Here is a 70,331-nt window from a genome sequence, read left to right on the forward strand (position 1 = left end):
ACCAATTGTTCAGTTTTAGGTGGTTCTGTGAGGAGCAAGGAGTTGGATGTAATGATCCATAGGGGTCTCTGCCAACCTGAGATGTTCTACACTTCAGCTTTGATCCACAGCCTGCAAAAGATGCACAGACACGAGAACTCCACCCACAGCCTGTAGATTGGCTGGACACTGGGATTGTGTGGGCTTCTTCCAAAAATCCTGGCTGTCAAGGACAAGCCATGAACCTAAATCCTCTCCCCCAGGCTCGAACAAAAACCCTCCAAGGAACCCAAGGAATATTTTACAATATTCCTCCAAGGAATATTTTACAATGCATTGTACTGCCACGGGGAAGTACCTGAGGGGCAGATCCCCAGGAAAAAAAAAAAAATTGAAGAGGCTCCTAAAGAAGCTGCAAAACTCAAATTACAGTCTCAGACACACAACCAAACCACGGCAATGGCAGCCTGACCCAACACGTGCATGGCCTCACCCCGTGGCATCCCTGCATTGCCTGGCTTAGCTTAACCCTCCCAGCTCTGCTGAGTCAGCCTTTCTGCAGGAAAATCAGCTTCACAGCAGAGGCAAAAAGCCGTCCTGGGCTGGCTGACACCCTCACAGCCCTTAATCCCCCTCCAGCCCGTCCTTGCCAACCCTCAGAGCAGCCGTGCAGGCGCAGGGCAGCAGAGCTGTGCTGGGAGAGGCTTTGGGAGGAAGGTGCAGGTAGGTTCAGATCAGCTTAGCAGATAGGAAGGTGTCCTGGGTTGAAAAATGTAACCAAAAATGTGTATTCTATTTTCATCTGTTGAAGCCGGTTGGGAGATATTGTTCTTTATCTCTTGTAACTCCAGGGGGGGAAGAGGGCGATGCCTTCTGTTAATGGACACCTGATAACACCAGATAAGGCAGGGCCTCCTTATCTCTTCCTGCACCCATCCTCCTCCCAGGGACATCCCCTGTGAATGGGCCATTGAAGGCTCTCACAGGACTGATAACATCACCTCATCCCATTGGGAGATGCTCCACCCAGCGGGAGGAGCCAAAGCCTTTCCATGGGATAAAACAGCAATCCCAAACCCCAAGGGAGCCTGTTCCCACTGGATTCCCAGAGGATGACTGGGCCCTTTCCTGAGGATCATCTCTGCTCCAACAGAGCCACATCTGTCACTCTGGGGGGACTCACTTCAGACTGCTTCCAACACCCTGACCAACAGGGTGTCAGGTTTGCATTCTGACTCTGTCAGTGGTCCCTTTGTACTATTGTGTTTATCTTATTTTATTTTTATTTTATTTTTATCTTTCTTGTTGTTTGTTATCTCTCTATTAAATTGCATTTCTGACTTGGAGTCTCAGTGATTTTGCTTTCAAACCAGTACAGAGGGTGATAAAATAAAACCACCATGATAAAAACCAGCGAGGGCAGACAGGTGGGCTTTGTGCTTCAGCCTGGACCTACCAGCCCCCCTCCCTGTCTGGGGCACTGCTGACAGAGCTGCCCAAGAGCATCTCGAGGGATGACACCGAGGTGCCAGACACCCCCCTGAGTCACATCTGCATCCCTGAGGTCACTCCTCTCTGCTGGGCTATCCCAGGAGGTGCCTGGGGGTGTCCTGGTGAGTGGACAAGGTGGGTGTCCAGCCCTGTGTAAGATAAGGGCAATGAAAACCCCATTTCATCCTGAATGAGTGATAAAGGGTCACCCCCATTCTCCCATCAGTGGTTCTTCTTCCCCCAGCATTACTCCAGTGAAGTGTTTTCCAACAAGGGAATGTTTTTTTTTCCAAAAAAGGGCCAACGCTTCTTTAAAAAAATCTTCAGCAAAACAGGGAAAATGATATGTCAGTTGACAAGGTCAAAAGGAGCTTCAGAAATTTTGAAAAATATCAGTTTCCATCCCATTTGGACAGGAAAGTATTTTTATTTTTATTTACGTTTAAAAAAGGAGATCTCGGGTGAACCGAGATCCTTGGTTTTCAGCCAGCTGTAACCATGAATCCTTCAAACCCTTTATTACAACTTTTCTGGTTTAATTCACTTTCTTCCCAGTCCCATCTCTCTGCAGGGTTTGCCGACTCCTGCAAGTGACTTTATTTAAGGGGTGCAGGTCGACTTCTTTGCCCTCTGCAACAGACCCCATCACAGGCAAAATTGTGCCCAAAAAAGATGCTTAAATCAGTCTCTGTGCAGTGGCAATGCTCAGAAATATTCACCATAAGCTAATTAGCAAGTCTGGAAAGGCATCCCATCATTATTACAAATGAATTATGGTGAATATCAATGCTTTATTATTTTCTTATGCCTTGCTTATACAGCAGCCAGTCCTTGCTGAGTAATTTCCAGCCAGACAATAACCTCCCTGTACCAAGTGATTTCAAAAAGGTGGGCTCATCCACACCAGTGATGGTGTAAAAATGTCCCTGAGAATGTGGCCAAATGGATTGTAGGAAAGACTGGGTCAAAACGCCAAAACAATGCTGAAATATGAGGCAGACAGAGAGAGTAAGGTGGATGTGAGGCAGGAGAGCACATCTGAACTTGTCACAGGTGAACCAGAGCTGGCAGGAGGAGGAGTGAGTCAGGCCACCACCGTGGTGGCACCGATGGGAGCAGGTGACATTGATGCTGTCTGAAAGGGAAAAGAGCAGCCAGGGTAAGTCACAGTCCCTGCAGCCACACCAGTGGGAGAGGCAGGAGGGAAAACAGCCACGAGCTCTGGTGCCACCACCCTGACACCCAGTGTGAGCTGCCTGTAGGGGCACCCAAGGACAGCCGGCCTGCAGCACCAAGGATGGGGTGACCAAACACCTGTGGGAGAGCCACAGCCTCCTGTCCCACTCTAATTCTGACAGATCAGTGAAATGAAAGGGCAAGGAGACCTGCTCCTTTTTAATGCTTTTATTGAGAAATCAGCTCTGGGTGGGGCCCGCGGGGTCACAAACACCACCCCGCTGCTCCCTTTGGGGACATGCAGGAGGAGGTGGCAGCTCTGATACACAGCAGAGCTGGGACTGCTGTCCTCATGGGGGTGCCAGGAATGCCAATTTTGGGCTCGTTGTCTGGGGGTGTCCTGCAGATGGAGAACTGCTGAGGTCACAGCAACATGGTGGAGTTCCTTTGGTTGGTGTCTTGTCCTCTCCACTGCTACGCCAGCCTAGGGGTGCTATTTCCAGTCTTGGATTTTGCACTGGCTCGTTGTCTCAAGGGTTCTTTATCTCTGAGCAGTACCCAGTGTCCCAGTGTCCCTTCATTTGCATATTGTGCACCATTTTGGGGAGCAGTGGAGGTGTTACCCAACCAGTAACAAAATGGATACAAGTAAGGGGCTATTGGGCGGGGTAATTAACAATATGGGTGATTCACATTTAACAATTAACAGAACACGGTAACAATCGATTAACCTATAAACTTGTTCATAACAACCAGTGCCCTGGGGTAATGAGTGGGTAGAGATGGACCAAGAACCAGGGAAATGCGAGGTGACGTTTGCTTCTGCTGCCACACGGTGCGACCCCCGAGGGAGGACAGCGGTATTTTTAGGTGCCACCAACCTCTAAACCAACACATCCCCTGCTAGCCAGAAAGCCTTCTCCTCTCTTCATCTCCAACCCTGCCCACAGGTTGGCACCCAGCTTTGGTGGAGGCATCCAACACAGGCTCTCTCCAGTCTGGTTTGGATGACATTTATCAAAATGCTGGGTTTTCTTTCTGCTGGTGCTCAGGCAGTCATTTGGGTGGACAAAGGCAGCAAATGGCAAGATCCAGCTCTGGAAATATCTCCTCATAATGACCAAAATCACAGCTTAATTGTGGGGTTTGAGCTGCAGCTAGAAATATCTGGATTTGGGGCTGTGCTCGTTCTTGAGCTGCCCTCCCCCACGGTAATTATTCGTTAGGTCTTAATTACTGTTTCTCTTTGTAGCTCTAATTCAGCCACATTTTTTGGTCACAACCTCTGCTGCCACCCACTTCTCTAACTCCTTCTCTGAGCCACCAACATCAAATCAGAACAAAGATTAAAGTAAAGACCCAATAATGTTTACTGGTGTGTTGCCAGAAGCGGGTGCAATATCAGAGTCTGCATTTTCTACTAGAGGGTGAAGCAATTCACAAAGCCTGGGGGATCCTGAATGTTGTCCCTTCAGACCATGTCAGATCTGAGTCTCAGATCAGCAAGAAAAAAAATCTTCTCACTGTGCAGCAAACTGGGTGGACAGATTGATCAGCTGGGTTTTATCCTGCTTGCCCTGAAGCTCACCAGGCTCAGTAACATTGTCACAGTGCCAATTAGATTTTCTTAGGATTGTGGGAGATAACACCCAGAGAAGACCTCTCAAAGCATTTAGCCTACCGTCAGCTGGTCTGGAGCTGCTGGGGCCACCCATGCCCTGCCCCAGAGCAGACACAGCTCCTGGGGATGGACCTCAGAGCAGGGTGGAACGTGAGAGATGAAGCTGACTTAGATGTAGGCACTGCAAATTAATTTTCTGAAATAGAACCATAGGACAGTTTGGGTTGGAAGGGACATTGTCGTGGTTGCGGGGGAGGTGAATTTTTCCAGGGGGATGTGGGCAGTCCAATCAGTAATCAGCTTTTCTGCTAGCACCTGGATTGGTCACTCGGAGGTTTGGACACGCCTCTGAGGACACAAAGAGTTAAAAGCACGAGTCTGGGGGGTTCGGCCTCTTTTTCAGATCCTGGTTTCAGCAGAGGGACGTGTGAGGCCTCCTTCCCCTGCCCGGCCACGAGGCTGGGTGGGGGAGGGGAAACACGTAGTCGGCTCAGGTAAGCCGGAGCCCCTGGGGGAAGAGAAGAGAGTGGACAGGACTGGAACTGAGCTGCCCCGTCCAGGATGGAGGGGTGGAAAACTGTGGAAGTGCCTTCTGTGTGTGCTCACCCCCTCTTCCCCCCCAAACTCAGGGAGAAGGTGCCCAGCCACCTGGGAGTTGCCAAGCCTGGGAGTGCCTGAGCCCGCACCCTGCTGGGAGATAGAAGCTGTTAACCCTTGCTTGGCAGAAAGAAATTTTTCTTAGACATTGATTCTCATGACTGGTGATTTTGGAAAAAAGGAGAAGGAAGCGGCCTGGGACCGAGATGATAAAGCATGATTGGAAGGAACCCGATGGAAGAATGAGAGGAGTAGCCTTCTGAGCTGGACTTCTCTTGCATAATGTCAGCCATGGACTGAACTTGAGTCTCTTTTGAACATAAACTGCATTTTGGGTGGATGCAGCTGCCCTGCTTTTGCTACAGTGACTGGCACTTGAAGAGTGGAGCGAGCAGAGAAAAGAGGGGGAGGGTGAGGTGGCGCCCTCTGCCCTCAGGGCAGACCTGCTCCTGGAACCCCGGCCCCTGGGTAAAAAGGGGAGAGCTCGGCATGCAGCATCCTTAAAAAGCCCTGTATGTAGTTTTGGCCTATGAGACAGCGGTGAGAGCGTTGGACATAGGAAAAAGAGAGAGTCACCCTGGCAGACTTCTCCGGGCGGTGCCACGGGTGACATGGGAACACATAAGGAGTGGACCTGTGTGTTCTGGAGAACAGTCTGTGGTGCCAGAGAGACTCCTCTCTCCCTTGCTGAACTGAAGATTAGTTTGTTTTTGAGTGGTGATTGTTTGATCTAAAACCCAAAGGTTGGTCTGTGAAGAGTGATGTGTGGGAAGGTAGAAACTGGGAGAAGAAATGTTCTAAGAAGTTTTTATTTCTGTCTGTGTGTGTGTTTAAGAGTATTTCTGTCCCTGTTCTTATGTAATGTAATAAAGTTTTGGTGGGTTTTTTTTTTGTTTTCAAGATTTAAGCCTGCTCTGCTCTGTTCCTGATCACATCCCACAGTAGCTGTTAGGGAAAAAAAAACATATTCATGGGTGCATTAACATCTGGCCAGTGCCAACCCATGACAGACATTCAAAGGTTATCTTGTCCGACCCCCTGCAATGAGCAGGAACATCATCTAGATCAGGTATTTGGGGGTTATATCAACGCTTTTGGTCTTGACTTTTTACCACTACTCCTCCATCCACATGATGTAGTGTCCTCCAGCATTGCTGACAAATAAATTCAATTTTGATGCACTTTCTCTACCCATGCCACCACTCAGCCTCAAAGAGGACACAGCTGGACACACGAACAAGGGAAATGTGAGGGAAAAATATTGACATCCACACAGCTTTCCATTAACCATGAATGCAACAGGGGCTCCCCTGGGGATGGGGAAGGGACCTTGACATTTGGCAGAGTTTAGGTGTGGAGCAGCCAGACTGTAATTTACACAGAGCTACAAAATAAATTTTCCATATCTCAGGGTAAATATATTCCTTCCCAGGACATCTTGCTTGCAGCAAAACTGCACAAGTGCATCTAGACACCTGGAAATACTGCAATAATCCCTGCTACAGCCACTTGCAAAGCAATTCCCGAAAACAGATTTTTTTTTTTTTTTTAATTTTTTTTTTTTTTTTAAATTTTTTTTTTTTCCCTCACAGACGGATAAAAAAGAAGAAAAATCCCCTCCAATCCCAGGACAGGAGGGCAGTCCCTCCCCAGCCGGAGGCAGGTGAGCCTGCCGGCTGTGCTTCATCCAATGTGTTGCATTGTGAAGGTTTGCCCGTGGTTTAGTTAATCCCAGACACATTCCTGAGCCATCAATCAGAGCTGAGTCAGCCAGCGTGACTGGTCTGCCCTTTTTATTTTTTTTTTTTAGCCATCACAAGTTCTCCTGCCTTGCTTGCCAGCAGCGAGCTGGGAGTTTATTCCTTTATTTATTTATTTATTTTTATTTTATTTTTATTTTATTTTTATTTTATTTATTATTTTTATTTCAATAAAAATGGGACTTGACTGGGAGAAGGGAAATGTTCCTGCTGTCGAGTATAACCTTTAAAGCTGCATTGCCTCCAGGAGCTTCTCATCTCTGGGATGCTGCTGCAAAATGCATCACATGGTAGAAAAAAAAAAAAGGATGCAGCCTGGGATGGCAGTGGCACTGATTCCCCTCCCTTACTCGGGGTGACACGACACAAGCCCCATTGTGCACATGGAAAGAGGAGAACAGATTTTTTTGGGGTGGGGATTTTCTTACAGAGCAGCCTTGGAAATGCTGCCCAAAGCCCTTCTCAGGGAGGCAAAACCTTCTCCCTGTGCTCATCCCACAAGGACAAGGTTTTATCAGGGCTTCCAAGCAGCCCCTAGGGAGGGCAGGGGAGCTGCACTGATGTTGTGGCTTCGTGTGACCTCAGCCCACCCCGGCTGGAGGTGTTATCAGAGCCCCTGCAGGACGGGAGCAAGGCTACACTCCCTGCCCTAAAACACGGCAAGTGTTTTGTCTCTGCCCTGTCCAAGGCGACAGCCAGGTTGCTAGAGATAAAAATGAATAGCTAAAGACAAAAAATCTTATGGCTGCTGGATTTCTCGGAGAGCACAGGTCCTCCCTGCCCTCAAGATGCACGCAGGGATGATTATGTCCACCTAGAAAATATTATTGCAGATGTCTCAATCACACCTAAAATGAGAGAACACCCGCCTTGGTGAGAGGGCCTGGAGCACAGAGCAGTTGGGAGAAGGGAGATGATCCCTGCATATCCCAAAAAGCTCTGGCCCTAAGCTGCACATCAGCAGGAGCCAAACCAGCTCCATACCTTCTAGCCCCTCCTCACCAGTTTTTGGAGATACAACTCCTATAGTGGGACAAGCCTCTGATCACAAAAGCATTCACCCAAGGTGTGCTCCAGAAAATCATGTAAAATTACACCTACCCCTGCCTCCTTGCACTTTTTCTCTGGAACAATAAATTAATGTTAAATTAATTCATAAAAAACCCACACACAACTTTACAGGGAACTTTTCTTGCAGGTGGCAGCTGCTGTTTTATTGCCTTCAGGGCAAAGACAGCCCTTCATTCAGCATGCAGGTAGCTGATGTCAAGAACTAGACGAAGTTTGAATAAATACCTAGTCCTGCCTAATTTGCAGCCTAGATTTAGATCTAGGCAGGACTGATCAATGCATCACTTTTCTACTCAAGAGTGCTGCAGCATTTCAAAGCTTGGATGGCATTTACTTGTCCTAAGTAGGTGTTAATGCTTGCAGAATTCATAGAATGGATTGAAAAACACCTCCCACTAAACCAGGTTGCTCCAAGTCCCCTTCAACATAGCCTTGAACATTTCCAGGCATGGAGCATCCACAATCTCTGAGAGTTTTTATTTATGAGGCACGTGTGAGGCAGCACAGGGTGACCCTTAGGGCCTGAGAGCATGATTTCTGTCACAAGGAAGGACCAGGTCACATCTGTATTTCAACAAGATATTTTATTGGTCCAGCAACTGCAAAATATACAAATTTCTGAAAGGCATACCCTGTTTTTAAGCTGGCACAGCTTTGTATCAGGCAATTATTCCAGACATATATACAGAACAGTTAACATACCACAAATCAAAAAAAAAAAAAAGTAATCCCAAGTAACTACACCCTTCTCTCCCAGCTTTGCAGTATACATTAAATAAATAAAGAGCGCTTTGCTATCAAAAAAAAAATTAAAAAAATAAATTCAAGTATCACAAAGGAAAACAAACCAGAGAGAGAAAAAAAAAAATTTGGGGTATGAAATCATTGGTGTGGTTTTGACATGTCCTCTCTCTCAGTCTGCCTTGGCTGTGGCATCAATTGCCCAGTCCTTGGCTCTGTTAACCAAGAAGATGGACAGCAAGGATTTTTGGGGCAGATGTGGTGGCACAGGGTTGTCACCATGCCACCAACCCCTCCAGCACAAGAGGAACTCAAGAGAACAGTTTTCCCAACACTGGAAAAACATCATGTTTGAATTTCAGGGTTTTGTAGACCTACTGAAACATCTATCAATACCAAAAGATGAAAGTTTAGGGCCATTTTGGGATTTTTTTTTGTTTGTTTTTTTATATATATATTTATATATATACACCCAAACACAAACACACGCCAAAACATCCGCGCAATTACACGCGTACATGATTGATCTCGGGGCAGCCAGACGTCATGTTTGTATTGGCTGGCTTATCTTTTTGCAGCAGGAGGAGGAGAGAGATAAGACTCCCCACGAAGGAGGAAGCTGAAAAGAGCCAAGTGAGTGGCCTCCCCAAAACATTCATTTATCTGAAAGGCAGAGAAACCGAAAGCGCAGATGCCAGCCAGGGCACGGAGCGAGAAGTCCGCTTTTAATGAGGCTATTAAAACAGAAACAGAGCAGGGGGAGGGAGTGCTCTTTGTTTTATCTGTACAGGAATATGATACGCATATGCACAAGCTCACACAGGCAGGGCACTGCCGGGACTGTCACCCCCGTGGGACACGGGCTGAGCGTGGCCCCGGCGCCCTCCCGCCGTCGGTGCCGCTCCGAGCGCGAGGCCGAAGCGTGAGGCACTGTGGTTCGCCTTTTCCCAAAGGAAAAACAGACCAAACCCACCCCCAAAACAAACACACGCTCGCCAAACAATCCTCGCCCATCTCTGGGGATGGTGTTCCCTACACAGGACACTGGGGAAAGCCACGGGAAGGGTGAATCCAAAGGGTTGTCCCACCTTCCGTTCCCCAGCCTAGTGCTGCAGGAGGGGTGGCTGCTTTCACCTCCTGCCTCCAGCAAAAAAAAAAAAGAAGAAAACAAAAAAAACCCCACAAGATGGGCATGGAGAAGATGCCCATGGTGGGGGAAAAAACCCCAAACCCAACCCAAAACCCTAAAAAAAATTTAAAATTCTAAAATCCACAGACTTTTGCACAAAGCAATAGTGGTTAATTGCCATTTTTAACTGCTGTCTGCCAGCCCAGGACAGGCTGCCAACAAAGGATCTTATGGATCAAAGCGCTGGGAGTTGGCTGATGGAGTCAGTCAAGAGCTCACCCTGCTCCCCCCACTTCAAACACTGTAACTACTATTATTTTGTAGTCCCAGCTTTCCAGCATGCAAAATACAATTAAAAACAAACAGAAAAAGTTGCCTGTATTCAGGCTTCCCCTGTTAAGGGGTACAACTTGGGAAAAAAAAAGAAAGTAGTTATGCTTCTGCCACAAATAAAGTGCAAAAACCAAGCAGTTTCTAAGTATACACACACACGTGTGCATGTATATATAAAATTAAAAAAATACAGACAAAACTGTCCCTTCTTGTGGCTTTTTGCAGTCAGACAGGGATTCCTGCAACCCAGCCAGACCTCTGGCCACCTCCACGAGACCTGTATGTCTACAAAATGCATCTAAGCCTAGGGATGCAAACCCTTCCCAACACCTCCACTTTCATCTAAAAAAAGAAGAGAGGGGAGATGAAGTACCAGCACAGCACCTCAAACAGTGCTCAGCCTCCCCAAAATTCAGCCCATGCCTGAATTCAGACCATACCTGGGTGCTCACAAAGCATCACCCCAGCCCCTGCTGGCATGGTTCCTCATGCACTGCAGGCAGCTTCCAACTGAGCAGCAGATCTACATTCTCTGCAAACTCCTTTAAGGTATGTTGATTAAAAAAAAAGTGAAAGAATGGGTTGGTTTTTTTATTAAACCCTGCAGTTCTTGCAGTTTTGGAGGAGTTCACACAGCTGCTTTCCTGGTGCTCACAGATCTGCAGGAGCCAGGCTGGCATTGTGTGACCAGTTGTAGTGTGGGTGAGGGACTGCAGCACAGCATGTTAGGGGATTATTCAAAAGTAATTAACAATAATAATAATAAAAAAATTGCAAAACCCCTTTACCCACCCCCCCTTCCCCCTATTTCTCTGCTAACCCCGCACCATCCACATATATACACACCCCACCCAGAGATGGATGGGTACCAATCATCTATACAGAAGATCAAAACCGCTGGGAAAAAAAAACAAAACAGAGAGGGAAAATGAAACTCCTGTGCGCTACAGAAGCACTTTACAGCTCGCTACGACCTAAGAGGATGCCGGAGAGGAGAGCAAACAGCCTGGAGAGCTGGTGGTGACCCCGGGAGGGAGCAGGGCTCCTCCTCCTCAGCTCTCCTGCGTTCTGCGGAGCCGGCCCGGCGGGGAGCAAGCGGCAGGGATGGCGCTGGGATGGGGAGCTGGCCCCTCACCACGGAGCCCACGGAGTCACGACGGCTTCTGGGAGCTGTTCATGTTCTGCAACGAGAGGGGAAGGAGAGGAGTCAGGGGCTGTGCCAGGCTCCCAGCCCGGCAGAAGCTTCCAGGGGCACGTGGACAAGGGGACGAGGAGGGACAAAGCCACGCAGGGGTCACTACAGAGCACCCGCCACGGGGGAGAGGCACTGCCCACCCGAGGAGAGAGGCAGGTGAGTGACTCACTGCTCACCCCCTCCTCAAGCATTGCCTGGCTTTAGTTACAGGGTTAGAATTTGGATATCCCTTGAAACGGAGCTAAACCCAAGGCAGCTCTCCCACCCCACCCTGTCTGCCCTTCTGAGGCTGCTCTTTGGTCCATGCAAGGCAAGGTGGTGGGACCACAGCAGCCCAATTGAACACCTCTCTCTTGCTCCCCTTGAGGGTGGGCAGTGTCCCCCCTGCCTGCCAAGGACGAGGACATTGTTTGTCCATCCTTGGCAATGCCAACAACAGGCAGCTCTCACTGGCCATGCCAAGGACCAGCCACCACCAGTGGCAGAGCAGCAGCACAACTCCCCTGGTGACACCCCATGAGGTTCCATGGGCCCAGGGGACACTCCAGACACAGCCCTGGTACAGAGTGACGACAACAGGGACCCACCAGCACGTGGTGAGGACCACAAAACCAGAGACAACCAGCTAAACACAAGCAGGACCAGTCCCGAGGAGAGCATCTGCTCCAGGAGAAGCCCAGGGGACCACAAGGACATTTCCCAACTCACAGAACTACATGAAACAAGGTAGGGAAGAAAAGGACTAGGAAACAGCTAGGAAGGATTCTTTTTTGTTGTTTGTTTGGAGGGGTTTTTGGTTGGTTTTTTTAATGCTTTTACTAACTAAGCTGCCTCTAACAAGCACCAGGAATCCTGGCCAGGCTACGAGGCAGAGCGGGCTGAGCTGTTCTCTCTGCTAGCTAAGGAGACAGGAGGAGGGTTAGGAAAAGCCACATGCACCACAGCCATTTACCTTGGAAATATTAGCAAAGAGAAAACTTTGAGAAAGTGACAAACGGGTCTTCTTTTTAAGCATGAAAAGTGAAGGGGAGAAGAAGGGAGGGGATCAGGTGACTGTTCAAAAGTGCACTTCGGATCACAAACCAAGCAAAAGGAAAAGAAATCATCACGCCAGGTAGTCCCACAACCCCCAGTCAGCTCAGTCCCACAGCCAGGAGGACTCTGAGGTATTTCCCATGTCCCCAGCCTCTCCAGGCACCCCCTGGCCCTCCTGGATGGGGTCAAGACCCCAACAGTGAGGGCTGATGCAGGGAAGCTCCCACTACCAACCCAGGCTCACGATGCAGGTTGTGAAGGAGGGACCTTCCACCTCCCCAGCCCCGTACAGGTGGTGACAGTGAGGGACCAATCCAGAGTAGAAGGCAGCAGCCTCCCAGAGCTAACAGCAGTGTGGATGTCACCAAGCCCTGGGTTTGGCATGTCCTCACAGGTCCCACAAAAGCAGCCTTTAAGTTCTACACTAGGAGGTGGAGAAGGCTCCCAGCAGCTGGAAGATTTAAACTTGCTGCTGCCAGCCTACACCTGGCATGGGTAACCATCATTGCCCTGCTCCAGCAAAATCTGACACATCCACCTCCCAAACTCAACACCAGAGCGTGTTTTCAGTGTCCCAGCCAGCACCAAGGCATGCAGTGCCTTTTGTTACAATACAGATGTGAAAACGGTGGAGGGAAGGATGGACAAAACTAAAACCCTTTTAGAGCAACCCAAGAGGATCAGGTTTCATCGGGGGCTTGAGTGGCCATGAGCAGCAAGGGAAGGATCACAGGCATGCAGGCCATGCTGAGCAACTCAACCTCTACACTCACCCAACCCATCCACAAGCAAAGCCAAGTGCACAGTCCTAACCTCCCTTTTCTCAAAAATGTTTACTCTAAAAGGGGAAGAAATATGAGATTCAAGAGCTGCTACAGGCAAGCAGGGCTGAGCTCTGGGCTGGCCCTGTTAGAGCAGATCCCTCCATCTTCAGCCCACAGTACAACCCAAGGGATGCTCACTGGCTGACTTGAACTGGCCCTGCTGGTTTGAACTGGCCCTCAGAGGGCAAAAAGACCCCCTGGACACTACCCAGTATCAGCTCAGCCCCAAAGTCCTCCCAGTCTTTGACAAAACTTCTGAGCCCATACCAGCAACTGCTGCTCTGAACTCAATGTAGTGTTAATTAATAGTCTACACTTAAAATTTATCCAGGAGCTGTCCTGTCCCTGTTCCTCAGGGATTTAACAGCACTAAGCCAAACTGCCACAGCCTTGATTATTCAGAATTAGTGCATCAAATGCTCAGGATGTTTTGCTTTCTTAACAGGGGTAAGAGAAGGACAATTTCCATTCACTCTGCCCACAGCATCTAGGCTGACTCTTTCCAAAATCCAAGTTTGCAGAACTGCAGATGGCTGGTCCCAGGAGCATCCAGCTCCGGAAAACACATTGCAGAGGAGGTCAGAAGCTTCTCAGATACCTCTCTGGTGCCATCACTCTCAGACACAACTCAGAGCCCTCAGGAAGGGCAGAGCACCCAGCTCTCTCACCTACAGTACAACATGCTATCACCGGGGAGACAACTCCAGAACACCCAACAGCATTGCCCACAGGCACCATCATCAGGGAGAAAGTGGTAATTTGCTTAATTTCACCACAAAATTGGGACACTCCTTCAAGCTAGGATACAAACCAGCACCCCCAGTCTTGTCTTTACCTTTCCTCAAACAAATCCTCCCCGCAAAACAGCAAAATATTAACTCCATGAAATCCACACCCCATCCAGATTTTGCAACAACAAAACAACCCAGCAGGATGGCAAGAGACATGGAAAAAAGGTTTGGAAGGGGGGATAAGACGCAAGAAGGTACTTACAGGCATGCCTTCCCTAGTAAAGGCTGCAGAGAGACAGAGAGAACAGAGAGAGGCGTCAGTAACCCCGCGCCACACCGGGCAGAGGACAGGGGACAGCAGCGAGGGGCACCGGGCAGCCAGAGCTGGCAAAAGGTTCCTTGTGAGGCTCAGCCAGCCCTGGCAGAGCCCTGGGAGCTGAGACAGAGCCAGCTGTCCTGGGAGGCTCATGCAAAGCAGCAAACAAGCAGAGCAAGGTGGGAGCACGGAGCCATTCCTAACCTGGCCGGGGATCTGGGCGAGGAGGGGAGAAAGGACACGACACCAACACAGACAGCAGGGACAGGGGCTGGGCACGACAGCCAGAGCCAACAGGCAGCTGGTGGCAAGGGCAGCATGGCAAAGGCTCCTATAGATTATATAGGACCCCTTAGTGAGCTTAGGAGAGGGGTTTGTGCCTGGAGAAGTGAGCAGCAAGCAAGGCCTCCCTTCCTGTGTCCCTTCGTGGGTGGGTGGAAGAGGAGAGGACACACATGGCAGCTACCCACAGGGTTTCACACCCAGGTTCACAACAAGAGCCTTCTACTCCATTTTGGTCCATTTTGCCTACAGCTCCAGGATGAAGGAGACCCTTCCAGCCAAAGATGAGTCTTGGCAGCTCCTCCTTAAGAGAAGCACAAGAGCATTTGATTTATTGCCATGCCCAGGTCTACACTGGAGCCAAGCACACCCCGAGGGAAGGCACGAGCCCTTTGTTCCTGCTCACTCCAGGGAGGAGACCCCTCAGGAGGCTGATGCTGCATGGTGAAGGCACTGAATTAATACAGTCTAGAGCTTGGTGGAAGTTCATGATGCTCTCAAAACCCAAGAGAGAATCAACAGTGACCCAAGGCAGGGGCAGACAGCAGCCGTGGGAGGAAGACGCATCTCAGACAGCAGCACAGGTTACAACAAGTGCAAGCAGTTCCTCAGCTTCAGGAGTGACAGGAGGACAACAAACAAAACAACGAGAACAACAACAAAAAAAAAGGAAAAAAAAAAAAAAAAAAAGAAGGGAAAAAAAAAAAAGGAAAGGAAAAAAAAAAGAGTTCAACTAACTTGTCCCGGCATCTGCGTGGGCACTTCCTGAGGAACACAGCCTGGCAGGGCAGAAGAAACAGCCACATGCTCCTCAAAGCTGTTGATGCGAGGTTTTTTGGTGGGCTCTGGGCTTGCTAGAGGGGTAACGCTATTACGTCTCATGAGCGGGTTAGGTCCCTTCTTTGCTTCCTAAATTAAAGTGAGACAAAGAAAATAAAAGTAAATATAAAAAAATAAAGCAAAATAAGGAAAAAGGAAGAAGGCGACAGTTATAAAGGGAAAAAAAAAGAAGCAAGTTGCTTTGGTTTTCTTTTTTAATCTTGAAGTGGCCTCTGCTTTTCCCCACAGTCACTGTCAATGAGCAAAGGATGCACTGAAACGCTCTGGACACAAAAAACATAACCTGGTACAAAATGCTTAAGAGCGCAGAAAGGGAGGGGAGGAAAAAAAATGGCTCTGCACTCAGACATGAGACAAATCTTCTCCTCATCTGAGTCTCAGCTGACCAAAAAAAGTAACCACAGGTAGCTAAACACAGCCAGCAGCAATCCAGCCATGACTGTGCATAGAGGTGCCCACTGGTCTCCTCCTGGAAGCTCGATCCTCCAGCCAGAGAGGAGTGAAAGCAAGAAGGGGGAAGATGAGCCAGCCCAGGCTGACCAGGAAGATTTGGGAAATGGGAGCAGAGCAGCCAGCGAGGGTCAGCACTGCACCAAGCTCCAAGTGAAGCGGGGAGGGATGGAGGCAAAGCTGAGCAGGGGCACCCAAAGCACTTGGAACCTGTCTCACCCTGTCCTACCCATGGCCTTGCTGCCACTCCCAGAGAGGGTGGCAAAGCAGGGCAGCAATGGCCCCGTGCAGGGGGAAGGACTGGCTTCCCCCCTAGAGCTGCAGGGAGGGACAGGCGGCTCAGGTGCTGCCACCTGACAGGGAAAGCAAAGGAAAGGAGACCTGGGCCAAAAGGGGACAGCCCCGAGTGGTCAGCATCACTTTGGGCTCCACCACTGCTAAGCACAAGTTGGAAATGTCTCGGTATCTTGGGACATGGGTGCTGCCAGGGTCCCTCTGGGTGGCTGCCCAGCCCTGACACCCAGCTGGCATCCTCCTGTTCTGGCCTCTGAGCTCCAGTGGAGCACTTGGCACACAGACCCAACCTTACAGGGATTTCTCTCCACAGGAGGGGTCTCCCCCACAGAGCATCCCCAGCCCAGCACTGCCACCTCCTACTCTGCAGAATGACAGGGAGCCACGGGCAAACCAGGAAAGAGACCCTCAGAGGCAGAGGTAGGGCAGGCACTGAGGCCAGGCTCTGCCAGCCAGCTGGGACACCCGGGAGAAGTCACCTTCTCCATCCACATTCCCTGCTCAGGCAAGGGAATGACCATGCAGGGGAAAGTCAGAGACCAGGGAGGAGTTTTCCCTGGGCAAACACACCGGGAAGCAGGAACATGCAACAGTCCTTTTCCCTTGGAAAACCCTCAGCTGGCCACGACTTTGCAGAGCAAGAACACATCCGATGCTCCGAGTCTTCCACACCACCTCCAAGCACCCAGCTGAGCATCTCCCCATGCCCACCCCAGGCATTCCCACTGCCAGCTGACCACAGGGGACAGGAGGGGGACACCAAAGGACAGCTCCAGGGAGAAGCAACACTCACCTCTGGCCGGTCTCTGTGGGTGTTGACTGCTTCAATGTTCAGTGAGATGGATTCCACTCGGCAGCCTGCAGGAAGGAGCACAAGGAGACAGATCAGCAAGCCCAGCAGGCACAGGATGTTAACAAGTTCCCCACCACAGATCCCTGGATCTCCCACACAGCCTGGACTCAGGAGGAGGTACAAGTCAAATCCCCTGGAAGGTTTAGGAAGGTCTCACTCACCATAGGCTACCGGGGTCAGCTTCAACACCGTGTGCAGGGGACATTTCAGGTAGGGCATTTCATCTGCAGAGACAGCAGAGCAGGAGGGTTATCCCACCTCCTCTCCAAAGGCAGGCTCAGACACCTTCACCCCACACCAAAGAGATGCAAACACGACCTCCCCAGAGCTGTATCCATCTTCCCTCCTCTTCCCAGGGACAGGGAGCTCACCTGCACTCTTGTCCAGGAAATAGGCCAGGAGACAGCGCATGACAGCCTGGTGGCAGATGACAAGGACGTTCTCCTGCCTCTCCAGCTCCATGATGACTGGCTCCAGGCGCTGCACCAGGTCTTGGTAGGACTGGGACAGAAGGGAAGGGAGATGAGGCAGGGACTCAGTGTAACGAGCATCCCAAAGAAACAACAGTCCTTGTTTTTGTACACCTCTGGATTTCATGCCTCTGAGTAAACCAACAAACTGCTGAAAACAAACAAATCCTCATCCTCATGCTACTCTGGAACTTCTGATTCTTCTGTCAGAGAAGGAGCTGTTCACATCTCAGTGAATCACAGCTCAGTCCTGCAGAATTATTTAAGGTAAGCAACAAGGGCTTTCGAGACAGAGCCTCTCCATCATCTTGATATTTGATTTCGTACAGGATTTCAAAGTTCTGAGAAGTCTGGAGCAACCTGAGAAACTCCAGAGTTTTGAGGGGCCTCATAAAAAACCATGACAGGCAGCCAGAAGGAGCCCCAGACACCCAGAGTTGGTGTCTGATATCCCCACATATTCTTCTGTTAGATACAGGGTCACAAGGATGTCTCCAAACATTTTTCTGCAATGTCTATGGGCATGACTTTCAATTTGGGGATAATTAGCCCAATTCACAGCCTAAAGTATTATCCATAACTGATAATAATGCTCATTCCCACCTCCCTGTCACACCCTGAAAGCAGACTACCAGGAATAGAGATATTACCATCAACCCTTAGGGAATGATACTGAGAACAAGGTGAAAATTACTTTTTTTGGAAATCACAGGAAAGAAAATTGGGGCAGCACAAAACTGAGAGCAATTATAATGATGGAGGTTGGACTAGAAATCTCCAGAGACCTTTCCCTACTGATTTGCTATAAAAGTCAGTGGGACTGTTTGTTAAGTGACATATTTCTTAGTGAGATCTTCATATGCCAAGATTTCACAAGAGCTCAAGGTAAACATAGCCCCAATCTCTTTTTAAATTCTAGTTTCTTGGTGCTCTCACTGCTCTGCTCAAGAGTAGAAAGCAAAATGAGGAAGAAGAGGCCACATTTAAGGTAAAAGTCCCATCTCTGAACAGACCTACCTCCCCAGAAGGATAACGGTAGTAATATTTATCCTGATCACGCAGAGCAAATTCCTCTGGATGTTGCTCCCTGATTTCTTCATAGGTCATTTCTTCACACACACCCTGCCAGGGCAGCACAACCACAAGGTTACTGGACGTGCTCAAGTCGAACATCATCAGCACAGCCACCACACAAAACCTCATTTTTCTCTTGTTAAGCAATACCCAGCCCCATCCAGCTGTTCTGGCTGCACAGATACTCACAGCATCGATTTCATTGAGTGCCTTCCACTGCTCATAGGGCAGCTGGAGAGCTTCTGCTGTTTGGATTGTCCTCTTTAGCTGGCTGGTCCAAATTTTGAGGTCCTTCAGGTTCTGCTCTTCCACAAATTTGTTTAGTGCCACTGCAAACTGCGGGATACAGAAAAAAAAAAGAGGTTGGTTCCTGGTCCATAGCTTCCCAGTGGGCCTTCTTCCCCACCTCCCAGTGGGGGAGAACACTTTCATAGGCAGAAAAATCAGCTTTCTGCTCTGAGGGGAAGGGCAGCCACACATTCCTGGATCCCCAAGAGCTACAGATGGACCCTCAGCAGCCCACCTGCCATCAAACACACCCTTAGCCCAAGGCACAGCATCTACCACAGCCAGATCACTCCTGGAAGCCACAGGGGAGTGTTTTCCTCCTCCCTCACCTTCTTGCCCCTGTTGGAGAGGCCCGAGTCCCCTCCAATCCTCCCCTTGAGGTTGAACTCGCTCTCCCCGTGGCGGCAGAGGTAAATGGTGCGGGGCTGGACGTGGATGTTCATCAGGTAATAAACAATCCTGCTCTGGATGTGATCCTGAACCCTGTTGACCAGGAACCGCCGGCCAACGTCAATGACTTTGATGAGAGAAAGTTCCCTGGGGACAGACAGAGACGTCACCCTCCAAAGCTGCCCTGGGAGTTATCCCTGTCCCTGTAATCACCCGGCTCAGAAGATTTCCTGAGGGCTATTTTCAGCAGGGAGCCAACAGGTAATGGGGTTTTGTGGGGAGCTGAATGGCAGCAGTGTCATCACCACCCCTCCTCTTGCAGCAGTAAAGAGGATTAGACAGGACTAACAGGGAGCACGCTCCTCCCCAGGACAGGGATCAGCAGGGCTGGGATAATCCGTGCAGGGCACACGGATGTGTCTGTGAGCAGTGGAGGGGCTGGAGGGTGACTGAAGAGCCAGGCAAGGCAGCAAAGCTCCTCCAAGGCACACAGCAACCAGGCAGAAACCACAGGGCTTGCTCAGTGCTGGGGTTTGAGCCAAGCAGCCCCTTCCTTTAACTGGGACAATGAAAAAAGCACCTCAACCACTCAAACTCCAGTGTTTTCCCAAAGCCTTTGCAATTAGACCCCCAGAACAAGGTTGAAAACAGCTCATCAGAGCCCAGAGGAGCCTGGGAAGGCATCACTGCCCATCTCCCTGGCACAGGGCCTAGAGAAATCAGCATTTTCCTATAAAAAGCCTGAATTCAAGATGAGGCCTGGCCATAAATCATTCCAGCACAGTCAGGTGGTTGAAGACAAAGTGAAATACAGCTCCACCCTTCACTGCTCCTCTCCTGGGACATGGGAAGGTGCTCAAGGCAGCTCAGGAGTCAGGGTCCCTTACCTGTCATAGTCATCAGGGTCGAGGGGCTGGTAGCTGGCTTGGTAACAATTGATCCTCTTCATGAAATCCTCCATGGCATCGGTGGAATTACAGTCCCGGTAATCTGGGCTGGACAATTTGACTTCCTGCAATAGGAAAAAAAAAATAAACATGCCACAAGGAGAGGTTAGGAAGCTTTCCAAGCCAGACAACACTAATCTGGAATTTCAAAGTCCTGCCAAGATCCAGTGATTAGCTGAAACTAAGTGATGACTGCTTTATAGTCATCACTCATCATAGGGCAGAAAAGAAGCAAACTAGACCCAAAACCAAGCATAAGGTGGGAGAATTTAGTACAGACACGCATCAGTCCATTCCCATTCTCCCAGGAGTTGGGGTAGCACTTCACCACCCAACAGCAGGAAAACTGAGCTTCCTAATGGCTAAAAAACCCCATCAGGTACAAATTCTAGCTGAGAAAGGGAAGTGCACAAGCTCAGACAAGATGCTCAGCAGCAGGACAGTAGGACAGCAACATTCAACCCCTTTCTGTGCATTATTTGCTGCAAGCTGTTGAGCTGCAAGACACTGGAAACAGGCAATGTGAATATCCACAACCCTCATGGACTAAATCCTGCCTAACTAATCTAACAGGGTGTTTTTCTTGAAGATTTGAGTTTGAACAGCAGCATTACACATTGGTAACCTCACAAGCAGTCCTGAAACCAACAGGATGACACAATGGATCAACACGTGTGGCAGCATCCCAGGCCTGGGGTGTGTTTTCCACATTGATCCCAGCACTAAGAGCACCATTCATCTGCAGTTCCCCGTGGAGAAAAATCCCACGCTCAGACAGGAGCTCATTTTGTTTCCCTTCAAGCATTAGTTTCCATATAAAGGGATTAAAATCCTCGAAAAAAAAAATAATCCGGTTTGTGGAATAAAAACAAATGGAGCAAACTGAGCACTTTGTTGTAGGAAAGGCTGTGTGCAACATCCCCAAAAGTTGGTCACTGGGACAACAGCTCCCAGCAGGAACAAAAGAGACTCTTCAGCTCCAGCCCCTGGCTGGCAGCACAGTTTGCCTCCAGTGAAGCCTTGCTGGCTGACACCAATCACCTTTTTATTTTCCATGTGCCTCAGCAGTTTCCAGGATTATCTGCTCCAAGATCTTCCCAAACACTGATGTGAGACTGAGCCTGCAGTCCCCCAGTTCTGTCAGGGCTTTGTCTTTCCTAACCCAATCCCTGGCTGCTCAGAAAATCCCTGTGTTCCTCCCAGGCTGCCTGTCCTTGCTTCCATCCTCTCTCTGTAGGCTTCCTTTTTGTGTTTGAGTTTGTCCAGCAGCTCCTTGTTCATCCTGACATTTTTGATGGCTGCTCCTTTGCTGGGAATGCATCACAGCTGAGCTTGGAGAAGATGATCCTTGAACATTAACCAGTTTTCTTGGGCCCCTCTTCCCTCCTGGGCTTTTTATCCCACAGTACTCCAGGCCAAAATCTGCTCTCCTGACATCTCACTTCACAGCCACTGCAGCCCAGGCTGCCCTGGAGCTTCACATTCCTCACCAGCCCCTCCTTGTTGGTGATAAAGTGCAAGATAGAAGAGCAAAACAAGGAGAGGTGCTGCTATCACTTGGAGAAGGAAGTCATCAACACATTCCAGGAACCTGCTAGACTGCCAGTGCCCTGCTGTGCTGTCCCTCCAGCAGGTACCAGGGTGGTTGAAGTCCACCATGAAGACCAGAGCTTGGGAAGATGATGCCATTCCCACCTCTCTGTGGAGGGGAAGCAGAAGCAGGACATTTCCACCAGGTCCACACTTACCATAACGTTGGTGGCGACTACGTTGGGATCATTGCAGACAGATTCGATGAAGAATACCTGTGAAAAAAAAGCAAAGCTCAGCTGGAAGCCACCAACAAGGTTTGTGACATCCCCCCAGCTCCTTGCTCAACCCAACCTCTTCCCTGCTTGACCAGAGAGATCTCCCTCTGCCCCACTCCCATCATTTCCCTCCCCACAGCTCCATACAGGGAATGAAGGAAGAGTTTCATGTTTTTAATCAAACCCAGCAGTGAAATCTCCCTCACACGGGAGCAGCATGAGGATAACACGTGAGTGAAAGAAGATGCATCAACTCTGCAGTACAGTGGACTTCACAAAACAGGCATCAGCCCCATGGCACTGACCTTGAATCCGTTCTCTTTGGCAAAGTTTAGGATCATCCCTCTCCTCTCCCGCGTGGTATTGGTGGCATCAAAAACCTTTAAAAGCAAAAGGTCTCAATCAGCACCACAAGGGCCTGGTTTACCAGTGAGGAAAAGGGGCTGCAGAGGACTTTTGGGGCCAAACCCCAGTGCCCATGTGGGAGCTCACCGCAATCTGCCCGGCCTCCTCCGTCAGGTACAGCTTCACATCCCTCAGGGCAGCCATGGCACATTGCCTGCAAAAGAGGGGACAGACGTGTGGCCCTGATGTCCTCTGGGTGTGGTGCTCACCCTGAAGTCACCAATCCTGTACAGATTCAGTTTTGAGCTCCCAAAGCCCTCCTTGAGCAGGCAGGGGAAATTCAAATGCAGGGCAAATTGAGAGCCCAGCTTCTCTGCTCATCACCCCCAAAGTGGGTAAGGGTGCTGCCAGCCAGGGGCTCCAGCAGCCCGTGGGGCCAGGGGGGGTGCCCACACTCACCTCCTGACTTTCATGGCCTCCTCGTTGTCAGGACGGAAGAAGTCATAGGAGCTGTAATGCTTCACGGCCTCGCGGCGATACTCCCCAACATTGAAAACTGGGTGGTAAAAAGGAAAAGAAAACCGTCAAAATGAGGGGCATGACTCCGTTGTGCAGCTTCTGCAGTTAAAGAAAACTGGGGCCAAGAAATTACATCCTCAGAGCAAAAGGCTCAGGGCATCCTTCAGTCTTTAAAGTGAAGGAGAACCTGGGCTGCAGCAGGATGCGAAAACACAGATATTTATTTGGCATGTGGGATCTTGGAAACATCCCCCACCACCTCCCATCTCCCAAAGCAAGAATTCCTGAGGACCAGACCTCCTGGAAGCCAGTGCAAGCCTTACCTTTTGTGGGGACACCAATCCAGTTGAGGTAGCGAGTCAGCTTCTTGGAGATGTAGGTCTTGCCACGGGCCGGGAGGCCAACCATGACTATCACAGTGGGGGAATTGGCAAGCTGAGGCCCACAGGCTGCAAGGAAAAAAGAACAGGAGCTGTTAATTCTCCAGCTCATCCTGCATCAATCCTACAAGGCACTTGTTTTTATCCAGGCTACTTCCTCAGCAGCTGGAGGAAACGTGAAAGGCACAGCAAGAACATCGTGATGGGTGCAAAGCAGGCAAGGGGCCAGCAGCTGGCCCAGGCTCCCTGGAGAGCCTCTGTGCCTTGGTTTCCTCATTTACAACCAAAATCAAAACTAGTTTAAAAAAAAAAAAATTATAAATCAAGGCAACTTCACATTCCAATGACTTCGCCAGTTCCATGAAAAACTCAAGGATAGCCAAGGATGTTGGACCTGTCCCTGCAGAAGTGTCTGTGCTGAAATACCAGGGCTGGTCCAAGCTCTTCACCCACAGAAAGCATCTCCAAAAACCTTTGACTAGAGTTTTAGCTGGCAGACAACAAACTAACCAGATTCTCTGAAGACCAACAAGGCAAGAGAACTACAGAACTACCAGCATTTAAAAGCACATATCCAAGTGATTTATCCCTTTTTTCCTCATAAACCCAAGCTGGGTTGTTGGTATTTTTGGGTTTTTTTCTGTTGCTGTTGTGGTGAAGAGGGTCCATGTCAAACAGCTGGAAAGAAAATCCAGAGGCAGCATTTGCAGGACAGATGGGACCTGCAGGGGATTTCTCACCCACCCGGTGAGCCCAGACACCTCATAGGAAAGGAATGCAGGGAGTGAGTGGCTGGTGGCAGAGCCATAAAACCTGGCTTAATTATGGGTTGGAGAGTAGAGAGCTCTGCCTGCCTGTCACAGCTGCCTGAAGGTGGGACCAGGGGATGCAGGGATGGCTCCCAGGTTTTTTGTCAGAGTGGATCTGGAAAGGGCAAACAAACTGAGAGGTACCCACAGAACATGCAAAGTACATGGGGTTACCTTTCCCTTCTAAGAAAAGAAATAAATCCAGCAGCTGGAGAAACCAAATTAAAGCCACCAGGAAGTTATGGCACTGGTACACAGATGGCAAAGAAGAGCCACCCATCATCTTCATAAGTTTCTCACCAAAGCAAACTCAGCAGGCAAGAGATTAAAAACTACCTAAAGTGCATTTTTCTCTCTTTTTGTTTCATAAATTTCACATTTCATAAATTTCACATCCCCTAGGCTGGAGCTGCCCTCACACTCACTCTCTTTGTGCAACCTGTCCCCCCCAGTGCTGCATTTCAAAACCCCAGGGCAACTCCCAAAGATTTTGGCATCAAGTGACAATTTTTTGTGCTGGAGCTGTGCAACATACCCAGAAAAACACTCTTCCCCTGCAACAATTTCACATCCTCATCCAAGCTATGAATGCAAGTCTGTTTTACACAAAACTCACACACTTATTGGATAAAGGAAGGAGGAAGGAATAATACAAGTCTGTTTTACACAAAACTCACACATTTATTAGATAAAGGAAGGAGGAAGGAATAATACCTGAATAAGGAAACTCTTCCTTTTCCCTACCTGCCAGTGGACAAAGGATCTCAAAGAGCAGAGCTAAGAGGATTTGGGACCATTAAACACCACTCCAAGAGTAAAGGGACAATGCTGGGTACTGTTCATGTCCCTGTGGCTCCAGACAGCTGTGACAGCCCCAGGGCTGGCACTGTGTGGGCACACATGTCACCTCCAAAGGCTGCTGCAAGAGTTAGACACCCCTAATTCAGGAATCTCCCCCCAGTTTTTGTTGCCCTTGCACAATGGAACAGCACCTGGGAAGCACCTCCCAAAACACCATGGCATCAGTGAGCAACTTTTCATCAGGAATCTGAGCCCAAACCAGAAGGAAACTTTGCATCAAGGATGAAACAGAAGCCAGTGTTTTGCTCCCAGTCTTTCACAAAGGCCTCATTCATCATTTCTTTTCACCACTGCTGGGAAGCTATCAGGGATTTCAATCCATATTCATTACTCCTTATCGACATAGAGCCAGGTAAGTCAAGGGCAGGGATGACTTTCAGGCTCAATCACAGGCTGTTTAGAAGGAGCTCATCACTTTTGCTATTTGCCTGAAAGTCAGCAGCTTCACCAGTGGGTAAAAGGAAGAGGAAAAGAAGAAGAATGGAAAAAAAATAGCAAAAAGGGAAGGAAATTTGCTTCTATAAAAAGTCGCACAGAACAGCCACATCCCCACTTCAAGCATTTTTACTGTCTCCTCATTCTCCAAAACCTCCCACAAGCCCAGACCACATGTTCTGTTAGTCCTATTCCCCCTTTTCCAGCTTTTTTTCCCGCTGCAATTCCAACACCTTTCCCGGCTGATGCCCGGCTCCCCACCGCAGCACACGTGGAGCCGCCGCACATCCCCGCACCCACCGAGCCGGAGCGACGGGAAAAAAGCAGCGAGGGGAACCCACCGAGCCGGGAAAAGCAGCGAAGGGATGGAAAGAGGCAGCAGCAGCCCCTTCCCTCCCGGAGCATCCCCCTCCCCTCTTCTCCCGGCTCTGCCCAGCCAGCGCCTTCGACGGCTCCACTTTCCCAGCCCCTACGTGAGAGACGTGCGGCGTGACAGCAATTTAATGGATCGCCGTCAAAAGGGCAGCTGGAGGAAGCACCGCAGCCTCCCCTGGACCAGCGGGCACACAATCGGACTTGTTATTTCACACCCGGAGAGCCTCCTTCCAGAGGATGCTCCCAGGGATGCGGGCATCCCTGCAGGCATCGCAGCCTGGACGTGCTCTCCGCTGTCCCTCCGTTCCCACCCAGCTTTGGAGCCCTCGCTCTTTTGTCGCTGCTGAGGAATTTAACAGCACCTCGCCTTGAAAATACCTTGAGTTAAAAAAGAGGAGGCTAAAAAAAGCCTAAAACCCCTCTTCTCACAGCGAACAGCGTGGCTTGTTCCCACCCCAAGAAAAAATAATTAGAAGCCACATCATGTTATTTATAAGCCCCTCGGCGCCTTAATATATTAAATACGCGAGTTTTTTCCGCTACCAAGGAGCTCTGTCTGAGAAGCCAGGTGAACGAGTGGCAAAACACCACTGCATGCACAAGGGATTTCTTTCAGAGGTGCCAGTCCTTGAGAAAAACCCAGCCACAGAGACACACGTGCAAGGCTTTAAGCCGGGAGATGCTTTACCCCACTCCAAGCAAAGCCCCTTGGCTACCCAGATGTGCAGCCTGTTGCTGAAATCCATTTCCTCGGCAGCTCTTGCAGAGCTGCCCTTGCCAGGCACAGGCTGAGCATCCCAACATCTGCTCCGGGCTGCCTGACCCACAGCCACGGGCAACAGCATGTGGCAAGTTCATGGGTTATCTATTTTAAAAAATATTGTTCTCATTATGTAGAAGGGGAAAGTTTCCCGCCAAGGTAAATAAACATCAGAAGCGACTTTAAATGCCTGATGAAGACAAGCATCGGAAAGACTGATTCACCCAAGGCACTTGCATCCCCCGCCAGGCTGTGCCACCCCCTGCATCCCGGCTCCGCACATTCCTGCGGCGCTGCTTTGGAGTCAGGAGCCGCACAGCTGGCGGGCTGGCAGTGCAGCTGGTGGGTGACTTAAAGGAGCTCTCGGGTTGGATCACGAGTCAAGATTTGGTTTATAGTAACACCGGGATGACCCAAACGTTCTTATATTCCGTGCTTCAGAGACAGGGGGAATCCACTGCAGAAGTTTCAGCACTGATTTCTGCTTTCCCCTCCACCTGCCTCCTGTCTCATCCCCCCAGGGTTAAATGTTAAAGTGCGCACGGCTGGCGTTTGATTGGGTTTTATTTTTCCCCCTAAATCCATTGCCTTAATCCTCCCTCTACCTCAAAAAAAATTAAATTAACACACTGATTGGACGGGGTTTGGAGCAAGCCGGTCTAGTGGAAGGTGTCCTGTCACATGGCAGGAGGGTTGTGGAACGAGATTATCTCTACGGTCCCTTCCAACCCAAACCATTCATGAGTCTGTCATTAACAAATCCCCGGGCGAGCCGCTTGACACCGCGAAAATCCCAGCTGAGCTGGCGCCCCGGGTGCGAGGTGAACATCCTGCCGCCTCTCCTCCTAATCCCAGCGCCGGGAGAGTGGAAACGGGGCCACGCGTGTGCCGGCACCTCCCGCATCCTGCGCCCCGTGACGGCGGCACCTTCCCCCCGTGAGTCACGGGATGGCGCGGCAGGGAAGCGGGCACGGGAGGATGCTGGGGCACGGCGAGGAGGAGGAGGGATGCTGCGGGGATGCTGCACAGAGACAGAGGGGACAGCTCGCCACCCATCCCATCCCTCCAGGGCAATCCCCATCCCTCCACGGCCATCCCCGTCCCCCCGGGACGCCGCCGTGCCCGTACTCACAGCGGCGGGGCAGCGCCGGGCGGTTGTCATTGGGAAGCCAAATCTTCTGGATGCGGCTTTGCGTCAGCTCCATGGGCATCTTTAAAACAAAGGTCTTTTTGCGCTCCGCGTCCACCTTGATGCGTTTGCGGGAGGGAGGAGGAGAAATAAAAAAAAAGGGGGAGGGGGAAGGAGGTAGGGGGAATATAAGATTTTAAAAAAATAAAAAAAATCAGATGGGGTTTTGTTGCAGTCGGTGGTTTGGGCGAGCGGCTGCGGCGCTTTTCGGATGCTGCTCCGAGCCTCGTGAAGGTTTTACGGCAGGAGGGGGAGGCGGAGGAAGAGGAGGGCCGGGTCTGCAGGGCACAAAGCCGGGCAGGAACGGCCCCAGCGCAGCCGCTGCGCGCTGGAGGGAGCGAGGGCGAGCCCTGCTGCGAACCGCGATGGAAAGCGGGGTGAAAAAAAAATATTAAAAAAAAAAATCTTCCCTTTTAAATCGGAAAAAAAAAATATATATATAACAACAAGAGAAGAAAGGCAGGAGAATCTCCACGCGAGGCAGCCGGGAAAGGAGCGGTGCTGCAATCCGCGGTTCTGCTGCGTCCGGCTCCGCTCACGATGTGCCGGCAGCTGCCGGGCCGCGCTTTTGTATCCGGGCAGGCCGGGACCGCCCCGGGGCGGGGCGGGCGCTGCGGGCCCGGGGAGGAGGAGGAGGAGGAGGAGGATGGGCAGGAGGAGGAGGAGGATGAAGGGGCGATGTCGGCGCGGCCCCTGCTGCCCCCTGCCGCCCGCCCCCCGCGCTGCAGCGCGGACAAAGGACGCGCTTTGTTCCGCGGGGGGGACGCGGCACCGAGCCCCCACCCCACACCGGGGGATCACCCCCAAATTAAAATAGTCATGGTTAAATAAATGCCCTGTTCCGTTTCTCGCGTCTTTTCAATCAACGAGGGGAAATGATGTAAAATGATGTAAAATGATGGAAATTTAATTTATTTTTTTAAAGGGAACATTCAAACTCGACAATAAATAGCTGTTAAAAAAGCTGTTTTAAAAATGAAAAAGGAGTGAAAGACATAAAGAGAGAAAAAAATAAAATTATTTCAAAATTAATTACGAAAATAAAAATTAGGGAATAGAGGCGAAAATAAGGAGAAAAATAAAAAATATGGTGTAAAGTGGAATAAAAAAATAAAATTTAAAAAAGAAATTAACTAGGGACAAATGAAATTAAAAAAAAATAAAAACAGGGGGAAAAAAAGAAAAAAAGAAAAGAAAATAAAAGGAACCCTAAGTGCACAGCCGTGGGGGCTCCGCTGGCGCGCCCCTTGCGCCCCTCACTCCGCGCTCAGCAGGTCGGGCCCGGGGGATGCCGGGGGGGCGCAGGGGGTCCCGGCGGGCCGGGGGATACCGGGGGGTCCCGGCGGGCCGGGGGATGCCGGCGCTGCGCTCCTGCACGTCCCTCACGTCGCACATGCGGTGCCGAGCCGCCTCCCCCGGAGGGGATGCCCGGGATGCGGCGGCTCCGCCTCCGCCCGCGGCCACCGCGGCTGCTCCGCCCCGCTCCGCGCCCGGGCGGGGCCGGCGGGCGGCGGGGCCGGCCCGCGTCCCTCCGCGGACACCGGCCCGGGGGCGGCCGCAGCGCTGGGGATGCTCCGCGGGGAGCCTCTGAGCTCAAACGGGAGCGCAATGCTAATTTTTCAACAATATTTTTTAAAATTTTTAATGTTATTCTAATTTTATAATCTCGTTTGTTTATTTATTATTTAATATTTTCATAGAATTATTTTATTATTTTTATTATTTATCATTTTACTAATATTTTTTCTTAATTATGTCATGTTCACAGACAATAAATACTATTTAAATATTATTATTCATAATAATTGTAATAATGATTATTTTATTTGCAATCTTGATTAGTTTATTAAACTTCTTAATCCACTCGCCTCTGCTCTCAAACAGGCGCAGAATGCTAATTTTTAAACAATTTTTTAAAATTTTAATATTATTCTAATTTTATACCCTCGTTTAATTACTAATGTTTTCATATAATTATTTTATTCTTTTTATTATTTTATCATTTTACTAATAATTTCATTTTTCTTAATTATGTCGTGTTCACGCACAATAAATGCTATTTTAATATTATTAATAGTAATTTTTAATTTGCACTCTTTTATTAATTTATTAAACTTCTTAATCCACTCGCCAGGTTCCTGTAAATTACATTTCCACTCTAAATTAGGATACAAACGGCGCCCACACACAGCCTCTGTTTGCAGCACGGAGGGGTTGGGACCACCTTGAAAATTCCTGTGGGGACACCCAAATCCCAAACACGCAGGTGCTCAAACCCCCTTGTCCCCAGCGCTGATGGGGATGATCCCACTGGGCATGGAGGGGTCTCTTTGGAAGGATTCCGGGTGGGAATTTGCCATAGCAGGGAAATGTGGGAATGTGTCATGGGTGGGAAGAGCTGTAGAGGTGGGAGCATCTGCTTTGATGATGTTTAATAAAGCAAATTTTGCTTCAAAATGTAAAGCTTGATAAGGAGCATCTCGGATACCTAAAATGTTCAATAATATTTTTTTACTTAGGGCATTTTCCTCCTCTGGAAGCAAAGGCTTGTATTTTTATAACATATAAAAAGAAGATATTTCTGGCTAATTCCTTACATGGAGCCAAGATGGAGTAAAAAGTGCACAATCTTTCCCTCTCCTACACAGGGAAAAAATATTCACAGGCAAAAAAGGAAAAAAAAATTAAAAAGAAATTTTAAAAAAGCTACTATGAGGGAGCTGGAAAAGAACCAAAGATTTGGGATGTGGGAAGGAAGATGGAAGAGAGCTGTGAGTGCTCCAGTTGGCAAGGATAGGAGTCAGGCACAACAGCCCTTCCTGGACCACTCTGCACAAAATCCTCAAACCCTTTTCACATGTAGGGCAACAGAAAGTCACTTCCCAGCTAGAGCATGAGTCAGAAGGAGGACAAAAATTCACATGATTTTACAGAACCAGGAATTCGGGCATCGCCCCCCTCCCTCCAGCAGCTCTCTCCCCTCTCCACAGCTCTTTTCAACCTCACAAATCACCACCCCCACGACATGAAAAGGAGCCCGAAAGCGAAACCCTGCCTGAATTAAAATCACAGTCGCTTCAAATTAGATCCACCTAGTAACTCTTGGCTTAGAAACTCCTAAATAACTGGAGCGGAAAGCTTCAACTCCTAAATAAGTGGCCTGGATTTCAAAGGCACCAGCGCCCAGCTGCTCCGAGGGAGGTCAGCTGGAAGAAGCGCTTCTATTTATAAGGCACTTGCACCCCGGGGAGAGGGCAGGGAGCAGGACAGCACTAGGTGCACTCAGAGGATTATTTTTCCCCCTCCCAAACCGTGCTGTGCAAAATCCCAGCTCCCTAAAAATAGCACCTGGGCTGGTAAATAAGATGTTGCTCGCAGCTGCTGTGAAAAGAGCCCGGAGGGGTGCTTAGCTCAGCGATTTTTTCGGGAAATCAAGTCACTGATGCGGCCTGAATGTTGTCAGGAAGAGGTGTCAGCTCTCCTTGGGAGCCACCACAGGCACGGTGTGACATGGGACAGCTCGTGATGCTGCCCCACAGCCTCACTGTGTGACAGAGGAATCAGCCAGCCAGGGCAGGCTGGAGGTGCTGCTGTACATACCCCGACCAGGAACGGGCAGATATTGAATAAATGGGAAGGGACAGGGGTATAAATGTAATTGCCAGGTTTGAAATATGAAAGTCTCGGTGGTAGACGGGGAAAAAAATGACCTTGAGCATCCAAGGGATGAATGCAGCAGGTCCAGAGAGGCAGGAGAGGGAGGTACAAAAAAAGGGAAAGTCTGGGAGAGAAGAGGAAACCCTCATTTCTGTGAGAATGGGATACTCACTTGTTATGGGGTTTACAGTCTTAAACTTCTCTGATACACCAAAACTAAAACTTCTCACTTCCCTCTTTTGTTCCACTGCTGCTCCAACATCAAACTCACCTAGCAACCCACCCTGAACAGTGGCATTAGGCTCTGGATGCATCCCAAAATAACAGCTCCAGACTTCATTCTCCATCCCCTTTGGAAGAACCTACAGGTCACCAGCCAGCCTCCCCTGACATCCTCCCCCTGGCAGCAAAATGCCAGCACCAGCAGCTCTGGCGAGCCCCAACTCTGACTAAGCCATGATTCACCCTCCTCTCTAAATGTCTTTTTTTTATTATTATTTATTTATTTGATTCCCTCTAAAGGAATCTCAGAAGGGAAGGACCAGTCACGCTCTTGCCTACGTTCAGTGCAACACGCATCCTCTCCTCTGGCCGTGGCACAGGGGGTGCAGGTGGGGGGTTGCCTGGTGGGATCTGAGTCACACATCCAGGAATTCTTTCCGTGGTTAGGATTTGGAGAGGGCTGGGAGCTGTGTGTATACACCACTGTGTGGATGCAGGCACACTTGTGCTCCATTCGTGTCAGGGCAGCTTCATCTGCAGCAGGTTCCAGTATGGCCTCGGTTTATCAGCCTGGAATGTGGGCACAAAGCTCGGAATCACAGAATGGTTTGGGTTTAAAGGGATTTTCAAGATCATCCAGTGTCACCCCCCTGCCACGGGCAGGGACATTTTCCACAATCCCAGGTTGTTCCAAGCCTGTCCAGCCTGGCTTTGGGCACTGCCAGGGATCCAGAGGCAGCCACAGCTTCTCTGGGCACCCTGTGCCAGGGCCTCACCACACCCACACGAAAGAATTTCTTCCAAATATCCCATCTAAATCTACTCTCATCCGGTTTAAAGCTGTTCCAAAGTGCTTCCTACCCCGGGAGGGTGTTTGCAAAAGTCAGGCAGCAGCTGCCCAGATTCTTATTAGGGCATTAATGACATTTCTTGCAACAGAAAAATTTATTCCTCTGGGCTGACCAAGGGGCATTTATATGGTTTTCACACACAAACACACACAAAATCCATAAACAAACAAAATGCTAAATTTTGCACTTGCAAAAAAAAAATAAAAAAAAAAATAGTGGGATACTGAAGAAGCCAAGAAAATTGTCTAGAATATTTTCCGGGGAATTAGATGCTTTCAGGAAGGTCAGGAAGGAAACCAAGTGGTTGACGACCCCTCCTCTTGCCAGCTGGATGCTGAGTAGTTTCCACTGCTCGTGGCGCTTTCTTTGGAAGGACTTGAAAAAAAGCTGCTACGGGCCATGCTGGTGGCGCAGAGGGTGATAAATGTCTGATTTTTATCAGGCTGATAAAAATGTTTGGATTTGGAGAGGCAGCTGGAGTTCACGGTCCTTTGTGCCTGCAGTTTTCAATTGCCTCCCTCGCCCTTCGCAGGGATTTCAGTTACGGGAATAAATAAACAAGGAGAGAAGTGTGAAGTGTACCTGTGTTATCACCGGGACATCACCGCTCCCTCTCCCTCATCCCGCCCAGCTCCTGATGCCCGGGAGGGAACACCAAGAGCTCCTGCATCTGTCCCTGTCATGGATCGAGGTGCTTCTGCCATGGAAATGAGTTTTTTATTTCCCCTCCTCCAAACAAGTTGTTTTCCTTCCTCATTTCTCTCCTCTCTCCCCGCTGTTCTTGCAGTCTAACACTGCTTTTCCTCCTCCTGCCGCATTGGCAAAGGGGAAGAGAAACCAAACAGAGCCATCTCTTCGCGGTATTGTTTGCAGACAGGGTTTCCTGCAAAAAGGGATTAAGGGATGTTGCTCAGCACTGGATTTACCCTGAAATCGGGGCAGAGCTCCGGGTCCCTCTGCAGCGGTGAGATGCAGGATGAGGGCAGGGCAGGGCACACCGTGTGCCCCAGAGCCCTCCCTCCTTTCCACCGTGCACACACACGCGTTCTCCTGGCTGAGGACAAGCCGTGCAGTTTTTCAGCCTGTTGCACCCTCTAATTGCCCGTGATGTGCTCATGAAACTCCTTCCTCGGCCGGTTGTAAGAAATTCCCATCTTTGCTGACAACAGCCGGGCACTGGGACGCTGCTGGAGCAAGACCTGGGCTGCCACATGCCTGCCTGTGGCTGCAGCTTTGCTTAAAAATAGCCACAAGCAGAGAAAAAGGGGGAAATTCAACGAGGTTCAGCTTCTGACATTGAGAAACCAGGGCTGAGCCCCAGAGGGGAAAATCCCCACTGAGGCATGGGGCATTGCTCACCCCGCGGTATCAGCCCCAGTCAAACACTGCACCCAGGGCTGACCTCGCTTTCCTGGCAGCCCAGGGACAGGAAAAGCCAGGAAGGGCTTGCAGAAATACAGAATTCAGCCTCATCCAGCTGATTCCAGCTTGGGGACCTGCTGCTTTTGCTCAGCCCTCTGCTCTGGGCTCCCTGTGTCACTGTCACACCCAGAACCATGCAGGAATTCTCTCAAGGACAGTAAATTCTTCCTGAAGTCAACACTCTATAAAGTTGTTTGTTTGCTTGTTTAATTTCTTTTAACTTGTAACTCTTCAGGCAGGAGAACAAGGCTTCAAACCTTATTTCTTTTGAGTGGTGGGATTTGTGCCCTAACTAGAGGTCTTTGGTAATAATTGGCTGAGTTAAAGGGTAGCAGGAAAGGAAATGTGGGAGAGTTGTAAATGCAATGCCTGGCTTTGATGGATGTGGGGAAGAAGGAAAGATGAAAGCCTGGATTCAATCAAATTAAAAGCAAAATTATTCAATGTTTCCTCCACTGTTCTCAGAGAGGTGACGCCTCCAAATGTGTCTTGGGTGATCCTTGGGAACACTCAGTAAATCTTAACAGCAAAAATGGGGAGGTGTGCAAGGGGTATCCATTAGCCAGGATTGATGACCCCAAAGGAGCCTCCCAGACAGAGGTTCGTATTTAAGAAAGGAGGTTTATTTGTAATTTTTAAAAATATTTATACTGTAATTCTCAAAAAAAGTAGAATTTGGAGATAACATTTTGAAGCTGCAAACATCCGTTAACGTAGGAACATTTCTCAAAGCTGGCAGGTCTGCTCAGAAACGGGTCCAGGAGGGTTGAGCAACATCCTGTGAAAGTTCCTGACCTTACAAGACCAGTACAAAACAAAACTCACCCCATAAATGGGCTAAATCACAAAGATAATTGACTCCATAGGTTGCAGAGAGGGTAGATTTAGGGTAAGATATTATGAAGAAATTCTTTGCTGTGAGGGTGGTGAGGCACAGGTTGTGCAAAGAAGTTGTGGCTGCTCCATCCCTGGAAGTGTCCAAGGCTGGACAGGGCTTGAAGCAACCTTTTTCTGTGGAAGGTTCTCTGCCCATGGCAGGGGTTGGAACTGGATGATCTTAAAGGTCACTTCCAATGCAGGCCACTCTGTGATTCTGTGAAATACGGGTTTCTAAAAGCAGTCAGAGGGTAATTAAATGGCACAAGTTTGGGACATTCCAGTCTCAGGAATTTCATACTGGTTCTCCCTGAAATAAAACCTGGCTGCAGAAGTTCAGGCTTGGTCCCAAGAGCAAGGGTCAAAGGGTGCAGATCAGTCAGAGAGCCACAATTCGGGTTTTGGCATTGTCAGAGTGTCTGAAAAGACAATATTCACTTTAGCGTGACACTGGGTTGAGCCTTCTACTCCCAGGTACTTTTAGTTACGTGAGAGAAACACTCCCCTGTTTGCCTTGTGATTTTAAGGTGTGAAATTCCCCACTGAAAATCCTGGGATTGCTTTAGGGTGGCAAATCCCCAGGACATTGAACTTGACTTCAGGTTACCTCATCCCTAATCAAGAAGCCACAGCCACCTGCGATAAGGCACTGATCCAGCAGAAAAATCCTGCTGCTCGGAGAGAAAAGTGTGTTTACAGGGCTGCTCTGTCCCCACTGCCAGATCAGATATTCCCTGTCCTGCTGCTGACAGCAGAACTTGGCGTGTGTCACCACAGTGCCTTCTCTGGGAAAATCGGCAGAATTACAGCTCACACCTGAACCAGACCTAATTTAGGATTTTCATGGTTTGACCGCGGGTGGGAGCTCAGCCCTACTTGCTCACTCCCCCACAGTGAGATGGGGGAGAGAATTGGAGGGTAAAAGGGAGAAAAATCATGGGTTGAGGCACAAACAGTTTAATGGGTAAAGCAAAAGCCACATGCACAAGCAAAGCAAAACAAGGAATTAATTCCCCACTTCCCACAGGTGTCCAGTGATCCCCAGGAAAGCAGGGCTCCATCACAAGTAGTAGTGGCTTGGGAAGGCAAACACCATCACCCCGAATGTCCCCCCTTTCCTAAACATGACAGAATGTGTTATGGAATATTTTTGGTCAGTTTGGGGTCAGCTGTCCTTGGTCTGTCCCCTCCCAACTCCTTGTGCCCCCCCCCCCCAGCCTCCTCACTGGTGGGGTGAGAAGCAGAAAAGCCTTGACTATGTAAGCCCTGCCCAGCAAAACCAAAAACTTCTCTATGTTATCAACACTACTTTGGTCACACGTCAGAAACACAGCCCCAGAGCAGCTACTCTGAAGAAAATCAGCCTGTCCCAGCCCAAACCAGCACAGTGCTGTAAAGCCTTTGGGAGATCTGACGGGAAGAACAAAGAATTGCAGCCCTCCTGCATGCACAGATTGTTCCAGGATTTATTTTCACGGAGGTGCCCAGTGGCTGAAGCTGCCTGTGTCCAGGAGGAGCTGGATTCCCAGCCCAGTGATGCACTGGGATGCAGCTCTAGTGCTGGATGTGAAACCCCCCACGGATGCTGAGCCTGTTCAGCCCATTGGAGGATGAACACCCTCCGGAAATCACAGCCTGTCATTATCCCGTGGACTTTGCCATTGAGCTGTTTCCTAACTCCTCATTACCACCCACCTTTCATTAAGAGCCTGGATCGTTATCTCATCATTGCAGGTTATTAAATCAAACAATGGCAAAGGCTGTGGCCTTTCTGGGGCTGACTCACCTCATTATGTAACAAGCCCGGGCCAGTGACAACCTCAGCATCGTCATGGTGACAGAGAAGCGTCTGAAAAGTTGTAGGCAATGATGTGGTGAAGCCAGATACCCCAGAGATGCTGGGCGATCTCTTCAAAGTGATGCAAAGGACCTAAAACACCAAGCTCTAGGGGAGAACACGTGGTGGTTTGTATTTGTGATGATCGAGGAGGACGTGCTTGTAGGCAGTGGCGGGCAGCAGATTAATCACAGCCTAGGAGAAAGGGTATTTTTTTATCTCAGGTCTCAACCCCCGCTGATAATCAGCTTGGCTCCTGATACAGGGGCTTTTGAAGCAGCATCCCTGGAGGATCTGCATTGCCTGGGAGGCTCAGATGGAAAGGTTCCCCTGAGGGATGCTGAGCAGGGAGGAGGCGTTGAAGCTCTCAGCTGCTGCTGTTCTGCCTCCATCCACAGCAAAGCTGTGGGTAGAGTCTGGGAAGGATTTATGTAATTTTGGGGTGTCTACAAGGAACTGGTCACCTTTGACCACTTCTACCACGTGTGGAGAGAAATGTGCGCTCACTTGCACAGAGAACAATTCACCTGTCCTGCTGTGGGTACTGACTGCAAACCAGGATGAGATGTGTCCTGGAGGAGTTTGAGCACAGAGAGAACCTCAGAGCTGTGCCCAAAACCATTCCCTGCACATCTCAGTGCTCTCCAGCACGAAGTGACCCAAAACACAAGTCCTTGTCCAACCCAGGGTCCCATGCAGGGAGGAAGAGCAGAGCTTTGGCGAGGAGCTGCATTTCAAAATCGCGTACGTGCCGAGCATCTTCCCACCCACACCTCACCTTTGCCAGCACGTCTGCCCCATGGACAACCTGCTCATCCCTGCTTCCTCACAGGGCTGGGATCATCCAGACAATGGTTGCCCAACAGTGGCCCACACACCTCAGCTCTGGCCAAGAAGAACTTTAGGGACCAGCACCACTCCTGGGGCTGAGCTGTTCCCTGGATCAGCCTCCCCAAGGGCTCCCCTCTCCATCAGCTGGTGGAAACCACGAGGCATCCAGAGGTGAGGTCTAAGTGTCCCACTTTTCCAGAGTGCTGCCATGTGCTTTTAAACTCAAAACCTGCAGGCACTGCTTTTAGGAGGTCTGTGAAAATAACAGGGAAAGTGTGTGGTCAACAAGCTGAAATTTAGAATAGTAAGGTCCAGTCTTGTTTCCATATCTTTTGCTGGAGCTCCTTATGGTCAAAACCTCTGTTAGGGAACTTCCAATTTCCTAACACCTCTCCTAACCAAATTCTGGGCCTAAATCACTGGAATAAGATCACACAGATTGCTGGAATGCAGAAATTAAATAGCCAAATTTCCTTATCATGGTTTTCTTAAAATTCTTCCACTTACAGAGCAATGATTTGAATGCATTGAAGTCCTAGCAGGTGATTTTAATTTGTGTGTTTACTTTTTTCTATGCCATGGAGACCTGTCTGGGAAAGAAAAAAAAAAAAAAAAGGCTAAAATTGTTTAAAAAATCTACAGAATTAGTTTCTTCTTTCCCTGATATTTTCCAATCAGACATGAAAAATATTAATGGAAAATTTCCCTGGAATTTTGGGGCAAGCTGAAACAATATGGGGAGCTTGCTGCCAACATATTTTCTCAAACACATTTATATTTTCCAACCCGCAATGACAAGCTGTTAACAGCTCCTTGGGTGAAATAAAAAAAAAAAAAAAGAAAACTGAGCTCAATGTTTAGATTTCTGCCCTGGAGTTTAACAGGGAGCAGCAAAGCAGCATCTGGGTGCCTGGCAGGGGTCACAAGGAAAGATGCTTTGCTTCAAAGCACTTGGGAGGGCCTCGGTTTTTTCCCAAACAACTGCTGTTACTTGAGCTGAGAGGCAGAGCCAGGAGGGCATGGCAAGGTGGAAGAAAATCTTGGCCATTGGTTATCACTCATCCTCACTGAATAACGATGGAGATGGGGGAAAAACTTCTACTGTGTCTGCTTCAGCATTTCCAGCAACACCACTCATTAGGGAATCACAGAATGGTTTGAGTTGGAAGGAACATAAGAGATTATCTAGTTCCACCCCCTGCCATGGACAGGGACATCTTCCCCTGTCCCAGGTTGCTCCAAGCCCCGTCCAGCCTGGTCTTGGACACTTCCAGGGATGGAGCAGCCACAGCTTCTCTGGGCACCCTGTACCAGCACAAACTCTGTGTCACAAACAGGACACCTCTCAAACCAAACAAATGACCCCAGGAGAGGGGCTCACCTCCCATGTCCATCCCCTGTGCCCTCCTGCACAGCTCTGGTTCGTGCTCCCCGCGTGTCCCTGTGGTGACAGCACAGCCACAGCCAGGGTTTCACATTTCCCAGCCCAGCTGTTTACCCAGGGCTCAGCCTGAAGGAAAACAAGTGCTAGACAGTCAACAAGAGATCTGAGGGCCACCCGACTCCTGGGCAGGCTTTCCTGCCAGCTTCCCTTAAAGAGGGAGAGCCTGGCTCAGGCTCAAGGCATGACCTTCCTTCAGTTCATGTTGTTATTACCCAGGCTGGGACAGCCCCAGGCACTTCACTGATGGGTACCTTTCACCCACTGCGGGGTGAAGATGCTTGTGATGCCTCAGGGGTTCCATGGATGTCACTGAGGCAGTGGGAGATACAGTTTGTACCCATGGAGCAGAGCCCAGAGCAATTCCCAAACCTGCCAGCTATGCAAAGGCAAGGCCTTTCTGCAGCTGTGGCTAAGGGGGATCCCTCCAGGACAGGTTTGGGATGAAGGTGGGGTAGCCAGAGGGTCACAGGAGCTGCAATATCTGCAGGACATGCTTAGAGCACGGATGTGCTGTGAAGATCATGTGCACGGGGGAACACAGTCAGCAAAGCCTTTGTTTCCCTTAAACATTAAATCACCTCTGGTTGCTGCCGTGTTTCTCCTTTCCTTTCTTTTTTTTCTTTTTTTTTTTCTTTTCTTTTTGCAGCCACCAGGGCCTTGGGATGCCACTCAGAAATCTGGTTCTCTTGCATTCAGGCAGAGCCAGTCATCACTGACAGGGGTGACTAAAGCTCAGCACTGGCACATGCCAGCCTCATCCCGCCCTGCCTGCAGCTGGCCCGTTACCTGCCAGGCCACCCTGGCTGTGCTGTCACCATGGGGTGACAGCACATCCCCAGCCAGGCTGGCCAAGGTCACCTCGGGTCGACCAGAATTTGGGCCAGGAAAGTCACGTCCAGAGAGAGAGAGCGCTTCCCACCCTCGAGCCTTCCACCTAATTGCTGCTGTTGCAACAGCCCTACACGATTTAATTGTTTATTGCATTGTTCTTTTATTTATGGGGTAAATGTTTTGGACGTGATTGGTTTCTCAGCAGCTCAGCTGCACCCAAAATTATTCAGAGAAGAAAAAAAAAAAAAAAAAAAAGGAAAGGAAAGGAGAAACACGGCAGCAACCAGAGGTGATTTAATGTTTAAGGGAAACAAAGGCTTTGCTGACTGTGTTCCCCGTGCACATGATCTTCACAGCTGGCAGGAGGTGGAAATCCATTCCCTGCCTTTAGCAAAGCCACCTTGGGAGAAAAAAATAAACACAAAAATCACTGCTGGCAGGTGCCTCTTCTGTCTCTCAACTCATCCTGCTCAGCTTGGTTCAGCAACATGGAGATTTTGGTGGTGAAGCTGCTTCTGAGTCCCTCTTCCCAGCCTACAACCTTGTCCTCAGCCATGAATGAATCCAGCCCTCCAGCTGGGAAATGGACCCAGGCTGGAAAATAAACCAAAACCCTACCATTTATTTTTCTTTATTAATCTTTATTCTTACTCTATAGACTGTTTACTCTATACATTTGTTTTTCTTTATTTTGCTCTGAGTGGGAATGCTGTTTTGTGAGCATGGCTCCATCCCTAGAGCACCTGGTGTTGGCATAAAGCCATCCCACATTCCTTTTGTGGAAGGGTTTTATCAGGCTGCCTAAGCCCAAACCACAGGCTCAGCTATGTCCTACTGTTCCTGTGAGAAATCTCTTGCTAATAAGGAGGATTTCTAAGAAAGTCAGTGAGAAGGAGAAAAAAACAAAGTCAAATCCTCAAATTTCTGCCCCAGCCATTTTAGAGTCTCCCATTGGTGTTAAGGTGGGGTGTTTGCCTGGGTCATACCTGGCAGGAAGGCAAGAATTTCTTCTAAATAAATTTATATTGCTGACTGAGGAGCCTTTATTTTGCATTTGTGCCAGATGACCTGGCAGTGCCCACTTGCATTTTAGGGGTGGAAAGATTTGGTGTCCCAGGCACAGAAATCAGCAGCTGTTCAGTCCTCACCTTCAAACCCACAAGCAAGACCCAGTGCAACCCTGCCCTTATCCCCCAGTAAAGGCAGGTGGAGCATCCTGGCTCCATAGAGACAAACCACAGAGTTTCAGGAGAGAAGGAAGGAAGGCACATCCCTCCTTGGGGCTGGTGCATTTGGGAGCAGGAGACAAAACACCCAGTTTTTCTCCCAGTACTGATGTTTTTTTCGGGCTTACCTAGAAACAGAGGCCAGATAAAGTTAAAAGAATAAAAGCAGATATATTTAATGAAGGGCCTTCAGGTACATTAAAGGCAGACAAAGCCTCCCCAAGGGGCTACACCCATGATGGACTATGGCCACAAGTTTTTCAGGCAGATATAAGTTTGGTCAGTTTACCTATCAGGGGTTAATCCTCCAATTACAGCTGCAGGTAATGAAGTCACATTCCCGCAGTTTGCTCCTCGCAAATTAACTTTTGTTTAGACTTTTCAAGGCAGTAGGGTCTTGAATCCAGCTCCTGCGATCCTTGGCTCTCAGGTCCAGAGGGATTGTTTTGTCTGACCAAAATGTGAAGGCAGTGAACCAACGCTTCACACGGCGCTTAGATTTACTCACTAATGCAGCGCAGGACTTGAAAAATATAAAAGCTAAGAGCCTAAGGCATCAATATCTCTGTGAAAAAAAAACACCCCCGATACTGGCGGGTTCTCCCTGTTGTTTACGAGCCTCAGCTGCTCTCTGGGCTTCCTGGAAGGAGAGGAAAGCGCCTCTTGCACGGCTCCTGCACGGCTCCTGCACGCTCCCTTCGCGTGTCCCGGGCGGCGCTCCCTCCCCGCGCCCACGCGAACGGGACGTGCGCGGCCCCTCATGCCAGCGATAAAAGAATAAATAAAACTGGTAAACAAGTTCACCGAGCTGCCCTGGAGAAGGTTCTCCCCGCGCCAGGGCGGATAAACAAGCTCTGGAGGTGGCGGGAGGGGAAGAAATCAGGCTGGCTGAAGGGGTGCGGCTGGTGCGCATCCCCCGAAGCGGGGCTGTCCACAAGGACACGGCGGTGCCTCCTCTTCCCTCCGGATTTACCCTCGCCTTCCCCATCGCCCCTTCCCCAGCAGCATCCTTGCTCCCGTTTCACAAAGAGACATTGGTGTGTCTCAGTATGCCCCCTCTGTCCCCAGATAATCTCGTTCAAAGCTTTCCTTGATTTCCAACCCAAATCAAGATCTCTCCAGGAGAGGTTTCAACACCCTGCTCCGTCCCGCAGGGGCTGATTTGGAAGCTCTGCACTGCAATGAAGTTTCCACTTCATCAAGATCTCTCCAGGTGAGGTTTTTACACCCTGCTCCTTCCCACAGGGGCTGATTTGGAAGCTCTGCACTGCATTGCAATAAAATTTTCACTAGTACCCCCCAAAATGTACCTGTACAGGGAACACACCTCAGGGTGCTCCAGCACAGCCAGGACTGGTGCAGAGAGAGCTGGATCCGTGGATAAGAGCAGCTAAAGGCATCGTGAGTGCAGCCTCCAGCCCATCTCTGCACCCTCCTGTGCCTCAGTTTCCCCTGCCTCAACTGGTAAAGCTGGAAATCATCTAACATGGAGTAAAGACTGGAGAGAGGGGGAACAAAAAGGTGTCAGCAGTCAATTCTGAGCAAACAGCATGAAATCCCAGAATATATTATTATTATTATTATTATTATTATTATTATTATTATTACAACAATAATAATAATGCTGGGAAACCAAAATGAAAGCCCAATCCCATGAAGTTTTAGCAAGAGGGTGGCATACAAAATGCAAGAGGTTGGGTTTTCTGGACTGGATGGTGCTGGTTCCTCAGCAGCAGGGAAGGGCACATCTCACTCCAGGCCCTGTGATTTTGGGAAGAGGTTTAATCTGGGATGGGTTTAATCTGGGCAATACCAAGGAGATGTTTTCACAATGGGGTATATGGAAGACAGCACAAAATAAGAGTGATTTTGTTCTCCAGGAAGGAGAAAACTGGGGAAGGCTTTCAGCCTGGAAAATGATGCTATGGAGAATACAATAGCTGTTATTTATAGCAAGGAATATTTAAGGTTTATACAAGATGTGCTGCCCCAATGGAATCCTAATTAATGGAATCCTAATACCCCTTGCCAGGACAAGGAATTCTCCAGGGGAAAACACAAAGAAAACCTAAAACTGTGTGGGTTTGATCTTGAGTCCCAACTGGGGCCTGTCTCCCATACCTTTTTTTTTTTTCCCAACTTTAAAATGTAGTTATGATGGGGAAAAGAATCAGGTGCTCTGCAGAGATGTGTGTGCCTGCACGCACGCACCAGGAAAACAGGGATCACACCTGGCTGGCTGCTGATTTTGAAATCCTCCCACGTCCCTCCATGAGAAAAAACCCTGTGGTCATCTGATTTAAAGCCTTTGGAGCTGTTTTGTGCCGAGATCAATTTCTCCATCACCGAGGGTGTGTTAGGGAAAGGTTGTGCAGGGCGGCAGCTCTGCTGGCACAGGCTCCCAAGGGCACGAGGATGGTGGGATGCCAGGTGGAAAAGGGGCCTGGGGGGGTGCTGGTGGTGGGATCTGAGCACTGGGGTGAAGCCCAAGCCCAGTCTGAGCTGCTTTCCTGTGTGACACAGCCACTGAGCTTGGTTTCAGGTGGCTGGAAATAGAGCAACAGAGAGTCCCTCCCCATCCCTGCCAGGAGGGAGGCAGGACACCAAAAGGAGGGATTTTTCCAGCATCCTGAGTTGCTTGGTGGGATGCTGGGCCTGGCAGAGAGGTGATGGGTGTGTGTGCCTGCTCCCAGGTTAGGACAGGAGGATATACCTTCAGTATTGTTACGTGGTTTAATTCCCAGACTCAGGAAGCCTGAGAGGTGCCAACAACCCAGATCTCTCCCCACCAGCTGGTTCCTGTGGAGTGAGCAGAATGGAGAGCAGGTCCCAAAAACCCCACTGGACCTCGCACACCCTTTAGAAGCCTCCTACAGGAGTTTCTAGAGCAGTGGTGGTTCCACCTGCAGCTGGTGGCAGCCAAGGTTGTCCCACCTGGCCACCACAGCCTGGCACGTGCCCCCCTGCACCAGCACCACAGACGTGGTGGACTCTGCTGCTTGCTCGTGCATGACCCAGGGAGCAATAATGGGAACAAAACCAGGCATGGTGACCCTGAAAACCATCAAAAACTCCTCATAAATGCTAAAGAAAGTGCAAAAGCTGAGAGGCAGCAGAAAGGTCGTGCTCACTGAGGGCTTTCTTGGAAGTGCAGGGAGGTGCTGGGAGAGGTGTGATGGGGGGACAGACACCTCCTCCTCTGGGTCTTTTGGCTCGAGAGGCTGGAGAGGTGAAAGGGGGTGAAACGAAACCAAGAGCCAGAATGAAAATACCACAGTGAGAAACTCAAGCCAGAGGACAAAGCAGGAGGGGAGGGGATTTTCAGCCTTCCAGGAAAGGTGTTCAGTGAAAACAGGGTGATGGTTTGACTCAGGCACAAGCTGGTGAGTCAGGAGAGCCAGGGCCAGTTCTGCCACACGTTTCCTCCCTGCCCTTTGAGCAGACACCCTCAAGCAGACACCCACAGTGTCACTGTCACCAGGACAGCCCCCATGGAGAGCTGCAGCAGGCAGGAACCCCCCCAGGCAGCTCCTGACTCCTCACGTGGCTTCTCTGCATCCCTCAGTGCTTAAAAAATCCTGTCCAGTGCCTCTGACAGGAAATGCTGGATAAAAACTTCTCCAGGGCTGCCAGGAAGACACGACATCGAGGAGTGATGGGTGACGTGACCAGCAAAGGCAGCAGCATGTGGGTCTGCAGGGCAATCCCAGCAATCCAGAAAGCCTCCCCAAGTGACAAGATTATCCCTTCCAACACCTAAAAAAATGCTGCAGCAAGGCAGTTCTCCACCTTTAGCTGTAACCACTCTGCAAAAGCAGAGTTTCCCATCAGGGGGTGTTATAATCTGAGTGACTGCAGGAGCTGGGACAGCAATGCTGGGATGTGGCACAGTCCTGCCCTTCCCCGTCATGCTGCAGGCAAAAGGCACCTCTGCTCCTGCTAACCAGAGCCTCCTTGACCTCAGCAAGCAGAAATGAGACCAGGGGATGTTGTAACTTCTGGTAACAGCATGTGCAAAGCAGTGGGAGCAGCAGGAGAGCGACGGATGCTGCCCCTCACTCCACTCTCGTGAATCCCCACCTGGAGCACCGTGTCCAGCTCGGGGTCTCCAGTGTAGGAAGGATGTGGAGCTGTTGGAGCAAGTCCAGAGAAGGCCATGAAGATGCTCCAAGGGCCGGAGAACCTTTTTTATAGAGACAGGCTGAGAGAGCTGGGCTTGTTCAGCCTGGAGAAGGCGTGTGGGAGATCTTAGAGCCCCTTCCAGTGCCTAAAGGGAACCTGTAAGAAAGATGGGGATGGATTTTTTAGCAGGGTCTGTTGCAACAGGACAAGGGGTGATGGTTTCAAAGTGAAGGAGGGTTGATTTATGTCAGATATAAGGAAGAAATTTTTATTATGAGGGTGGTGAGATGAGACCCTGGCACAGGTTGCCCAGAGAAGTGGTGGATGCCCCATCCCTGGAAGTCTTCAAGGTGAGGTTGGAGTGACTTTAAGCAACCTCATCGAGCACAAGATGTCCTTGCCCTGTCAGAGGGCTTGGAACTAGGCAATCTTTTATATTCTTTCCCACCCAAACTGTTCTGTGCCTCTGTCATCATGTGTTCAATCTCTGCTCGCTGGCTTTCAGTCTTATCTCCAGCTCCTTCCCAGCCAGCAGCACCAGGGTTTCATTTGTCCTTTGACAGATGACAAATGTCCCCGTGGCTGGCAATGCCCTGCCAGCTTATCACCTGCACACTCCCAGGCTTCCTCGCGCCAGCTGCAGTAATTAAATCATATTTTTCAGGAAGGGCACCTCAGGTGAAAGCTCCCAGCACCTCCTGCCAGCAGAGCTGCAGCCACAGACAGGATTTTGCCAGGGTAATGGCACTGCTTGGGGATCAGGGCTCTCTCCAGTGCTCCCAGCTGATGCAGCAATGCTGGATGAAATTAATTTCTGTCCTAAGCGCCTTCCTCCTGGCTGTCCTTGAGCATCCCTGCTAGAAATACCTTTCTTTAATAGCTGAAACTGCCAAATGCCTTGAGGTTGGCTAAAGGGCAGCTGTTGCACAGCCATGAAGTGCAGATCCTGTGGCAATGCCACTGGCTAAGATGCCTGAGGAGAAAGGAGGCAGAACAGAGCCAAGACAACCAGGATTTCATACAGACTTCTCAGGGAAACACGGGAAAGTGATGCCAACACTGCAAGCTGTGAGAAACTGGCCAGGACAGGGGTGGAGTTTGCATTTTCCACCACAGGATGCTCCATTTCCACACACAGGGGTGTGCAAAGACAGTTGAGAGCCTCCAAAATGCTCATCCCAAAGTCTCCTTGTGCGTCAAGCTACTGAGGATTTCCAGAGCAGCAGCCCCTGGGCAGAGCCTCCTCTTTGCACCCCGGATCAGGGTGGCTGGGAGCAAGCCCTGAGGTGAGATGCTGTTCCCAGAAAGCTCCCAAGGAAAGGCTCAGCCTCCTTGCCAAGCTGCCTGGAGTCCCCATATTCCTCTGGGAGGGTCAGGAACACAGCCAGATTCCAACCCAGCTGAAGTTATCACCCTGAGCAAGGATTTTTATGCACCAACTTGAACTAGAAGGAAAATATCTTCACTCCAAACTCTCTGCAAACTCAGGATGTGCACAGCTTGCTGTGGGCAGCTTTTGAAGGGCAGCCACAAGGCCATGCCCTCCACAGCCCTCCAGCCTGGTGGCTTCTGGCTGTGTCCCTGGGAAGCCCAGGCAGCCTGCAGCAGGCACTGAGCAGTGCTCCAGGCTGAGGTGGGGTCCCACCAGCCCGAGGGGATGCTCTGAACTGAGGTTAGAGGCTGCAGCCAGGTCACAGCACTGCTGAGCCACCACTAAACCATGTCCCCAAGTGCCACATCTACATGTCCTGAATCCCTCCAGGGACATTGACCCCACCACTCCCCCAGGCACCACTTTTGCAGTGCTTGACAACTCTTGTGGTGACAAAATTATTCCTAAAATACACAAGCAATGGACAAATCCCATCCACACCAGCCTCTCTGCCACCTTGGGCTGCCTGGAGCCGCAGGCTGATGCTCGGAGCTGCTGGAAGCTGTTCTGGCATTTCAAGGTTGACCTCTAGAGGAAGTTTGTAGGCTGCGATGGTGACTCAAGGGCTGCAGGACCCGAGGATTTGTGTCGGCCTGGTATTTTGGGGCCTTAGAGATTTCAGCCTGCTGGCAGCTGCTAACTTCTTTCCCAAGGAAAAAGTTTCTTAGGAAAGCTTCTTTCCAAAACAATCCTGGCAAAACAAATATCCTTTCCCCAAACAACCTTTCTGGTTCTCAGGGAAAAACATTTTGGCTGTTTCTCTAGTTTGACCAATGGGACTGGGGAGGTGTCAATCCTGTCACCAATCGTGTTAAGTCTGTTTTGGAACACCTTACAAAACTAGACTGGTATGAACAAGTTTATAAGTTAATTGATTGTTACCATGTTCTGTTAATTGCTAAATGTTACCATGTCAAATGCTGATCACCAAGATGAATGCATAGACTGTTAATCACCCATATTGTTAATTACCCTAACCAACAGTCCCTTACCTGTACCCTTTCCCATTGGGTATAGCCTCTGCTCCCCAAAATGGCGCACAATATGCAAATGAAGGGACACTGGGACACTGGGTACTGCTCAGAGATAAAGAACCCTTGAGACAACGAGCCAGTGCAAAATCCAAGACTGGAAATAGCAACCCTAGGCTGGCGTAGCAGTGGAGAGGACAAGACACCAACCAAAGCAACTCCACCATGTCGCTGTGACCTAAAACAGTTCTCCATCTCCAGGACACCCCCAGACAACGAGCCCAAAATTGGCATTCCCAGACACATCTATGAGGACAGCAGCCCCAGCTGTGCTGTGTATCAGAGCTGCCACCTCCTCCTGCACGTCCCCAAAGGGAGCAGGGGCGGTGTGCATGACCCCGCGGGCCCCACCCAGAGCTGATTTCTCAATAAAGGCATTAAAAAGTAGCAGGTCTCCTTGCCTGTTGCTTCCACAGACAATTAAAGGTTTTTTATGCCTTTTGCCTTCTGAAATATTTGGAGTCTTCCCTCTTTTGTTCGTGTCCTACAGTGACAGGTTTGTGGGTCAGCTGTGCCCCGCAGGCCTGGCAGCGATGCCCAGCACAGCACAGAGCCCCAACAAACGGGACCAACAAACCATCCCTGGGTCAGGTGTGCTGGGCAGGACCTCATGGAAGAGCATCAATTGCCACAGACCCACCACGTGTCCCAAAGCACTGCAGGGCTGCCCCTCATTTCCACCCTGCTGAGGTGCAGCAGGGCCACAGCAGCTCCCTCCAACGTGGGAAGCTCCCCCGGTGTCCCCCTGCTCCCCAGCTCGGCGCTTCTAAAGCCTCACACGCTCTGCTTTCCTCCCACCGCCCACCCCCGGCACCTCTCCCTCTGCTCCAAATTAATCCGTTTATCTCCTAAAATTAAATCGAGCCCTGCAGTCTGCTGCGCTGTCAGGATGCGAGGGTGTGAAGCACATCACGCCGTGCTGAGCCTTAAAAGGCAAGAGAAACCTCGGCGCCTGAGATAGGGGTTCTGGGAGCATCACTGCCTCACCCCTGACGTCCTCCCCAGGGCAGGCAGAGGGGAGAAAAACGCACCCAGCCCTCTCCCCGCGGATTTCATTCCCTCCCTGCTGCCTTTCGATGCCGGTGCCAGTGTGTGACACCTCTGTCCCTGCCCACCACAGGACTGCCCTCCGGCCAAAGCACCTGCCTGCAGTGCTGGGCAGCACCTTCTGCCCGTGCCCTTGCACATCCCGACCTCACCCTGCCTCCCCTGGCTTTTTTGGAAGACTTTTCAAAGGGACCACCACAAGCATCCCACTCTGTTATCCGCTGAAAAGAGAAGGTGACATTTAGGCAGCCCAGAGAGGATGGAAAATCATCCACAGGATCATCCCCAGCAGCACAGGAGCACCCATCAGGGCTTTAGGTCCCATTTTGGGTGCTCCTTGCCCACACTGCCAAGCTGGGGGGTGGCAGGTGGGGATTTCTGTGGAAAGATTTGGGGTGCTGAGGGCACCTCGGCGTGGAAAAGGGGCTTGCCCAGGTGAGGGCCCCTCAGCCGAGCACCTCCCAAGAACACAAAAGCACGCAGGCTGCCAGATCTCATCCTGCACTCCTCAGCAGCACCCCCTGCCCAGAAACATCCTGCTCTGTGCTCATCCCTTGCACCAGCCAGAGCAGCTCATCCCCCTGGCCGCGGGACAGACGAAAAACCCCACAGGGAGAGGACAGTGCCCCATTTCAGGCTGCACACAACACACACCCCCGCCCCACACACAGCCTCGGGGGTGTCCCCCATCCTCCCCCGAGGCGGGCACAGCCCGGCGCTCCCATCTCCCATCCCCGGGGGCACGGAGCATCCCTGGATGCCCCGGTGGTCCCTGCGGGAGCATCCCGGGATGCGGCCAGCCCGGCCAGCCCTACCTTTGCGGAACGGCATGGAGCGGGAGAGGCAGCGCTGCGCTGGACGCCTGGATCCCGCGGGCTCGGACGCGTGCTCTTAGATACGTATATTTTTAAATATATATATATTTCTTCTGTATCTGTATTTTCTTCCTCCTCCTCCTTCTTTCAAAAGGAAACGGACATATTTGGGCAAAGCCCGGCAGAAACCAGCGTCATTCCGAGGGTGGCACTGCAGAAAGGAGGAAGTTCTTGCAGTTTCAGAGCTTTTAACCCTTCGCTTCCTGGAGACAGCAGGGATGGGAGGGAGGTGACAGGAACAGGACAGGGAGCTGACTGCCTTAGAAAGGGGTGGAAGGTATTGGGAAAGGGATTTTGCGTTGATTTGTGGTGTTTCTTTTCTTGGTAGGACCAGCAGAGAACTGAGTGTAATGGATGTGGGGGTGATAATGGAATTTTGGCCTCCTGCATCACTTATGCAAATCTCTGAGCTCAGCAGAGCACCAATCCCATCTTCTTCGTGGTGGCACTGGGATAAACTGGGAAAAGCCAGCTGCTTCAGAAACAAGGGGGTCACAAACTCAGATCCCCCTGTTCAGCATCTCCTGCCTTAGCACAGGCAATGGGAAGTTCAGATCCCGCTGTGCTGGATCCCGAGGATGAGCAAACACTCCTTGCCTGGCCTCACAGGGCTGGGATGAGCCACGAGCTTTGGGACAGCCTCAGCTCTGTGTGTCCTCATCCCTGGAGCTCAGGTTGCAGCAGGAGGTGAAGGTGGAACATTTTAACCCGGGAGGGTTGTTTATTTTTGCTGTGGTTCCTTTAGGCCCTCCCTGGAGGTAGAAAGAGGCACTGGCTTGGAGGGAGTCCAAGAGAAACTCTCTGAACTGTGCACATAGGACCCCATCCTTTCATCCTGGTGCTTGACAGCGATGCCATGAGCACCATGCTGTGTCTCTGCTCCTTGCAGGACTGTTTTTCCCTCCTCTAGTCAACAAAACTTTCCTAAAATCATCCCTGGGGTGCTCTAAAGCCTCCCCATCCCTCTCCTGCAGGCTCCAGCCCCATCCAGACCACCTCGTTGCTCCAGGTGAGTGTTCCTCATCCTCTCCAGGGCAAAGTCTGCCAGGTTTGGCTTCACCCCCGCTGGAGAAACCTGTTTAGGGCAGTGGGTGAGGAGCACTCTAAAAAATCATCCCCGGGCTGTTGTGAGAGCTGTGGCTCCAGCAGGAATGGAGGGACAGGGACACCAATGTCCTACACGGCTTTGCTGCCTCTGCCCTGCTCAGGGAGTGTTGGCTGCTGCACGTGGAGGTGTTTCTGAGCCCCTGAGGACCAAAAGGGTTCAAGATTTGATGGCATGGGCTGCTGGGCTTCTTCCAGTGACTGGAACCAGTTACAGCAGCTGGGTTATGCCCTGCCCCTGGAAAACACAGCAGGACAGGCTAGGGGTCTGCCCAAGCACATTGAGCAGGCAAGTGTTTTCTTGGGGAAAAATCATCCCAAAATGGAATTTCCCAGGATGTTTAGTAAACTTAAAGGGCCACAGGCTGGGAAAATTTAAGGCAGGTGGGTTGGACATCCCTGTGCTGTTGCCAGACAGCCCAGAAGGTAAAGGAGAGTCCTCCTTCACCTCCTCCATGTGTCCCAGCACCCAGGGGGAATGGAAGGACACCCCAGCCGTGCCCAAGGCCATGGCAGCAGGACCCAGGAGCTCTTCTGGTCCACCTCAGCTCTAACTCAGACCTCTGCTCTGGCAAATGAGTGAAATTCCTTGGAGTGATGAGCTTTCAAATCTCTACAAAACCAGATTTCTACAGTTTTATTTCCTAGGAAAAATGTGGATTAGCAGTTCATCTCCAGAAGGATATTTCCAGCACACAATTCCTGGGCTTAACAAAATAAAATTAATGCAATGTACTCAGGGTTAGGCCCAAAATGAGTGTCTTATCCATGAAAATCTATGTTTGGATGCTCATGTCCAAGTCTGTTGTCCATAACATCCTGCTCAGTGCCTGCACATCTTGGAAGGGGCTTAACTCCTCAGATTTTTTGGGTTTTTTTCCAACACTGATCTTGCCTGGACAATGGCACTTCAGCTCCAAGAACTTCCCAGTAGGAGCATCCCAGAGTTTTGTAGTTGTGACCAGGACCTGTATTAGAGGATGATGGTTCAGGTCCCCATTAAGGTGCTTCTGTCACGTGGTCCTTGCTCTGGGATTTGCTCCAGTTATTCTGTGCATGGACCTAGAAGGATCTCAGATGGGATCATCCTTGGTATCCATATATCTGCTTTCCATTTTCCAGAAAATTCCAGAAACGAGCTCCCAAGCTCCAGCCAAGGCCACCACAGGAGACAGAGCATCATTCCCTATATCAGATATTATTTGGTTTCACCCACAGAAAGCACCTCAGGCATCTCAGTGGTGCCAAGCAGTTTAAATAAGCAGAGACTTCAAACATAGTCTAGGAATTTCTGGTGTACGAGGATCTTCACCCCTTACTCACAGTTCAACAGCATTTCTGTCTGGCATCTAGAAAAACAACTTAAAAGTAAAAATAGTAATAATTTAAAAAAATTACTGAGACTCAGGCTGGTCCCAAACCAAGATTTAGATGAAACTAAACAAGCTCTGGTCTAGGATGGTGAAATCAGAGCATCTCTCCTCCTGGCAGAGCACAAATGCCGGGCTGCATGGCCAGAGAGGGTGGCAGTGGCTCAGCATCACTTGAGGATTTCAGAACATGTGGAGCAACACATGGTGGGAAGGGTTTCAGCCACCACTGACTGAGCCCCAGGGCTGAGGGATGGTCCAGAAAGCTTCCTGAGATCTTCCCAAGCCCTGGTTTCTGTGGGAGAGGCATTTGGAGCCTCAGTGGTTGCTAGCAGCTTTCCCAGCCGTGTCCTGTAGGAAGGTCTCCAAAGGAAATAAAAGCATAATTTAATGACTAATATGTTAGGGGGGTTGTTTAGTTAGGACTAACCCAGCAAAGGATCCTTTTACCTGTCTCACAGGTTTAAAACCCATATTTCATAGAAACATGGAAAAGTTGGGGTTGGAAAGGATCTTAAAGACAATCTAATTACAAATCCCCTGCCATGGGCAGGGACACTTCCAACTACCCCAGGGTGCTCCAAGCCCCATCCAGCCTGGCCTTGGACACCTCCAGGCATCCAGGGGCAGCCACAGATTCTCTGGGCATCCTGTGCCAGGGCCTCACCACACTCACAGGGAAGAATTTTCCTCCCAACTTCATCCTTAAGCCCAGAAAAACCTCTTTATGCAGGGTGGAGATTTAATTTGCCTTCCCCAGCTTGCACTGAATCCATCTGTGTGCACAACCAGGCTTTGCATCAAGGGGCAGGGGGATAAAATGACCTGTCCTGCACATCCCTGCACATTCCCAGCCAGGAAATCATTACTGAGCTGCTCTCCCTTTCCAGGCAGTGAGATAATGGCTGGGAGCAGTGTGAGACAGGAATGGCAGTGCTTTCAGCCTGAGAAGCAATCACAGGGATCTCCTTCACTGCAAGGCTTGTACTCTACAAGCAAATAAGAATGCAAACAGCTCCTTTGAAATATTTATAACATTTGGAATGACTTGCATGGCACAAACCCAAGGAAGAAGAGGGTGCTGGGAATTGCTGGTGCTGGGTACACCAGGGGACTTGCTTACATGATTGATCTGGCTTTGTCCTTTTATAAAATGTCTGAGTGCTCAGGCAGGCTCTCCTCCTGCTCCCCTGGGTTACACATCTCCTGAAGGTCCTGCTTGCCCTCTCAGCATCAGATCCCTTTTCCCACTGCTCAGCTGTTCTCTGCTGAGCTGCTGAGGTCACACCTAAGCCAAGCTTCAAGGTCCCACTTGAGTGACCAGGCAGTGACCACTGCACTTCTGCTTTCAGCCCATGCCCAGGTTTTCAAGGCCCTTGCTGGCCCTCCCACAGCAGCCAGACCCTGGTATCCAGCTCCCTTTGTCACAGCGAGCTCTCTCCACATGCTCATCACCAGCCTGATGCTTCAGCCTTGCAAATTTAGCAGGGGAAGGTGTTAGAGGGGCTCGTGGCCTGGTCCTGCTGGGAGAACAGGCAGCACAACCAGGTCATCAGGGCTTAAGATGCAAGAGGGGCTGGGAACAATGAGCTTTTGGAGGGTTTACAGCCAATCTCTCCCTTGCAGCCTGACCTGGAGAGATTACTTTTGTTAACCTCTGGTATTAGTGCTGGCATCTTCATATCATAGAGATTAGGTGCTCTATAAAGGTGTGGAGAGAAGATTGGATTAGAGAGATGCAGGTCAAAGACTTAGGACAAGGAGGAATGGCTTTAAACTGACACAGGGCAGGGTTAGAGATAAGGAAAAAATTCTTCTGTGGGAGGGGTGCTGAGGCCCTGGCACAGGCTCCCCAGAGAAGCTGTGGCTGCCCCTGGATCCCTGGAAGTGTCCAAGACCAGGTTGGATGGGGCTTGGAGCAACCTGGAATAGTGGAAGGTGTTGAAATGAGATGATCTTTAGCTGCTAACCCAAATCATTTTGTGACCAGGTGCTCTTGATCCCTTGCACAAGCTCCAGATCCCAGTCTCCTGTTTTGCACAATTTTCAGCTTTTGGGTTTTGGAGAGAAAGAACTGGACAGCGTTTCCCAGGAGTGACCTGCAGGCTGTAATTACTGTGGCTGTCAGGGACAAACCCTCCTGGCTTCTCTGCTGCTGCCAGTTCCAGCAGGTTTCTAAATTTGATTTTGCTTTTTCCATGCAGGAAATTCTCTCTCCCTTTTCCATTGATTTCTGTGGCTTTGAACTGCTACCACACACCCACCTGGCTTTGAAGAGGAAATGTCACATTTGGAGAAACATCTGCATCCTCCTTCTGATGCATCAAGAGTGACAGATAATCAATTCTATTTCACACAGTCCACACTTGCTGTGGCAAATTCTTGCCATGCAGTTAACTCTCCCTGTTTTTAAAACAGGAAAAAAAAGTATTGATTTTATGATGCCAACACCATTATTTTTTAACATAAATGCTGATAGCAGCCTCGAGTTTCCAGGCTTTTATGTTCTCCAACACTGCAGGAAAAATAAAAACCATCAGGCTTTGCCCATGAATAAAAATAAAGCCTGCTGGATAGAAATTAATCAAAACACTTTAAAATGATCAGGTAAAAATCCAAGTGAAGAAAGGGGAAGAAACTGTGACTAGTATGTGATAGCTGAAGAAATTTTCAAAACTTAATTTCCTTATTATCCCTAAATTCTTGGTTTCCTCAGAAGAGCTAGGTCCTTGCAGGTGAATGTGATATTTCTGGGACAGTGTCTTTGGATGCAATGGTGTTGTGTCATATGGGATGATGGGCAGGCTGAGATGGATCTTCCTCTGAAATTTGTGCTTGAAGCAAATCTCTGAACCCCAGTTTGAGTACAATTCATTGCCACAGGATTATTTCCCTGGAAAGGTCTTTAAATTTTGCTGTTTGAGTGCAACATCCCTTCCTACAAAGAGGGAAGACAAGACCCTGGGAATTGCTCCAGCTCACCTCCTCTCCCAGTGGTAACTGCATCACTTCAGCTGCACAAACCCAGCGCTTTCCAGAAGTGGAAAAAACACAAAACCCCACCAGTTTTCACTCTCCATCCTCCCAAGAGGAGCTCGGTGTGTTTTGCCAGAGTATCACCTGAGTTTTGGTTCACAGTTGCCGTACAAGTTTTACAGGTTCAAAGCAGAGAAGTCCAAAAGTGCTACCCAGCTTTGTGCCTGCGGCAGAAGGTGGAGAAACCCAAGATGAGTGGAAGACCTTTGTCTTGGCAGGACCACGTGGATTCCTGAGCTGTTGACTTGCTGCAAGCTCTCAAATGGAGGCCAGAGATCAACACCTTAGAGACTGGAAGAGGAAAAACAACTCAAGGGCTGTGAAATGGCAAGATGCTTAAAAGCTGCTTTGAAAAAAACCCAAGCTCTTTCCAGAGGAGGAGTAAGAAGCAGGAGAGAAGAAAGGAAAGGGTTAGGCACCTTCCTGGGAAAGAACTTGTTTTCTTGTTGAGCTGAGGGTGTTTTGGGCTTTAAGCATGTGCTGCAACTGCTGGGGCTGCCAAAGCAGGGCAGGGGGATGTCCTGCATGAGAGGCAGGGCCTGGTGGGTGCAGGATATTTGTGCCCTATCCCGATTCCCACAGCTACAGGGCTGAAAGCTTGGGGTGGATAGTGTTGTGTGGACACCAGAGGTTGTTTGGACACAAGACAAAAGGCCATGTTTTTACATTTCTGTACAAACAACCCCGTGCTCTGGGATTTCCCAATTTCCTGATGCTAAAAAAAAAAGAGAAAAAGCCATAAAGCCACAACCATGAGCTCAGCAGGCATCAGGAATCAGGGTATGAGAGGAAACCTGTGCAGGAGCACACATACACACACACTATCCCTTCTTCGACTTACAGAATGTTTCCTTTGGCTTTCATATCTGTTCTTCTGTTGCACCTTTTCCTCTTCAACATCCATTTCCTCCCCATCCAAACAGGACTTTGCTTACTGACAGGGAAGGCTGTGTTTGTACCTGTGTACAAAAAGCCACCAGCAAGATCCAGCCCCTGAAGCTGACACAAACAGGCAGCAAGATCCCTAAAGGAGCACAGCTGACAACAGGATCACCTTTGTATTTATTGTCAGCTACTGCACAGTTCTGGTTAAAGTACCAAACACAGGCACACAGACAGGGACTTTGTCATTCATTCTCTCTTCAGAAACAGAAGTGAAAGACTTTAGGTTTGCCCACCTTTTTGTCCAGTAGTTAAGTTACAGTAGTTATAGCATTTTTTTTTCTCCTTGCCACTAATTGGCTGAATTGCACCTCGAGTGGCATAAAATATTTTTTGCAGTAAATAGGAAGCAAAATCACACTGGACATGCAAGGCAAGCAGCCCTTGTAACCCACTGAAGTGCAGAAAGAGAAAGGCAATCTTACCAGCCCAAGCATTCATTTAGAAAAGGTTTCAGAGTTAATAAATCCTTCAGTGAGGAGGAGGAAGGAGCAGCTACTCCTTTACTGCTCCTGACATAAGGCATGAGTATCTATGATTACATCCAGGGCTGCCCAGGGGTTAAGGTTTGTCAGCTCTGGTTGATGTTATGAGCAACTCAAATAATTACCAGGTTTTGCATCCTTTGTCACCCTCTGTGAAGCAGGAAATGTCACTAAAGTATTTTGAGGAAAATGTTAATTTTTGAGCAACCTGATCTAGTGGAAAGTGTCTCTGCCCATGGCAGGGGTTTGGAACTAGATGGTCTTTGAGACCCCTTACAATCCAAACCATTCTATGAGTTTATGATTCAGAACAAGGCAAAGTAGATGAATTTATCCTCTAAACTACATCATAGGTAAGAAACAGCTATGTCCACATGTTAAACACAAAGGGCCACATGTCCTGCTAGGAGCTGCCTGATCATCTCCAGCTGTCCTTCTACAGCCACATCCAGAAGCCAGTGGTGATTTGTGAGGATAAACCAAACTGATGGATGATAAAGGCACTGGGATTGCTCTTTAACTGCTCTGCACTTTGAATAAAATCACAGCATCACAGGGCAAGAGGGAAGTCTTTTTTTGAAAGTCCTGTCTATAGAACCAAAAAAATTCCCAAGCCCAGGTGCTACTTTCAAACCCATCTGTGAGGAACCTACACCTCCCCAGAGCAGCACAGAAGGAATCCAAATCTCCTGGCTGTGTCCTCTCATTGCTCAGAGACAGCAAATTAACAGAGCACACGCTGCTACACACAATCAATCCCTGTTTGTCTTTAAGGACCTAAAGACAGGAGTTCCCCTAAGGAATCAATCATTACAGTACTGAACTTACTGTGACAGAAAGTGCTTGTAAGCAACACTAAGTCCTCCATGACCACAAGCAGCTCCTGCTTTTTTGGGAAAAGTAATAGGGTTAGTCTTGCACCCAGCTAGGAACATGTTACCAGTGCCAGATGCATCCATGCATGGACCTCAGCTGTGTGGATGTTCTTGCTCTCTTCCAGTTTCTAGAGAATTTTAAGTAATTTCCTCACGTCTGCAAGTAGCTAATCTAACACTGTTTTTTGAAGGACAAGAAAATCAGCAACAGTCAGCTTGGATTCACTGAGGGGAAGTCATGCTTGCCCAGCTTAACCTTCCACAATGAAAGACTGGCCTGGCAGAGATCTGTGGGCTCTTTCTAGCAGGACTTCTGTAAGACTTCCAAACATTGTCATCTCTAAGATCCTCCTGACTAAGACGTTCCTGAAGCTGCAGGAGGAGACACCAAAAACTGCCTGAATGCCTCGTCCCCATGATCAGTGGCTCAGGGTCTGGCTGGAGGTCAGGAGCTATTGGTGAACTCCAGGGGTCAGTGCTGGGTCCAGCCCTCTTTAACACCTTCATTAAAGCAAATTTGCAGATCACACAGACTGGGAGGAGTGGCAGCTACCTCAGAGGGTCATGCTGCCACCCAGGGGGACCTGGGCAGGCTGGGAAGAGCTGGCAGGAACATCATGGAGCTCGAGGAGAAGTGCCCAGTCCTGTGGCTAAGGAGGAGTAATCCCAGGCACCAACATGGGATTTAATTCAATGTAACACAGGGCGAACCTTACTCTTCCTCAGGGCCTCTTGCACCAAGTGCTGTGAGGACTGAAAGTTCTCACTCCATTTGACTTCTGCTTGTGGAGCAAGAAGGACCTGAGAGTTTATAACTCTCTTTGAAACCTTCCATATTTGTTTTTCTACCTTTAAGAACACTATATGAGATTACAACACATATTTTCTCTTAAACAGAAGGGTAAAATATCCTGACACATTCAAATCTCCCACAGGAGCCTGGTTTCAGCTAAGTCCCTCCTAAGGCAACCCCTTACAGACTGCAGCCCATGAATTACACCTCCTTCTGAACTTACTTCACAATCCAAAGCTCAAGGCTAAGAGCTTTTACCATTTTCTGTTGCCACATTAAAAAGCAGCTCCACCAGGAATGTGGGTTTTGGTTGCAGAGTTGCAAGTACAGGGGAATAGGGTGTAATCCCAACTCTCTAAACCACCTTCTGCATCTCCTTGGGCAAGATATTTCTTGTACCTGCCTCCCTCCCTCCCTGGCTACTCAGACAAAAAGTTCTTCAGGGCAACAATTCTCACCTTTCATGCAACAGTGGCAAAGCAAACTTAAGATTTTAACAACAGTAATGTTAAAAATGTTCCTTGGAAACTCCATCTCACATCAGATTTTAGTCTGACACCGAGCAGGCAAAGTAATAGACTGACAGGTGAAATTCAGCATAGGTTAAGTGCAGAACAGTGCAGGTGAGAAAATAAATCATAACCTACGTGTTTAACAATGGGCTCTGAAATAGCTGCCACTGCTCAGCAGCAACACCTTGGGGTTTTAACAATTAGGAAAGTAATCAAGTCATTAAATCCCCACTATTAAAATAGTAGCCAGTGTTCTGAATTAGGAAGAGAACAAGGCAGCAAACGGTGATGCCACTGTGCAAATCCCTATTCTTAAGACCTCAGGGCTGTTAATGCACCGGGCACCTCATTCAGCTCCAGGCTGACACGTCCCACACGTCCCTCTCAGCTTCCTGGTGGCTTCAGGACACTCAATCTCTCTAAGCAGGCATCTAATCTGAATTCCTAGAAGCAATGAACAGTTCATACTTAGCCCAAGAGGAGATGCAGTTATTCAACACATTAGAGAATCACAGGCCTTTACACAGGTGCTTAAGCCAAGGAATTAAAGCTTAAATTTAGGAAATCATACCTGAAAACCACCCAGTGCTTCACCTGAAGCACTATAACCAATCCTGCACTGCCAGTAAGGTAAATGTTCTTAACAGCCCATCATCCTCTTCACTTTCTGTGAAATCAGAACCTTTTAGGGCACCACAAAAAAGAAACAAAAATATTAGTGCTTCAGGCCAGTCACCACGTACATACGTACGACAGAATGAGGTGGCTGCACAATTTCCAGGGTGTAAAGATAAACCACCAAATAAGACTTGGTAGCTGCCAAGAGCTCCAAATTAAGTGCTGCTGAGCCTTTGGAAAGGGCACTGATGAAACAGGAGAAAAAGGGATGTGTAAGCAGGAAGAGCTGGAGGTGTTAGATAAAGTTATTTGAGAAATGACTAGAAATAGAAGTCAGTGGCAAGATTCCAGAGGAGGCCAATTCTCCAGCAGAGAAGTAAATTCAGAACCAAATTTTTCAAGGCATCCAAGATACAAACTTGCCTGAGAAAGTCTGAGCCAACACACTGAGTGTTCAACAGGGAGAAGGTGCATTTTCAAAATAACTCTTCCTGCTAAGGAGACAAATGAAGTCTGACCAGAGCTCAGTGTCTGAACCTGTGCAGATTTGTTTGCCTCACCTGCTGACACACCTGGCTCCACTGTCACGTGTTTGTACAGCACCCACCACACAGATGGAACTCAGGGGATGTAGATCTGCTCCAGGTTTGCTTCCTTCAGTGTCCCCATGGTACAGAAAAATACATTTATAGCATGAATCTCCTACACAAAATATAAATAAACAAACCCTCTTCTCCCCTACATTTCCATGGATAAACTTTACTCCTGTCTTCAACCACAGTAAGGATTCTCAGCATGAAATGGTTCAAAAGTTGCCAATGAAGCCATTCTCAGGAAATGGAAAACCTCCAAGTTATCAGACTGGAAGCTCAGAAGCTGGTGCTAAAAAGCAGAACAGCTGGTTAAAGGCACAAACCCCAGCCTGTGTACCTCAGGAAATGCTTACAGCCTAGTCACTCAAGAGGTATTTGCTGAAATAAGAGCCATAAATAAATCACATTGCTTAAAGCCAAGTCATATTTCAAGCTCAGTTCAGATCACTCTCAATCTGTTACCAGTGGTTAAACTTCCTACAGCAGCCACTCAAATTATTTACAAGCAAACCTATGCTAATTCATACCAAGCTCATCTCTTTCTTTTACTACACAACAGCAAAGGCCTAAAAGTGTTGGTCAAAGTCAAAGAGAAAACGAAGAGCAGAGGCAGGAACAGAGTGTAGATTCTGGTTTTGCCCCAGGTGTGGTTTTGGCCTGTTCCTCACCTCTGCTGCAGTGAGGGTGGAACAGAGAAAATGCCATCTCGTGGTGCAGAAGTGCCCAGCTCTGAGGGACTGCCTTGCACAACACAAGAGCAGAGTAAGGAAGCCAACACACAGCAGGTAAAATACCAGGTTTTTTTAAAAAAATTCTGTTTTACAAGCAAATGTTTGTACAGAAGCTGGTGGAACACAAGCAGACAAAATAAGCAAAACACAAGGCCCAAGGGTTTGTCATAGAAATCTGCAGGCAAAACTCAACAGAAGGCAAGAACTGGAGATATTCACAGCACTGAACTACAGGTCTGTCCCCCTCCCCCCAGCCCGTGTGTGTAACAAAGAAGACACCCAGCATCAGCTTTTAAACAGCTCAAATGCCCTCAGGGCTCACAGCCACTTCAGGATCTGAACAGTTGTGGGTGCAATGGGGCACAGAGACAAGTGCCACCACCACAGTCACCTCTTGCCAACTCTTTGTCACATACTGTTCCCGAACAAAAAGCAAACATAGAATGAGGAGCAGAGAGCTGTGCACTATTTTACATCAAGTTAAAAATAAGAGTAGTAGTGTTTAGTAGTTTAGTTTGTCAGCTCTTCAGATGTTCACAAGAACTTTCCTCTGTGGCCTCCTACTCTGACAACTTCCACAGGCACTGCTTCCCAAAAGAAAAAGCCTAACCCTGATGGTATTTGACCTCAAATACAGAAATATAAACAGAAAGAGCAAATGCCAGGTTTGAAATGATTACATAAAGTTAGGTGCCTGTGTGTGAGTTACAGGAGTGAGATTCTGACAGCTGGCCAGACACAGGAAGGAGTTTCCCTTCTCCCTACCTAACAACCTGAAATCAGTTATCCCTGGATATTCCCAGCAGAATGCCCCACAGCACAGAGCTCCTGCTAAGAGTCCTTTAAATTCCCTCCTCTTTCCATTTCTCTGGATTAGACATGGAATTTCTTTTGATCTGTGAAGACAGACTCAATCCTTGTTATTTTAGTCTCCATTCTGGCACAGAAGCTTTGTCCTGGAGTCAGGAGAACCCAGCTGCAACTGTCCAAGGAGCCAAATCACTGGTGTGAGGAGATGAGGACTCAGCAGAGCAAGGCTCTAACTCTAGGAGAGACCATCAGGGAAGAGAAGATCATAGCACACAGTCCTTGTCCAAAGCTTCACACTTTTTGTGGATCCAGCACAGGGACTCCATGATGAAGCACCAAAACAAAGAAAGCAGGAATACAGACAAAGCATCTCCTCAGCAGTGGATTTTCAACAGAGCAAAGTCATCTGAAAGCTCAAAATAAACCAGGATCCCCAGCAGAAAGCAGAAATGTGCAATTCAAAACCACACAGACGTGAATCTTACTTTCAAAGGGCTTTATATTACAAAAAAAACATAAGTCACAACGAATGTCTAAAATCCATTCAATGAGGCTTGTTTCCAGTCTGCTAGGAAAGCTACTTTTCTCTTCTGTATTCCCAGCCTACTGCTGAAAACGTGATTGCCAAAACAATGACACCTCGAGCTAGATTTTTAAAATCAAACTTGTTCCGCCAGATCCAGCACTCTGAACTTGTCCAGGTTGTAGAAACAAGCCTTCACCACTCTGCCTCCAAAATATCTTCCATTTAGATCCACAACGGCTGGAATTGAAACAAAGAGCAGATCAGCCAGCAGAAATTCAATAAAATAAACATCTCTTTAACTAAACAGCCTGACCAGTGAAACTGTTTAATCTCTGTACAGAAGTTAACTCTGAGGTTCACAGGACACAATTTAGGATCCTACCTTTGATGGCAGATTCAACCCGTTCAAACTCTAAAAATATTCTTACAGCTTCATCATCAGGGGCGCCAGGGATCTGAAACGAAACAAAAACCCCAAGTAATTAGAACAGTAGTGAGAACATTGTTTTCAATTGTTGTTTTTCAGCAGTGAAAATAAAAACGAAATAAAAAGGTTCCAAAACTACAATACTCAAATGGTTTTTGCATGGTTGCTATTATTAGAAGCTTGTGTCTTACACATACAGAAAATCCAGATTTCAAACACAGTAAAGGACCCTGAGAGATCTTCTGTGTATGCTCCTCTTAGACAGTAACACTGCAGTTGTGAGGGATGAGTGCCCAGTTTACCTTCAGAGCAGCCAAAAACAGAGAAGACTATGTCTTACCTCAAAGATGACACATTTCCCAACCTTGCCATATTTCTCACATTCCTCCTTAGTTTCAACTTCAAGGTCTTCATCCACCTCCCCAGCACCGACCATATTCTGAAAATCAAAGAACAAACCCAACTCACTGGCTGGAGTCTGTGCAGGTGATTGTGCAGACAAATCACAGATCCTCTGGGAACTGTGACCACGAACACTTTAAAAGATTAAGAGCTACAGGAGGAGACAGTTCCCTGTCCATAAGGCAACTGCACAATTTAAAGCAGTGTTGATTTGAAGTCACATAATTTCTCCAGAACACAGAACACCACGTGGATGCAGGCCAGAACCATTTGAACTGTGCAGAGTCTTGTATCAGGAACAGAGGTTTAAACATTTCAGCACCAAGACACGTTCCCTTGCTCCCAACTCACCCTCAGTAAGACCACTTTAGTTGGGCATTTCAGTATCTCAGTCAAGGGGTTGGAATCTGCCTTCTTGCCTGTTTCTGTTTGAAGACAGAACAGTGAATCATGGAATAATTTAAGATTAAAGTTCAGTTACAGACTTTTATCAGAATCATATTAATCAAACAATGGAATAAAAGCCACAAAGTGTAATTTCATATTGGTGAGGAACAGTTATTCACAACTTGTAGCTATCTGGAATGACAGTAAGCAGAAAAATCAATTCCAATGGTGGGAATTAAGCAGTAACACTGACAATGTTCCCTTCTTTGAGGGAACTAATTCCTAAATTCAGAACTGTATCATAAGAACTGTAAGACTGAAAGTATCCTGACTTCTGCCACTTGTGCTCAGAAGCCTGGAGGTTGTCTTGAGATCAGACAAGAGCAGGGAAATGAGGGCAGTATCAAGAGGATGGGAGAGGGAAAAAGCCATCAGGGCAGAGCAGGATCAGCCCTGGAAGTGAAGGTGCTTCCCCAGCACCAAAGGAGGACAACTGATGGAGGAAGGGGAGGATGAGCTAAAAAAATGCATACAGGATCACTTCACAAAAAGATAAAAAAATGTGAATTTACACAAGAACAAATATGAGTCATTTTTCCAGTTGCAATGTTTTCAACAAATGGTAAACAGAAACCCAGGACACAATTACCTTTCTCTGTAGATTCACCAACAATGATCTTGCCACCCCTCTTGCTTGTTTTCTCTACTGACAGGGCTGTGCTGAGCCCCTGTTCATGTTTGCCCAGCCCCTGGCCCTCTCTGAAACCATATTTCTGCATGATTTTGTGGGCAACTGTCCCCCTGCAACGAGAAAAAAAAATCAATTAAAGGTTTCTTCCACAAAACATTAACACTGCATTTCTCCTGAGTGCCCAAATATTCTACCTGCTAGAATTTCCTTACACAGGGGGCAGAAAGTACAGGAGCTTCTACAAGTGACATGATCCTTTCTAAGCAAAAGGCTAAAAAGTCTGGCTGTGTAATGCTGAAAGGTTAAAACACTAAGTCACAGAAGAAATAGCCAATTGTGTGCTCAAAGTAAGGCAGGTTAGCTCAGATTTTTAGCCCTTCCTTCAGTGAAGTGAGGGTTCCATGGTACTAATTAGAGGTGGTAACAATGCACAAGCTGGTCCAACAGTACCAAGTTTGGTTATCTTTTCCTGGACAATTAAAAAAACCCCACCAAACTCAAAAACAAGCTGTTTTCAGCTATAGATTCACCTTCACTTTGTTGCCACAGTAGTTAACACGAGCATCACATATAAGGCAGGAGATTAAATGGGCAGATTTGCAGCCACTGCTACTACATTCATGCAAAAACACTGAATTTTTGAATAAAGCAGAGCTGAAATGATCTGAAACATCAGATTAAATTTGCTGGTATGTAGCAAATTGAAGACAAGGCTGGAAAAGAAACCTAGAAGAACTACCATGCCACCTATGCTTTCAAGTACACTCCATTGTTTGGCTTGTATAGGCCATAAACATTTTATGCTGGATTGTGGCTTAAAAACACAGCCTTGAATGCAACCACTTCAGATGTGTTTCCCCCAGTCCTGTCAATCCACATTTTTTCCTGTATCCTGCCAGTCTGGACTCTCTGAACTCAGACTAAGCACATGCATGCAACGGGTTGTGCTCTTCTCTCCTGACAAACTATTTCAGCTTTCGTTTTCACCACCTTCCAATGCCTTTTCCCACAAAACGTGCAGGAGTCACTCATTTACCCCATGTTGGCAAGGAAGGAGTTGCTGGGGCCCGTGGGGGAACGAGGTCTCTCTGGCTCATCATACACTGGAGGAGGAATTGCTGCTTTGGAAGAAGGTGCCCGAGGTCTTGACTCCTCCTCATATGGGAATGATGCTACAGCTGGAGAAAACAGAGACATTTGGGTTTCTTTCAATAAAATCCTAACAAACTAGGAAAAGATCTTCCACATAAATCCAAATCAGAAGAATTCTGATTCTTTTGCACACGCTGTTTTAACATCCCCTCACCCCTCTCTCTCTCTCAGAAACAACATCTCAGTTATTCTGGGTTTTCCTCACTGGATGTAGATTTCCACAGCTCTATAATGCACTTTTAACCTTCTTATTAAATGGAGAAAAAGAACATTAAGAGGCCACCTGCACTACAAAGAGTTTATCCAGTTCCTATTCATCAGGAACTGGATTATGACAAAGATGGATCAATGCACACAACTCAAGGCCCAAGGACTGTAATAAAAATACACTGCACATTTGCAGAGAAGAGAAACCAGTCTATGAAAAAGAATGAATACAACTCATCCCACTGGGAATTACTGAACTGCAGCCCTTCCTGGAGATGGAGATGGATCTGGATAGCTCAGTCATACTGGCTGGACTATTGAATTACCTTCCCCTGATAAGTCAAACAGCAAAATGAAAAAGAAGTCTACTAGAACACTAGAAAAAAACACTTTTGAATGGGTTTATGGACTTTTATCAGACTGACCTAATTTTAGAATATAAGTTTCTTGTACACAAGCTCTTGTATCGTATCAAATAAAAGGTCAGATGAAGTTTGAGGACGTAATATGAGGCAAAGTAATTCCTGTTTAAACAGCAAATGGATTGGACTATGGGACTTCTGCTACACAAATATTTTGTTGTTTTCTTCCAGTCTGTTTGGTTCAAGTTGTTTTCTTCAAGTAAGAAGCCATACAAAGGTTTCTTTGGGAGATCATGTCACATTTTAAAAGCTCTCCCCTTAAGGCTATTTCTACTATTTCTAGCCTATATTTATTTTTTCCTTGACACTGATCAATTGCCCTCAATTATTTACTCAAAACAATGTCTTTCTGTTTTGAATGTTCACAGATGTCAAATGCTTTCACTGTATCATTCACTTAGGCTTTGAGGTATTTTTTGTATTTTAATCTTCTCATAAATACAATGAGAACTCCCAAAGAAAAGTTTGTGTGCATAAGATTTTTTCTTATTATACATACTGGTAATTATTTTAATTTTTAAAATTTACGGCATTTAGACATGGAAAAAAAAAAGGGAATGGTTTTGTTCCTATTGCAGGATGATGCCATCTCGTGGACAACTGAGGTCCTCACACCATCACTGCACATAAGTCTTTTCAGCTAAATTGCATCCCTGAAAAACTTTAAAAATTCTGTCTCTAGTGCATAAGTCCTTTAGAAAAGATACTCACTAAGTACCTCCTCAAGGAAAGAGCAATGGAAAAATTCCCTCTCCACACTGTGGAGGCTTCTAATCCACCCAAAGAAACCTGCCTGTGACATTTCTTCTTTCATATCAGAAGTGAGTAGCTGCACATGGTTGTAAGAGCCCAGTTTGGCAACTTGTCCAGCAATACAGAAAGATTTCGTCACAACAGAGATGTGAAGCAGGGCAGCATCACAGGTCCCCCAAAGTCACCCTCCATGAACAAAGAACTTGTTCATGTCCTGCTGTTACAAAGAAACCAATGGGAAAAGCAGGAGGACTTAACTGAATAGAAAGTTGAGTGAAAAATTAACATTGGTTTAGGGAAGAGGATTTTGCAGTACTCACGTTCTTTGTCCTTCTCAACGAGAGAAGTGGGTGGTGCAATGGCAGCTCCTCCCATACCTATGAGCAAAATGGAACACAAAACATTTGGAAGATATCACAACAGACCTGAATTATTTACTGTAACTTTGTTGCTGAAAGAGAATAAAGACTGATTTCTTTTATGCAAAGACCTATTTGTGATCCACATCATCTGACAAGCTCTAAGGGCACTGATATAACAAATGCAAGAATGGAAAGCTGCAATAGTGAAAACTCAGTGATTCCCACAGCCTGACTTTATGTCATGCCTCATCCCTTCCCTGGAACCTACATCATGTAGGAACTCACAACAGGTACCTACAAACTAAGGTTCAACACAGGTATTTCCACAAGTAATTTGGCTGCCATCTGCCTCCATGGAAAAATACCAGTCTTCTGCATTCTATTATGTTGTAATAAAATGCCAGATTTATTCTAAAGGCTCAGAATGAACAGTGTAGTCATGTGAGGACAGGGAAATACAGAATCCATGAAATAGGACTGTGAATTCCCCTCCCTCGTTTTCTCCCCTTCCCACACCAAACCCACAAGCAGCTCCCTTACTTCTTTTCCGCCTCTCCCTTTCATAATCTTCATCTTCATCAGAATCTGGATCAGGTCGTCTTGAAAACCCACTGGCTTCATGTCTGTCTTTACGCCTTCTAGGAGACACACAAGTTAGCATGAGAAACCATGGAAGTCAACTCTTTGTTTGAATTTGTGATTCCACCTCTGCAGAGTGAATTATTCTGCTCATTGAACACGTTTCCCATGAAAGTGTAAGTTAATCTTCACCATTTGTTTCTTTGCTTTTACCTTCATGGGGCATTTTTGGTGAAACAAAAGATGGATCTAAACCAAAATAATTTTCCCCTTGCAAATCAGCCAAGAAGAATGCATGGAAAGGAGAAAGCACCTGAATAAATCCTGTCCAAACAGACCTGAGTGACTGAAAGTCTACCATGGAACAGAGAGCAAGGTAACAGATATTAATTAATCAATCACCCTGCTTTGGACAGAATCCCTTCCACATTTCCCATCACAAGCTATACAGAGTAATATCATTTACTCAATAAAAAAACATCCTCATGCTTAAACATCAGACTGTTGAGAAGCTTGCTTGGCAATCAAAATAGGATTCAGGAATAACTTCTAAAATGAAGTAAGGAGTGCTTCAGCTGTTATCTGATGTGATCAGGAAATCACCTATTTTAATACAACAAAAAGGAAAAGCACTTGTCCTCAAAAGTTAAGAGCACCATCTGCTGCACAAATCACATCTCATTCCTAGCACAGCCATCAAAACTGTGCTAAAGGATGAAAAAAGCAGCCCTACTGTGGAAGCACACTGAACTTCTGAATCTCTACACTATGAAATCAAAACAAATGTACAGCCTGCACTCCCAAAGCACACATCTGATGCAGGTTTAGCTGAGATTGCTTCCCCAGTTTGAAATCAGGATTTATTATGCATTTTTTGCCCCTTTTCTCTAATGTTTATAGGTATAAATGCTCTTGGCCCACACACAAGTACAAATACAACCAAAGAGCAGTCAGTGCTGAAGCTGTGGGAATGACAACCCAGATTCCTGAGTCTTGCATGCCAGCAGGGCAGAGCCTCAAGCATTCCTTCTCCATCAAAACAACAAAGAGATGACCAAGAGAAGACAGAGAAGACTAAATGACTGGAAATATTAATTTCCACAGTCTAAAGAGGGCAGCAGAACTGTAATTCCAGACTTCAGATGATTCATACTGTGATGAAGATGGTTTATTAATTTCATTTGAAATGAGCAAATGTGATCTGCCTGGCTGGCAGACATTTTACCACTTCTAACAATCAGATACTGAATCTGCATTCAACTTCCTAAATATGATTACAGAGACTCCTTATTTCAGGGAAAGGGCATTAAAAATAAATTATGTATTTTCTTTTGTCCAGAGACAGTAGATTAATAAACACATCATTAACTTACTTAATAATTACTGAGTGCAGGGTATTAAAAAAGGAAATGCAACTATGCCTTTCAATGGCTGTGCTAGCTACATTTAAAACTGAATGCATCCATGGTTGAAGTTTGCAGTTTTTAGAAGAAGAAAGGATGGTTCATCACTGAGTGTGGAAAAGGTTTTTCTGTAGTCAGGTGACACTGACATCAAATACTTTAAAACACCTGCAAGGTCAAAATCTGATAACAATGCATGAAGTACCCAAATACTGCTGCTATTATTGAAACAAAGCAAATTCAGAATAATTTTGACATGAGTCTTTCAGCCAAAGAGGCTGCAAAGCTGATAATTCTTACTGTTTTTATATTGTTAGGTGATTTTTACCAAGAGCACTAAAACATATTAATTAAAACACTGCACTTGTTTCTGCAAGCACGCAGTAGTCACAAAACCTCTAAGAACTTCTGTGAAAGCACGGAGATAAAATTAAACAAACTGACATGCCTATTCTTTAGATAAGAGTCAGGATGCCAAGTGTTTGAACAAAAGCCTTACTTTTCTCTCTCCTCAATCTCCTTTTGCCTCTCCAGCTCCCGCTGCCGCTGCCGTTCCTCCCTCTGACGTTTCACCACCTTCTCGTAGTCATTTGGGAACATGGGATCATACTCATCTGCCAGGGGAATCAACACATCTCCTGCAGAAAAACCACTAGGGACAGGATCCTGAAAAATAAATATGTATATTTTTTTCAGCTGAGATCTGAAAACAACACCCAGTTGGATAGCAAAAAATTTAACACTTCCGATTCCTGACTTCTGTAATGTCAGGTAATATCCTAATTCCACTGGTGCTAGGAGAAATCTTGGCTTTATTTAAAACTAACATTTCATCCAGCCTCTCATTACATCAGATTTTGCCCATGGAGAAAGAACCATCCCCTCCCCTTGCAAAATGCAAAGCAGCAGCAAATCAGCATGGACATGAATTTTTTAAACCCCATTAATGCATTATTAGAAGCTTTATGGCATTTTGCTGCTGCAACCATCTGCCAGGGTCCTCCCACACAATCTCATCAGGCTTTTTATCAGCTGCTATTAATGTAATACCAACAGAGGCACACAGACTGTTCTCCTCTAATCTGGAAGAACCATTTCAGAACTTTTTCTCTGAAAAAGCTGCAGGGAGAGAGTTTTTCTTGATTCCTTACCATGAGAAATCCATTTAAAAGGTTAGGTGGCTTTTCTTTTATTTTTCAGTTGATTGTTATACAGGTCCAGTTCCAACACTGATGCAATCACAATTACAGTCATTATTTAGCTGCCCAAATTGCTGTCTTGATAAGTAATTTGAAGCTGTCCAGGATTCTAAGAACATTGTTTTATAATTGCACATTAACCATGGTAATTCCATGCTGTACCACACCGAAGTCTGAATAAAGTTGAAATGTTAATTAAAGAACTCTCAGCAGAGGAAGACATTCTCAGAAAATAATCACTATTTTTGACCACTAGGAAACATTCAACTTCCAAAATATGTGGTAACAGCTGCACTTTTAGCTGTTCTGCTCTTACCTTTAGCCCAGCTGCTACATGAGGGGGTGTGTCCACGATCTGTCTCTCATCAGAGGAGCTGCCTCGTTTCAGGTCAATCACTGGAGCAAGGACTGTGGTTTGTTTTGTTCTCTGACTCTGCAAAAATCACAAAACACACGATGTCTAAAAAAGGCAAAGCAGTTTTCTAAAAATCAGCTTGCTTGATGTACTTTGCAGTGGTAGGTGAATGGTCCTAGGTTTTGACTGGGACCAGAAATACACTATAAAAATTCATCCAATCACTTCAGGTGAGTTTGAACTCAGTTAGTCTCTAAGAAACTCAGACTTAATCTAAAGATCTACTGTTCTTCCCACTTATCATCTGATAAAGTATTTTAATCTCTTCTGAACTCTTGAGTTTTCTAATCCTATCCTATTCTTCTGTTAGGTTATGGATACACTGCACATCAGTTACACGGACAAAGAATATAACTAATACAGTAAATTTTATCCATGCAATTTGTTCCAATTATCAACTAAATCCTGCCTCCAATTTCACCAGCATAAATCAGGAGTAATTCCAGTGGAAAGATGCTGTGGCTG

The 70,331-nt window shown here is 48.2% G+C and overlaps 2 protein-coding genes across 7 annotated transcripts in view; both read right to left on the minus strand.

The window, feature by feature from the left end:
• Positions 1-8,260: 8,260 nt before the first annotated feature.
• On the minus strand, positions 8,261-49,210 carry PFKFB3 (6-phosphofructo-2-kinase/fructose-2,6-biphosphatase 3). 5 transcript variants are annotated; one of them, XM_063397082.1, is made up of 16 exons: positions 49,013-49,210; positions 27,312-27,426; positions 22,883-23,008; positions 22,500-22,596; positions 22,188-22,254; positions 22,001-22,075; positions 21,636-21,692; positions 19,828-19,952; positions 18,880-19,087; positions 18,452-18,598; positions 18,206-18,310; positions 17,090-17,219; positions 16,880-16,942; positions 16,659-16,723; positions 15,020-15,190; positions 8,261-11,079 (listed from the first exon to the last, which is right to left on the minus strand). In XM_063397082.1, the coding sequence occupies exons 2-16, from the start codon at positions 27,388-27,390 to the stop codon at positions 11,050-11,052; spliced, it is 1,545 nt and encodes a 514-aa protein (XP_063253152.1). In that variant the 5' UTR covers positions 27,391-27,426; positions 49,013-49,210; the 3' UTR covers positions 8,261-11,049. The 5 variants fall into 5 exon arrangements, with proteins under 5 accessions (XP_063253152.1, XP_063253153.1, XP_063253151.1 ...); XM_063397086.1 differs by lacking the exons at positions 8,261-11,079; positions 49,013-49,210 and adding exons at positions 11,091-12,096; positions 13,946-13,968 and having other exon boundaries at positions 27,312-27,498; XM_063397083.1 differs by lacking the exon at positions 27,312-27,426.
• A 12,212-nt stretch (positions 49,211-61,422) lies between these two features.
• RBM17 (RNA binding motif protein 17) overlaps positions 61,423-70,331 on the minus strand; it is a 10,999-nt gene continuing 2,090 nt past the window's right edge. The window contains exons 3-12 of one of the 2 annotated variants that reach the window (XM_063397088.1): positions 69,768-69,884; positions 68,752-68,918; positions 66,811-66,905; positions 66,229-66,285; positions 64,411-64,552; positions 63,333-63,484; positions 62,648-62,721; positions 62,235-62,333; positions 61,850-61,922; positions 61,423-61,704 (exon numbers count right to left, since the gene is read on the minus strand). In XM_063397088.1, coding sequence (XP_063253158.1) covers positions 61,601-61,704; positions 61,850-61,922; positions 62,235-62,333; positions 62,648-62,721; positions 63,333-63,484; positions 64,411-64,552; positions 66,229-66,285; positions 66,811-66,905; positions 68,752-68,918; positions 69,768-69,884 — 1,080 coding nt within the window. In that variant the 3' untranslated portion in view covers positions 61,423-61,600. Of the gene's footprint in view, positions 61,705-61,849; positions 61,923-62,234; positions 62,334-62,647; positions 62,722-63,332; positions 63,485-64,410; positions 64,553-66,228; positions 66,286-66,810; positions 66,909-68,751; positions 68,919-69,767; positions 69,885-70,331 lie in introns of both variants that reach the window. The other variant, XM_063397087.1, reaches the window with a different exon arrangement.

Source organism: Prinia subflava, chromosome 4 (genome assembly GCF_021018805.1).
Source record: "Prinia subflava isolate CZ2003 ecotype Zambia chromosome 4, Cam_Psub_1.2, whole genome shotgun sequence".
Lineage (NCBI taxonomy): Eukaryota > Metazoa > Chordata > Aves > Passeriformes > Cisticolidae > Prinia > Prinia subflava.

Bases quoted from the DNA above. Each gene is read 5' to 3' on its own strand.
- PFKFB3 (XM_063397086.1), bottom strand. From the start codon at position 27,390: ATGCCCATGGAGCTGACGCAAAGCCGCATCCAGAAGATTTGGCTTCCC. The intron at 16,943-17,089 runs GTGAGCTCCCTG...CTGTCTCTGCAG, and splicing joins TTTCCTGGACAAGAGTGCAG to ATGAAATGCCCTACCTGAAA. The intron at 15,191-16,658 runs GTGAGTGTTGCT...ACTTTAATTTAG, and splicing joins CCCACAGAGACCGGCCAGAG to GAAGCAAAGAAGGGACCTAA.